We start from the raw sequence: 72089 nt of genomic DNA, 5'->3' as shown, positions 1-72089 counted from the left end.
GGGCCTCCAGATCTATAGGCTTGGAAATAGAATTCCTTGTGAATTTAATGATAGCCATTCTCTGATTTGATGATTCTTTAAAATGGGAATGGTAAAAAACTTTTTTCCTATCAGACAGGATTATTGTGACGATAAAATGAACATGTAAGACGCGAATGATAATACTGGGGTTCTAGACATCACCACTACTAATAGAGGCGATCGGGTATCTGATGATGCCCCTGTGTGGGGGTTAAAAGAGGTCATACTTTTGGAAAGCTGAGTGGACAACATGTGACTGACCTAGCAGTTTTCAATTATAAAATCAGGAGGTGAGAGTATTACATATTTTCTCTTCCCACCCCCCTCACACACACATACACACTCCCACACTCCAGTTCCAGTTTAAAATATAGGACAATTATTTGTCCCATTGGAGTTGAAAATGGAACAAACAGTAAAATATGGGTCACTCCCAACTCTGTTTGGGATATCTAGTAATTTTGCCTTTGGGGGGAATGTGAACATTATTTTCTAGGGCAGGGATCAGCCTCGGCATCTCCTTAAGAACCCTAGTGGACAAGGACTGCCTATACATGAATAGGCATAGGGCATCAATAGGGAAGAAGGGAAAGAGTGGATCACAGAAAAGGAGTCGGGGTGGGAAAGAGAAGGAGGAGAGGGAGACAGAGAAGGATAAAGGGGTCCTGCATTTCTGCGAGTGAGGGCACTTCAGATGTAGGGTTGAGGAAAAGGGGAAAGACTGGAAGCTCCTGTGTTAGGAAAGTCACAGCTGAAATCCCAGTGGTACTACTGGCTGACCCTGTGACCCTAAGTTCAGTTCAGTTCAGTTGCTCAGTTGTGTCCGACTCTTTGTGACCCTAACTGCAGCACACCAGACTTTCCTGTCCATCACCAACTCCTGGGGTTTACCCAAACTCATGTCCATTGAGTCGGTGATGCCATCCAACCATCTCATCCTCTGTCATCCCCTTCTTTTCCCAGGATCAGGGTCTTTTCAAATGAGTCAGCTCTTCACATCAGGTGACCAAAGTATTGGAGTTTCAGCTTCAGCATCACTCCTTCCAACGAACACTCAGGACTGATCTCCTTTAGAATGGACTGGTTGAATCTCCTTGCAGTCCAAAGGACTCTCAAGAGTCTTCTCCAACACCACAGTTCAAAAGCATCAATTCTTCAGAGCTCAGCTTTCTTCACAGTCCTACTCTCATATCCATACATGACTACTGGAAAATCATAGCCTTGACTAGATGGACCTTTGTTGACAAAGTAATGTCTGTTCTTTTCAATATGCTATCTAGGTTGGTCATAACTTTCCTTCCAAGGAGCAAGCGTCTTTTAATATCTTGGCTGCAGTCACCATCTGCAGTGATTTTGGATCCCCTAAAATAAAGTCTATCACTGTTTCCACTGTTTCCCCATCTATTTGCCATAAAGTGATGGGACCGGATGCCATGATCTTCGTTTTCTGCATGTTGAGCTTTAAGCCAACTTTTTCACTCTCCTCTTTCACTTTCATCAAGAGGCTCTTTAGTTCTTCTTCACTTTCTGCCATAAAGTTGGTGTCATCTGCGTATCTGAGGTTATTGATATTTCTCCTGGCAGTCTTGATTCCAGCTTGTGCTTCCTTCAGCCCAGCGTTTCTCATGATGTACTCTGCATATAATTTAAATAAGCATGGTGACAATATACAGCCTTGAGTTACTCCTTTTCCTATTTGGAACCACTCTGTTGTTCCATGTCCAGTTCTAACTGTTGCTTCCTGACCTGCATACAGATTTCTGACCCTAAGGGATTATGTTAACTTCTCTGATTCTCAGTTTCCTTAGTTCCGAAGTGGGGTCACTATCTATCTTTGCATGGTTGTAGTTAGTTTAGCAGCACAAAATATCCACTGTGTATGTGTGTGTGTGTGTTCTTGCCCAGAGTTGCAGCTGCCTGCCTGCCACACCCTTCTAAAGAACATCCCTTCATAGCTTTCCCTGTTGAAGCCCAGGCAAATTGTTCTGTGTTGTTCCCTATGCAAAGACTCCCCTTGAGAGCATCCATCATTGTCAGAAATGTGCAACAGAATGCCTCCAAAGATGATATTCTCAGACCTCTCTTTCCAGCCCAACTCTGAACATATAATCACCACTACTTGGGGGTAGTTTTTCAAACACACACTATTATACCTAATCACACTGCCTGTTAATCTTCACTTCACCATTCTAATCACAGAAGTATATTGGGGGAACGTTAAATATTTTGCTGAAATCAAGATTTAGTGTATTTGCCACATCCCTCAAGTTATTCCTTGGTAAGGAATTCTAACAACTATGTCTTGTTGTGAATATTTCAGAAGGTTTTGTTAAAGTGCATTCTAAATGTCCTCACAATTGCAACCTAATGTGTTGGACTATAGTTGGTACAGGAACTATTTCCCCCTTGCTTTTAAAAACTCAAGAATTATTCTGTATTCAGCCATCTAATATTGATACCTTATTTATTCTTCATGATTTCATCATGCCAACAACACAAGAGAAGACTCTATACATGGACATCACCAGATGGTCAACACTGAAATCAGATTCATTATATTCTTTGCAGCCAAACATGGAGAAGCTCGATACAGTCAGCAAAAACAAGACAGGGAGCTGATTGTGGCTCAGATCATGAACTCCTTATTGCCAAATACAGACTGAAATTGAAGAAAGTCCCTTATGACTATACAGTGGAAGTGAGAAATAGATTTAAGGGACTAGATCTGATAGAGTGCCTGATGAACTATGGATGGAGGTTCGTGACATTGTACAGGAGACAGGGATCAAGACCATCCCCATGGAAAAGAAATGAAAAAAAGCAAAATGGCTGTCTGAGGAGGCCTTACAAATAGCTGTGAAAAGAAGAGAAGCAGAAAGCAAAGGAGAAAAGGAAAGATATAAGCATCTGAATGCAGAGTTCCAAAGACTAGCAAGGAGAGATAAGAAAGCCTTCCTCAGTGATCAATGCAAAGAAATAGAGGAAAACAACAGAATGGGAAAGACTAGAGATCTCTTCAAGAAAATTAGAGATACCAAGGGAACATTTCATGCAAAGATGGGCTTGATAAAGGACAGAAATGGTATGGACCTAACAGAAGCAGAAGATATTAAGAAGAGGTGGCAAGAATACATAGAAGAACTGTACAAAACAGATCTTCATGACCAAGATAATCACGATGGTGTGATCACTCACCTATAGCCAGACATCCTGGAATGTGAAGTCAAGTGGGCCTTAGAAAGCATCACTACAAACAAAGCTAGTGGAGGTGATGGAATTCCAGTTGAGCTATTTCAAGTCCTGAAAGATGATGCTGTGAAAGTGCTGCACTCAATATGCCAGCAAATTTGGAAAACTCAGCAGTGGCCACAGGACTGGAAAAGGTCAGTTTTCATTCCAATCCCAAAGAAAGGCAATGCCAAAGAATGCTCAAACTACTGCACAGTTGCACTCATCTCACACGCTAGTAAAGTAATGCTCAAAATTCTCCAAGCCAGGCTTCAGCAATATGTAAACCATGAACTTCCAGATGTTCAAGCTGGTTTTAGAAAAGGCAGAGGAACCAGAGATCAAATTGCCAACATCCACTGGATCACCGAAAAAGCAAGAGAGTTCCAGAAAAACATCTATTTCTGCTTTAGTGACTATGCCAAAGCCTTTGACTGTGTGGATCACAATAAACTGTGGAAAATTCTGAAAGAGATGGGAATACTAGACTACCTGACCTGCCTCTTGAGAAACCTGTATGCAGGTCAGGAAGCAACAGTTAGAACTGGACATGGAACAACAGACTGGTTCCAAATAGGAAAAGGAGTACGTCCAGGCTGTATATTGTCACCCTGCTTATTTAACTTATATGCAGAGTACATCATGAGAAATGCTGGGCTGGATGAAGCACAAGCTAGAATCAAGATAGCTGGGAGAAATATCAATAACCTCAGATATACAGATGACACCACCCTTATGGCAGAAAGTGAAGAAGAACTAAAGAGCTTCTTGATGAAAGTGAAAGAGGAGAGTGAAAAAGTTGGCTTAATGCTCAACATTCAGAAAACTAAGATCATGACATCCGGTCCCATCACTTTATAGCAAATAGATGGGGAAACAGTGGAAACAGTGGAAACAGTGGCTGACTTTATTTTTCTGGGCTCCAAAATCACTGCAGATGGTGATTGCAGCCATGAAAATAAAAGATGCTTACTCCTTGGAAGGAAAGTTGTGACCAACCTAGACAGCATATTGAAAAGTAGAGACATTACTTTGCCAACAAATGTCTGTCTAATCAAGGCTATGGTTTTTCAGTGGTCATGTACGGATGTGAGAGTTGGACTGTGAAGAAAGCTGAGCGCCAAAGAATTGATGCTTTTGAACTGTGATGTTGGAGAAGACTCTTGAGAGTCCCTTGGACTGCAAGGAGACCCAACCAGTCCATCCTAAAGGAGATCAGTCCTGGGTGTTCATTGCAAGGACTGATGTTGAAGCTGGAACTCCAATACTTTGGCCACTTGATGCGAAGAGCTGACTCATTTGAAAAGACCTTGATGCTGGAAAAGATTGAGGGCAGGAGGAGAAGGGGACGACAGAGGATGAGATGGTTGGATGGCATTACTGCCTCGATGGGCATGGGTTTTGGTGAACTCCAGGAGTTGGTGATGGACAGGGAGGCCTGGCGTGCTGGGATTCATGGGGTCACAAAAAGTCGGACATGACTGAGCGACTGAACTGAACTGAACATAGATTAACTCTGAGATACAGGTGCTAATTCCTTCAGCACCTGAGATTAATTAGTCTGAATTCTGCTACATGTGTTTATTTTTTTTTTCTTTTAAAAATAAAACAATGCTTTGTCTGTCAGTTTGGGCTCTTATCATGGAACACCATAGACTGAATGGCTTAAATAAGAGAAATTTACTTCCCACAGTTCTGGAGGCTGGGAAGTTCAAGATCAAGACATTGGCCGATTTGGTGTCTGGTGAGAACCTACTTCCTGGTCCAGAGATGGGAATCTTCTTATGGGTTTTCACATGGTGAAAGGGGCAAGGGAATTCTGTGGGGTCTCATGTATGAAATCCCTAATCCCATTCATGAGGGCGCCACCCTCATGACCTAATCTCTTCCCAAAGCCCCACCTACTAGTACTGGTACACTAGGGGGTTCGGATTTCCGTAGCTGAATTTTGAAGTGACACAAGTGTTCATTTTGTAGCATGGTTCTTTTTTAATTAAACTTTTTATTTTGTGTTGGGGTTTAGCCAATTGACAGTGCTGTGATAGTTTATTTCAGGTAGACAGAAAAGGGACTCAACCATGCATATACAGGTATTCATTCTCCCCCAAACTCCCCTCCCATCCAGGTTGCCCCATAACATTGAGCAGAATTCCCTATGCTATATAGTAGGTCCCTGTTGGCTATCCATTTTAAATACAGTATCATGATTCTCTTATGGTACACTAAGTCCCCTACATATGAACCTTCAAGCTGTGAACTTTCAAAGATGCAAACGTACGTTTGCTCACGTTTTGTGTACCTTACTGTACAGTACTGTTGCTGGGCAACACAGGGAGCTTACTAATGAAGACCTGATGGGGTTGGAGGTCCAGAAAAAGAATGAAGAGAGACACGAGGAAGAAGATGTAACTGAAGATCTGAAGTGATCCACCATGCAGGAAATGGCAAGGGGATTTTCATTACTTGAGAAGGCACTGTTAGTTTTGAGGTGCAGGGCTCGAATGTAGAAAGCTATACGAACGTTGCAGAAGTCGTTCAGAATGCAGTCCGGTGCCTCCATGTCATCTATGATGAGAAAAACAGAGCTGCTACCCAGATGTCACTGGCTTGTTTTTTCAAGAAGGTAGATAGAATTGAATCCAGCAAGGAACCAGAACCTGTGCCATCATCGTCAGGCATGAGTGAAGTTGCAGCATGCTCTCCATCTCCTATTGCTGACAATCCTCAGCTCCACCATCTCCCACCTCCTCTTCCCACTCCAGTCAGTAACACTTCTTGCCTGTTCACTTGATGCCAGCCTCTGTATGCCAGCTGTTGTACTGTACTACTGTGTTTTCAGGGTACCATGCTGTAAGATTGAAAATATTTTTTTTTGTGTGTGTTTGTTTTTAATGTATCATTTGTGTGGAAAATATTATAAACCTATTATAGTTCAGTTCAGTTCCGTCACTCAGTCGTGTCCAACTCTTTGTGATCCCATGAACTGCAGCATGCCAGGCCTCCCTGTCTATCACCAACTCCCAGAGTTTACCCAAACTCATGTCCATTGAGTTGGTGATGCCATCCAGCCATCTCATCCTCTGTCATCCCCTTCTCCTCCTGCCCTCAATCTTTTCCAGCATCAGGGTCTTTTCAAATGAGTCAGCTCTTCGCATCAGGTGACCAAAGTATTGGAGTTTCAGCTTCAACATCAGTCCTTGCAATGAACACCCAGGACTGATCTCCTTTAGGATGGACTGGTTGGATCTCCTTGCAGTCCAAGGGACTCTCAAGAGTCTTCTCCAACACCACAGTTCAAAAGCATCAATTCTTCAGTGGTCAGGTTTCTTCACAGTCCAACTCTCACATCCATACATGACCACTGGAAAAACCATAGCCTTGACTAGATGGACCTTTGTTGGCAAACTAATGTCTCTGCTTTTGAATATGCTGTCTAGGTTGGTCATAACTTTCCTTCCAAGAAGTAAGCATCTTTTATTTTCATGGCTGCAATCACCATCTGCAGTGATTTTGGAGCCCAGAAAAATAAAGTCAGCCACTGTTTCCACTGTTTCCCCATCTATTTGCCATAAAGTGATGGTACTGGATGCCATGATCTTTGTTTTCTGCATGTTGAGCTTTAAGCCAACTTTTTTACTCTCCTCTTTCACTTTCATCAAGAGGCTCTTTAGTTCTTCTTCACTTTCTGCCACAAGGGTGGTATCATCTGCATATCTGAGGTTATTGATATTTCTCCTGGCAATCTTGATTCCAGCTTGTGCTTCATCCAGCCCAGCATTTCTCATGATGTACTCTGCATATAAGTTAAATAAGCATGGTAACAATATACAGCCTTGACGTACTCCTTTTCCTATTTGGAACCAGTCTGCTGTTCCATGTCCAATTCAGTACAGTAGTATATAACTGATTGTGTCGGTTGAGTACCTAGGCTAACTTTGACTAAATGAACATGCTCTCAGAACTGACTCCATGGGAGAAACAGCGACTCAATTTGGATGTTGTCTTAGAAATTTGCAAGTACTTTCATGTGCTTTATCTCGTGTGATCGTTACAACCACTTGAGAGGTTGGTTGGACTAGTGGTTCTAGTATATCCATTTTAAAGACCAGAAAACTGACACACAGGAGGTTAAGTAATTCATTCACTATCCCACCACACCTGTTGGCAGAGTTGTGCTCTACAAAGCATGGAGCTTCTGACTTGGATTTTGAATGTCTTGTTACATATGTATATTATTGTATGTGTATTATTTTTAGAAGAAAGTAAGCTACAATTGGGCTTCCCTCATGGCTCAGCTGGTAAAGAATTCACCTGCAATGCAGGAGATCTGGGTTCGATCCCTGGGTTGGGAAGATCCCCTGGAGAAGGGAAAGGCTACCCTCTCCAGTATTCTGGCCTGGAGAATTCCATGGGCTATATAGTCCATGGGGTTGCAAAGAGTCGGACATGACTGAACAGCTTTCACTTTCCGACTTTCAGAAGCTACAAATAGGCAAGAATACACACACATATGTATATAAAGTGCTGTCCAATAGAATATGCCAAGGTGATGGCAGTGTTCTATCTGTGTTACCCAGTTATGGTAGCCACTCACCATACGTGGCCATGGAGCACTTGAAACGTGGCCAGTGTGAATGGGGAAATGAGTTTTAAATGTTAGTTAATATTAATCGAAGTGTCCACATCCTGCAGAGCCCCACGCCCAGGAATAAGTGGGCAGAATCTATCAGCCTGAAACCCTTTCCCAGAGCTAAGAGAGTCGGTAAGTCTACTCTCTTAAAGGGGCGACTCCTGGATGCACTGAGCATTCACCCCAAGGAGACAGTTTGGAGACCCAGTGGTCGCTTGGAAGCTTTGCAGGGTCAGCCACATGGACTTGGGGGCTCAAGTGCATGGGGAATTAAGCTCCATCTCTGCACATGTGAGTCATAGTGTATAGATTTTAATTCACTGCATGAGCAAGCCTCAGGCCCTTGGGGGCTTTTGCTCTGCTGAATTAATCTTACAGGGTTGTGCCATCCTGCATATAATTCTTTGGTTATGTGCTCCACTTTCCAGTTCTACACATTTCAAAGTTTGGATCTCTGCTTAAGTAGTTGGTTCTGTTGGTTCTGCTTAGAAAGAACATAGAGCTCCCTCACCACCTCCCTTGGAGTCCCGCAGTCAGGGGCCCTAATAAGCAGCAGGTCTAGTGTTTAGACATTCTAGTCCTCTTACCTGGAAAATCCCATGGACGGAGGAGTCTGGTAGGCTGCGGTCCATGGGGTCACCAAGAGTCGGACATGACTGAGCGACTTCACTTTCCCTTTTCCCTTTCATGTATTGGAGAAGGACATGGCAGCCCACTCCAGTGTTCTTGCCTGGGAGCCTGGTGGGCTGCTGTCTATGGGGTCGCACAGAGTTGGACATGACTGAAGTGACTTAGCAGCAGCAGTAGCTAATGTTTAGAGCATGGTCTGTGGTGCCAAGCTGCCCGGATTCAGATCCCTGCTGTGCCACTTATCAGCTATAATAAGACCTTAGACAAACATTTAAGTGCTCTTGGCCTTTCCTCCTCTGTAAAATGGAGATGATAATAGTCCTGCCTACTTCAGAAGGTTGGAAAGAAGATTAGATGAGTGACTCAGTTTAATAGTGCCCAGCAGAGTGGACATATTGGTGTTTGCTGTTGATACCGTTATAGGCACACGCCCACTCTGGTCTCAAACACCAAGACCAAGGGAGATTTAAGGAACATTAGGCTTGCTTTCTGCAGCTGTGCTATGAGAGTTTTTCTGTTAAACCTGCCTAAACAGTAGGGTACTTACCTAGTTTCTGGAGTCCTATCTGTGACCCATAGACTCCACAAGTCAGTCTCTAGCTGCCACTAGACTTTCCCAGGGCTGAGCCCTGTCTGCCTGCTGGTGGCCCATGCCAAACTTTTACTTATGGTTCTCAAACCACCTGCCTGTACTTCTGTTGTGAAATGCTAGGAGCTTGAGGGACCTCCTGTCCCACTCTGGTGGGTTTGTGTATTTCCCAGGTTCTAACCCCTTTGTTGTTCTGTTCTTCTTCCTTTCATCATGTCTCCTTTTTATTTCTCATCAGGCATTGTTTTGAAGTCCACATTAGATTTTTTTTTTTTTGATTTTTTTTTCTTTTGTAATTTCCTCTCATGAATTCTATATTAGTTTTTGGCACTAAGATCAAACCTATCTTTAAATTTTGAAATCTGTTGATACAAATTCAAGCATTAACTTCTTTTTTTAAATCTAGGACAAGTACAAATTAGTTAATAAATTAAACAAACATTAATCAGTGTCTGCTGTGCATGAGGCCCTGTGCTTGGTCCTGGAGATACAAGGTTTTGCATAATTTTAGGCCTATAAGGAGAATCTTAAAAAATGGTTGCTCAGTTATACTCTGTAGGATTTTAAGCCCAGAGTCACACTTTCCTGGATGGCTACTGTACCTTCAGAAAGACATGCCTCAGTGACTATGGGTGGGAAGGAAAAGGGCAGCTCAGATACAAAGAACTGAAGAAGACAATGGCGTTATCAGAGGGTCTTCTGTCTCTTAGTTCGTGGTCATCCTGCTCCATGGCTGTATCTACCTGTCCGTTACAAAGGATGGCAATGAGTCAAGAAGAGATGAATCCCTAATCTTATCTACAGCAATTCACTAATGTGCTGCAAAATGGAAATGGCAAGGTGTATCAGATCTCCCCAGATCTGAAGATGTGTTTGGAACTGTAAATCTGAATTCGCATATCTCATCTTTTTTCAGGTCTAAGACTCTGTCCCTGGTCTAATCAGTTATTCAAGAGGAATTTACAGGGCAAAGCACTGAGACACACACCCACAAACATGGCTTTTGGGTTTATTTGCCTTTTCAAATACAGGCAGTTTAACCTGGGTGCTATTTACCATGTACTGTCTTAGAGGAGAGAGATGTAAGTACTTATGTCAGTTTCCTGGCTCAAGAAGTCCAGGTGCTACTGGAGGAATGCAGAAGGGCTCCCGGGCAGGGGCTGAGGCCTCAGGGTTAGAAGCCCATGGCGGGTGCAAGTGCATGTAAATGGTTCTTAATATCAGGTTCTTAATATCATGTTCCTAAGACATGGCTGGTGCTTGGAACAGAGTGGGGAAACAGAAGGAATAACGAGAAATCCCTGCTTGTTAATATGTGTATTTTACATGGCATCTTTAAAGATGAAGCTGCTGCTTACACCACTTTACTCCAATTCAGTGAGTTTTACAGGACCACAGGGGAACGTGTTCCAGTTTGAGCAAGCTGAAAATGTCTTAGAGCTGACAGAATAATGAGTGTTTTTTCTTTGTTTAATATTTTTGATCCAGATCGGATAACTGTGGTTTCTGTCATTTCTACCCACTATCTCTTTTGCTGTTTTCTGACTTTGTTTCTTTCATTTATTGGAGGAGGATTTCTAATTTCTTGTGTGTATAAGAAAGTCAAATATAGGTGATTATTTCCAGTTATTCTTAAGAATTTTCCAAAATTATATAATGAATATTTGATGCTCTGTTTAGTTAATTTAAAAACTAATGAGAAAACAGAATATGTTTTTTCTTTCTTTTCTATTTTGTGCTGCTGCTGCTGCTAAGTCATGTCAGTCGTGTCTGACTCTGGGTGACCCCATAGACTGTCCCTGGGATTCTCCAGGCAAGAATACTGGAGTGGGTTGCCATTGCCTTCTCCTCTATTTTGTGCTAGTTGGTGTATTTCTAGCCCTGAGTTGAAGATTCACCCATAACTAAGGTTTGGCTTTCCAATCCCCTGGGCTATCAGGACAGAAGGAAACTTTTTCCAGACAAAGGTGTGTCTAGACAAGCTCAACTGGAATTAGGTTTGCAGTTAGTAACTGCATGAATGTTTAGAAGAAAGATTTTGTGTTGGCCCTGTGATTGATTCTTCCTCAGGGAGAGGTTTATTAACATCTTTTAATTATTATCTCTCCCTCTCTCTCTTTCTCTTCTTCCCTTCCTCCTCCTCTTCTTCTCTGGTATGATATACTAATTTCCTAGTACGCACTAGGAAATAGGTTTGGAGAAGTTAAGGAATTTGCTTAATTCAGCTGCTGTGTAAACCCAGCCCTGTTTGTTTTCCAAAGTTTGTTCTCATTTCACTACATATTTACTTTCTCCATCTCTAAATCTAGGGACTCTATTAGAAATTCCTAAAGGCCAGTATTTTTTGCCCCTGAGATAGTAGGGATTGTGATGATAAGTAAAAGTGCTAGCTCACCCTCTTTTATAATTTACATGTGTGTTGTGTGCTAAGCTGCTTTAGTCACGTCCAACTCTTTGCAACCCCCTGGACTGTAGCCCACCAGGCTCTTCCGTCCCTGGGATTCTCCAGGCAAGAATACTGGAGTGGATTCCCATTCCCTTCTCCAGGGGATCTTCCCAACCCAGGGACTGAACCCGGGTCTCCTGCATTGCAAGCAGATTCTTTACTGTCTGAGCTACCAAGGAAGCCCTAGGTAATTTACATACAAGTAATAATTTACATACAAGTTCACATACCTCACTTCCTTTTTTTTTTTTTTTAAAGGGTAGGGATAATCTCATTTTACAGATAAGGACATGGAAGCTAAAATCAATTTTCTAGAGTACCTCCCTGGGTGCAAGAATACATGTGCCGGACCTTATATCTTGTAGCTGTCCAGAGCATCAATGCAGAAGAGACACAGGAGGGTCTGTGCCCTAGCCCAGGCTCTGTGGGCCTCTGGCACTCTCTGTTTGCATCGCCCGGCCCTCACGGGTGGCAGTGGTATTATCTGCTTCCGTTGCTTCCCTACGAGTCAAAGACCTGCTCCAAGTCTACTCGCTGCCTCCTGTGTGTACATCCTCATCAGGTGTCAAGTCTTCATTTCCATCCCACTAGATTTCATTTTCTATTTCCTTTATTATTTTGCTGGTGGCAGTAGCAGCTCTCAGCCCTGCTGTGGTCTGGGGCATTCAGGGGAGTGGGGAGGTGAACTTGGAGGAAAATTGAGCTGAACTGGGAGACTGGGGCACTGGTCGCCTTGGCCATGTGGCCTTGCTCAGAGGCCACCTTTCCTCCCCCTGATTGTTACAATGGAGGATGGACTGTGGGTGGGTTCTAAAATGCCGTGGCTCCAAGTGCAGTCTGTGGAAAGTGAGCAGCTTACCCCTGTAACTTTCTGCGAAAGGGATATGCTTATTTTCTTGCTGGGAGTGTTTAGTACTAAGACTAGTTATTTATATTTTAATCTTTCTTGACAAAAAGAGAGAAGCTTCACTTCTCTAAAATATTGACAAACCCAAAGGGAACCACGTTTATCCGGAATGCTGTCTGCACTGGATGGAGCACCGCAGAAGTGAGAAGCCCGCAAAAGTGGTGCCGTGCGCTGGTGCCTGAAGCCAGAGCTACCGGAGATACACCCAAAGCGCCAATTCCCCAAGCTCAAACTTGGTTAGAAGAAGGAGAGGCTGGGAGACAGGGCCAGCTCGATGGAAAATTTTATTTCCCTTTTATGGTAAAAGCTCTGAGGAGCAGTGTTCTATTTTTCACCTCGAGGACTGTGAAAAGACTGAACAATAAGCCCTTTGGGTGTTATAAATGTGTAAATATGACACCTGAATTCTGTACGAAATGCTGACGTTTCTCCTGGAGGGTGCATTCTTGATTTGGGTTTTTGTCATTCCTTCACCCCTCTCCTCTCTCACTCTTCTGAGAGAGGGTGAGGGCACCTTGTTTTCTCAGGCTTTTGCCTTATAAGTTTCTACAAGTTTCTGCCATGAATCTCAGTGTTGGAAACTCACCTCCTTTTTGCTTCCTGCCCTGTTCCTTTGTTTCTCTGCCACACAGTCCTCACTTGCTCCTGTCACAGGTTTCCTGGAGACACACGTCTTCACCTGGAATGCCAGCCCCAGCCTCCGTTCTCATTAAGAAGAGTGAAGGGGTTAGCTTTATTATCATTTTAAAGGTCTTCTGCATGGCTCCCACCATGAGAGCTCATGTATCAGTCATGTCCAGTGGGGAAAAGCATTTTTTCTCTTTATTTAACATTAGTGTCCAGTGGAATCCAAAGGATGAAGTGTTTGAAGGAGGAGAGATAGAATAATGGTTTTGAATAAATACACAGAAGAGAACTCAAGGGACAGTTCCTTCATTTATTTGTTTATATCTTTCTTTCAAAATAATTTCAGGCAGTTTTCAATAAAGCCCATATATACAATGTCTGTGCGTTCCAGCCTTCCTGGAAGTGCTCCTAAAGGCAGAGGAGAGTAAATGGGCACTGTTCTTGGGAGACATGGGGGGAGAGCCCAGAATGATCCAATTTTGCCTTCCAATTCATATTTGTCCTAGTATGCATGATCTCTAGGTCAACATCAGGCATATGATGTCCACGATAAGTCACTCAGTCGTGTCTGACTCTTTGTGACCCTGTGGACTGTAGCCTGCTAGGCTCCTCTGTCCAAGGGGATTCTCCAAGTAACAATACTGGAGTGGGTTGCCATGCCCTCCTCCAGGGGATCTTCCTGACCTAGGGATGGAACCCAGGTATCCTACATTGCAGGCAGATTCTTCACCATCTGAGCTACCAGGGAAGCCCTTAAAGATAGCCAAAGGGTAAATACCTCTGTCAACACTGCTGTGCTTTGTTGCTCAGTTGTGTCCAACTCTTTGCAACCCCATAAACTAGTAGGGGATTCTCCAGATAAGAATACTGGACTGGGTTGCCATCCCCTCCTTCAGGGGATCTTCCTGACTCAGGGATTGAACCCAGGTCTCCTGCATTGCAGGTGGATTCTTCACCTTCTGAGCCACCAGGGAAGTCCTAGTATTAAGATATCTTAAGTGACCTGACTTTGATTAACTTGGGGTCTCCTGACACATGAGGCACCTTTATCCCTGGCTTCCTGGATGCCCTGACAGATCACTCGCTAGCCTGGGGATAAACGTGCCTGGCAACAGGACTTTCTCATAGGTACAAATGAGCAGGAGTCAGGTACTTTAAAAGGGAGACAGAAAATTCCAAATGACAAAAAGTAGTCTCTGAGTTCCTGAGCAGCAAGGACAAAACAGGAAATCTCAAACATACATTTTACTAAATCAAGCCCAAGCCTTTTGTTGGAAAACTCACCATTATTTTCTTTTGTTAAAATATGATAAAAGAAAAACATTATTGAGTCTATCAGTACAGATTACTTACTATCCTTTGTAATCAGTCGCTCTGAATACCTGTTGACTACCTGTATGCTTTTTTGCCTCAGGTAAGAAAAGTTGCCTGTTGATGTTCTTTCCTGAGTGTGTTCTAGAGGTTTACAATCACTCTTGCATATTGAATCACCTGAGGAATTTTAAAACAATCCAGATGCCTAGGTTTCACCTGATGCCAGTTAACTGAAAGTGGTGGTGGAGGTAGGAGCAAGGAGGAGGTGGAGGAAGAGGCATCAGCATTTTGCTTTCTAAAGGTTCTTAGGAAGCTCTGGGCTTCCCCGGTGGAGATTTCAGTGTGTGGCCAAATTTAAGATCAGTGGTTCTCGAACTTGAGTATATATCAGAATCACCTGGAGGGCTTGTTAAACAGATTCTAGTTCTGATCCTAAGTTTTCCTAGTAACTTGGTGTCAAGTGGAGCTTGAATATTTGCACTGCTAACACAAAAGTTCTCCAGTAATACTGATGCTACTGGTCTGGGGAGCAAACTGTGAGAACCATCATTTTAGAGTTTCAAGTGGGTTAATATTACCAGAATGGATGGGACAGAAATCTTCAAAATCTAAAGGTGAATTTGGGTTAGTTTAGTAAAACAATGTAACATGGCTTGGGAAATATTTGTACAGCCATGCTTTTCTGCTGTGATGGGCATGCTTGAATTTGATTGACAGCATGTTTTGTTGCAGTTGGATTTAGCCCAGGTTTCTGATACCCACCCATGGTCCATTTCCTATGGGTTAACACTGTTTCCTAAATGCAAGTTAAGAAAAATGTCCGTCCACTGCTGCTGTGAAACACTGGCGTCCTGTGAGGCTTTACGGTGCACTGTGACTGCTGTGTCATTACTCCCAGGGTCTGGCGGTTACAGTGATGCTGTGATGTTGTGGAAACCTGCAGAGCTGTGATAACTGTCCTTTCTCTAGCAGGGCTGCAGCTTTTTCTTTACTGGGCTGAACAGTGCCTAGTCTGGCCAGCTCTTGCTTCAGCTTAATAAGTAGTTTCTTTTTCTTCTATTATAAATATCATCTGCACAATTCTCTTAGCTTTCCTTGACCCATTAAAAGGTCAGTAGGTTTCCTATTAGCAGCTGCTGTTGATGGTTTCCTGCAGAGGCCTCAGCGTGGACCTCCCTGCCTTGAATTTGAGCTGGGGTAGAACAAGAGGAACGGAGAAGGCAATGGCACCCCACTCCAGTACTCTTGCCTGGAAAATCCCATGGACGGAGGAGCCTGGTAGGCTGCAGTCCATGGGGTCGCTAAGAGTTGGACATGACTGAGCGACTTCCCTTTCACTTTTCACTTTCATACATTGGAGAAGGAAATGGCAACCCACTCCAGTGTTCTTGCCTGGAGAATCCCAGGGACGGGGGAGCCTGGTGGGCTGCCGTCTCTGGGGTTGCACAGAGTCGGACACGACTGACGTGACTTAGCAGCAGCAGCAGCAGCAGATCGAGAGGAAGGAGGGAGGTGTGGAGAACCCACTAATACCTGCCTCCCAATTTCACACTGCAAAAGCTAGGCTGGAACCAGTCTATCTTCTTCAGCAGAGCTGGCCGCAGGTAAAACACAATTTGCATGTTTGTTTCTGAGGCCCCCCAAACAGTAACTTTCATTTAATCTCTTTTCTTTTTTTTGGTTGTTCTTCAGTTGCTAAGTCTTGTTTGACTCTTTGTGACCCCAGGGACTGCAGCATGCCAGGCTTTCCTGTCCTTCACTATCTTCTGGAATTTGCTCAAACTCATGTTCATTGAGTTGGTGATACCACCCAACCATCTCATCCTCTGTTCCCTCCTTCTCCTGCCCTCAATCTTTCCTGGCATCAGGATATTTTCCAATGAGTTGGCTCTTTGTATCAGATTAGAACTTTTTAAATACAAAAACAAAACATCCGATTAACTTTGTCACTTTTTACATATCCTGCCTCTGCCAGTTGCCAATTCTTGTTTTCTTAAGAAAACAGTTCTTATTTTTAGTTTGCTGTCTGGTTTCCCTGTGGTTCTAGATCTGATTAATTAAACTTCCTTGGTTGTGGATTTCTAGGTGACCCATAGGTGAGACAGTTCCAGAGACAATGGTACATGTGTGTGTGTGTGTATGCTCAGTCGTGTCCGACTCTGTGAACTCTGCAACCCCATGGACTGTAGCCTGCCAGGCTTCTCTGTCCATGGGATTCTCCAGGCAAGAATACTGGAGTGAGTTGCTATTTCCTACTCTAGGGGGTTTTCCCGACCCAGGAATTGAACCCACATCTCCTGCACTGGCAGGCAGATTCTTTACCTCTGCGCCACCTGGTAAGCCCTCAGTAGTACATACATTTCTTTTACTCAATTTTACCTTTCTTATAAAAACAACCACTCTTTGTACTAAACTACCCATGTGTATTTATTAAATGCTATATTAATGAAGAATATATACATAGGTTAAAATGTAAGAGACATAAAACCTAGGTATTTTAGTAATCTTGCTTATTAAATGCTTATATAGTACTTAATGTCAATCCTTTAAAAAATCTATAACTTAAAAAAAGGATGCTGTCACTTTAGAATTTCTGACATCTGAAGTCCCTGTAAATTCATGCACTTCCTTGAGCTTTAGGTGTTTTCAGTTCTTCTTTAATAAAGACAGTTATCAAAGCTTAACCTATCTCTACAAGTAACTAAAGTCATTTTCCAGACATTTTAAACTTCCTTCTCCTCACATGCCCACCTTTCCTTTTTCATGGTTTAGAGGAAAAGAGAAAAGATCTTAATTATATACACCAGCTCCATTTACCTGCTCCACTTCACCGTGATTGTGCTTTTCTGATTAGGAGAAAATTTGCTTTTCTCTGACCACTTCTGAGATTTAGCTCTTTGCCCTTTCCAGGGGAAGAGAGTCCTAATTTACACTGAATACATGCGTTTAGTCATTACCACTAAATGTTACGCTTCTTACTGAGTCTCCTGGAACTGGTCTGTCTGGCTTTTGGTACAGCAGAGCTTCTTTTAAGGGACTTCAATGAGGGTTGAGTGTATGTCGAAGCCCATCACACAATAAGATTATTCAGTTAGAAATGGGAGTGATTTTTTCCCATGACAGGGATGGTAGTTTTTCTTCTGAGCCAGGTGCATCCCACTGAATGGAGATCAGTAGGAGCAGCCCACGGAATGTCTGCAGGCTGACCAGGATGCAGCCACTGGAGGGAGCAGGGCATAACCGTTGTTCCCTGTGCTTTGCATTGGCAAGCTATCAAGTCTTCAGGAAAATCAGGTGTAAATCCTATAGAAACTTAAAAAACTTTAGCTCCATTTACTAAGCTCCTTGGAATAGTAGAGGTCTCTGTTTCCTCTGTAAAATATGGTGCATTGTGTTTTAAGAGTTGTGGTAAGTACCTAATGCTCTAATGTACCAACCACTTCTGCTTCCACGGATGACTTCACTTCTCAAGAGTCAGCTGCCTTTGTGCAAACTTGTTTATGCCCATTGTCTTTGTTATCATAATTATATAATTTTATTAAATATTAAATAAGTATATGGGACATTAATGCAAGAAGAAAGTGTTTCTATGAAAGCTAAGCTTCTTTGGAAAAGATTTGATAAAACAAGTAGCTAAGAAGAATTGTTATCAAATTAGGGATGGGCAAAACATCTGCAAAAGATTAGAAAATATTATAAAAGTCTGGGAGAATTCAGCATTTAGATTGTTTTGTCTCATCTAAAGAAATTAGATGCTGCATTATGGATGTGGTTTATGCAAGAAAGACAATAAAGAACTCCAATCAACAGGCTCAAAGTAGAAGCAGCAGCTTTGGCTCTGCATGAATACATTGATGAATAAATGTGCATCTATAGGTTTAGCTTTGAATAATATGTTTAAGGAATTTTAACTGCTTTTTCTGATTAGGCCAACTGTCAGTTCCCATTGTATTTATTCCTCATGCAACCCAAGTGTGACCTGGATGTTCCTGCTCTATGAGAATCACAGGAAATTGTCCTAGAGCTCCATACTGGGTCTTGTGGATTTTGAGTTCTGGGAGGGCTCACATGTTCGTGGTCACCTCAGGCTTTGAACTTCTGCTTTTCTGTATTTTGGGTTTTGCATCATCACCCGTCCGTTATGTGCTGTTTGTTCGGTGCCTCTTAGCCCTGCCTATATAACTTGGATTTCTTTAATTTCTATAAAATAAACTTACATAAAGCATTTATATGTGTAATGACTCAAGTGGGGAAAAGGGAGGACAGGGCAAGGTTTTACAACTTAGAATGAAAAGAATTTCAAATTGGAAATGAGGTATCTTAAGGCACCCTACTGCTGAGAACATAACGCCCTATGGTGTGCTGCTGCTACTGCTAAGTCACTACAGTTGTGTCCAACTCTGTGCGACCCCATAGACGGCAGCCCACCAGGCTCCCCCGTCCCTGGGATTCTCCAGGCAAGAACGCTGGATTGGGCTGCCATTTCCTTCTCCAATGCATGAAAGTGAAAAGTGAAAGTGAAGTCGCTCAGTCATGTCCGACTCTTAGCGACCCCATGGACTGCAGCCTACCAGGCTCCTCCATCCACGGGATTTTCCAGGCAAGAGTACTGGAGTGGGGTGCTAGGCTCACGTAATTTTCCTAGTTCCTTCTAACTGCTTTCTTCTCTCTGGCTCTTCTCTTCTTTCCTGTTTATCTTAGGGCATAACAGAGCGGCTTAGCCTTCCCTTTGTTGCCTTGTTTCCTGCTGGCCCTCCCTCTCTGGTAGGTTCTCAGCTCCTTCCCTGCCCAGATAGTCAGTAGGGTGACCGCATCCTAGGACCTGGAAAACCCTTGAAAGTACAGGTGCCTTTTCTCTAGGACAAAAGGCAGGAAATTGGGATTGTTCTGGGCAAACCACAACCTGCTATTTATCAAAGTATCTTCCTAACTGCAGGCTGTTTTCTCCTTAAGAATCCTGGTGTTAACAGATAAAACTTTTTTCACCCCATTACATATACTGTTCAAATTTTGTTAAACTCAAAACAGCCAATTCTTTCTCTCCTCAGGGGAGTGTTATTCACTGAAACAAAGTGTGCTTTTTATTGGCCATCACTGTTTACTGTTTTGTTTTTTAACATGAGTCCCTTAGCAGACACCAATATTCTCCATTTCATTGAAGGAAAAACTGAGCTTAAGAGGGTGAGATATACAGGACAGTTAAGTGTTTTGCAGGAGATTAAGCTGTAGAAATGTAAGGTTTACTATAACCTTAAAAGTGTAAGACTTATTATGATATTTATTATATGTATAATAAGAGTCAAAAGTCATAGGGGAGCTGTGAATATTACACTACATCAGCTTGATGACTTTTCTGGGTTTGAGCCTCTGAGCATCTTATTTGGTGCCTTTTATTCTTGCTCTCTGGCTCTAAACCTGGTTCTTGGAAATGGCTCTCCCAGTAATCCTGAATCCTGACTTTCAGCCTCCCTATTATTTCAGTCTTGGACCTCAGCAGAGTCGTCCAATCACCCTGAATTGTAAGTCCTTGAGTTGGGTTATTGTGATGCTGATAGATGGATGAGAACTAAATTGAAGCCATCAGCCTCGTTTTCCTTACTCACCTATTTCCAGATGTGGAAGTTAATGGGCTTGGATTGGCTGCTAACACTGAGTCTCATCAAAGGCCATTTTCCCTACAGGCATTAACTGCAATTTATTGATTGGGTGGAGGCTGGAGGCGTTTGGGGCGTGGATTTGTATGAGGGCCTTGAAAATGATTGGAGCTGAAATCTAAGCCTGCCATCCGAGTTTGCCAAATTGAACAGGAACACTGTGACTTGGGATTCAGAAGCCAGGTGGGCTGAGAAAATGAGCAGTTAAAAATGTCTTATCTTATTACAAAGAGATAAGCAGCTCTTTCCTTCCTCTTAGGGTAAACTTGGGCCCACTTTATATATGCCAATTTCTACTGCTGAAATCAGGGGATACATCTAGTTCTTCATTGGCTCCTATAGTCAGTCATTGAGGTCTACTTAGACTGTCTGCATCTGCTGTTTCTACTTCAGCTCCTGCCTTGTTTTTAACATTTAAGTATAGTCGATTTACACTATTGTGGTGGTTTCAGGTATATTGCATATTGATTCAGTATTTTTCAGAAGATATTTTATTATAGGTTATTATAAGATAATACATATAATTCCCTATGCTATACAGTATATCTTTGTTGCTTATCTATTTTATAAATAGTAGTTTGTGTCTTTTGTCTTTCTCAAACTATTCCAAAAAACTGAAGTGAAAGCAACACTCCCAAATTCTTTATATGTTTGGTAGAATTCCCCTGTGAAGCTGTCTGGTCCTGGACTTTTGTTTGCTGGGATTTTTTTTTTTTTAAATACTTTTAAAAAATTACAAATTTAATTTCACTTCTGATCCATCTGTTCAAATTGTCTATTTCTTGTTGACTCAGTCTTTGCATACTGTGTTTCTAGAAATTTATTTCTTCTAGGTTGTCTGATTTATTGGCATGAGACTGTTCATAGTATTCTTTCATGATTTTTTTAATACTTCTGTGATATTGATTGTTATTTATCCTATTTCATTTCTTATTTTGTTTATTTGGGTCCCCTCTCTTTTCTTCTTGGTGAGTCTGGCTAAAGGTTTATCAATTTTGTTTATCTTTTCAAAAAGCCAGTTCTTAGTTTCATTGATCCTTTTTATTGTTGTTTTATCTCTGTTTTATAAATTTCTTCTCTAATCTTTATTAGTTCCTTCCTTCTGCTGATTTTGGGTTTTGTTTATCTTCTTATTCTTTTAAGTAGTGGAAACAGTGTCAGACTTTATTTTGGGGGGCTCCAAAATCACTGCAGATGGTGACTGCAGCCATGAAATTAAAAGACACTTACTCCTTGGAAGGAAAGTTATGACCAACGTAGATAGCATATTCAAAAGCAGAGACGTTACTTTGCCAACAAAGGTCCATCTGGTCAAGGCTATGGTTTTTCCAGTGGTCATGTATGGATGTGAGAGTTGGACTGTGAAGAAAGCTGAGCGCCAAAGAATTGATGCTTTTGAACTGTGGTGTTGGAGAAGACTCTTAAGAGTCCCTTGGACTGCAAGGAGATCCAAGCAGTCCATTCTAAAGGAGATCAGTCCTGGGTGTTCTTTGGAAGGAATGATGCTACAGCTGAAACTCCAGTACTTTGGCCACCTCATGCGAAGAGTTGACTTTTTGGAAAAGACTCTGATGCCTGGGAGGGATTGGGGGCAGGAGGAAAAGGGGACGACAGATGATGAGATGGTTGGATGGCATCACCGACTCAATGGATGTAAGTTTGAGTGAACTCCGGGAATTGGTGATGGACAGGGAGGCCTGGCATGCTGCGATTCATGGGGTCGCAAGGAGTTGGACAGGACTTAGCGACTGAACTGAACTGACGTTATATATTTGAGATATGTCTTGTTTCTTGAGGAAGGCCTGTGTCGCTATGAACTTCACTCTTAAAACTGCTTTTGCTGCCTCCCATAGATTTTGTACGGTTGTGTTTTCATTGTCATTTGTCTTGAGGTATTACCTGATTTCTTTGTTGAGTCATTGGTTCTTTTTAGTAGCATGTTGTTTAGTCTCCATATGTTTGTTCTTTTCCTGTTTTTCTTCCTATAGTTGATTTCTAGTTTCATACTGTTGTAATCAGAAAAGATGCTTGATGTAATTTCTGTCGTCATAAATTTGCTAAGGCTTGTTTTGGGATCTAGTATGTGATATATTCTGAAGAAAATTCCCTGTGCACTTTAAAAGAATGTGTATTCTGCTGTTTTTGGTTTTAGTGTTCTGTAGATATCAATTAAGTCCAACTGGTCTGTTTTATTATTTAGGATCTCTATTGCCTTGTTGATTTTTGGTCTAGATGATCTGCCCATTGATGTCAGTAGGGTGTTAAAGTCTCCTACTAGCACTGTGTTATTGTCAATTTTTTTTCTTTGTTTGTTAGTATTTGCTTTGTATATTTAGGTGCTCTTGTATTGGGTATGTGTATGTTAATGAGTGTAATATCCTTTTCTTATATTGATCCCTTTATCATTATGTAATGCTTTATAAAAATGCATTATGTAAAAATATAAAATGTATTTTTTCTGATGAGTATTGCTACCCCTGCTTTCTTGTCATTTCCATTTGCATGAAGTATATTTTTCCAGTCCTCTCACTCTCAGTCTGTGTGTGTCTTTCACCCTGAAGTGAGTCTCTTGTAAGCAGTATATTGAATAGCCAACCCCCCGCCCCTTTTTTTTTAAACCCAGTCAGCCATTGATTGGAGCATTTAGTACACTGTCATGTGAAATAATTATTGATAGGTATGTACTTATTGCCACTTTATTCCTTTTTTTTTTCCAATTGTTTTTATAGTTCTTTGTTCATTTGTCATTCTTTTTGTTTTTCCCATTGTGGTTTGAGTACTTTGTATTTCAGGAATTGAACTACCTATTTTTGATTGAGATAGTTTTATAATTTATAGTTTCTTTTTAAAATGATCTTGTGTTTAGATTGATTCTCTTTATTAAATCAGTTAGCATTTTTTTTTTTTTACTAGCTTTGGAACTAAGTGTCTGATAGACTGATTTTCTCTGTTTTATTATTTTTTAAGAGGTTTTCTCTTTCTCTTTCATTTGGGAGTAGTTCCTCTGCCCTTTCCTTTTATTTAATTTCCTCTGTTTTTATGAATTTAGGTGAGACAGTTATCTATTATGGTCTTGAAGGGCTATTTTTATGTGTGAGGGCTGTCTGTAGACTTGGTACCCAGGTTCTTTCGTTGTGATGGTTGTAGTTATTGTGGATACCTGCCACATCTTTCCCTAGGGTGTGCTGGCTGCTATCACCTTGTTAAGGAGTGTGGTTAGTGTTGGAGAGGCTAGAGCCCAAGCCCAGAGTGTGAGGCAGGACTTCATGTCTGCTCAGCGGCTATCACTTCCTATCAGGATTGAGGTCTGCCCCCTACATTGGTGGAACAGATGCCCTGAGGGTCAGACTCAGATTGACTATGTTCTCTTTAAGTGTATTTTTTTTCTTTTCCCTGCCCTGAGGCCTTTTCCCCAAAGGAGGCAAATGGCTATAGTGAGTGTGGATTGTATACTTTCAGAGGTCTTATGCAGAGCTTGTGTAGGCATCTGTGACTCCACTCAGATGCAATCCGAGGTCATATTTTTTCCCTCTTGGGGTTGTTCCAGATCTAGTGCAAGGTAATGGTATAGAGTGGACTGGGCTGGGATGTTTGCTCAGCTGGGACTGGGGATCTTGATGTGTTGGTTGTAGGGGTTTGAGTAACTGAGCTGCTGTCAGATGTCTGGGCTGCTTCTGGGGTGCTTTTTGAGTCACTGCCAACATTGGCTGCCATTGCCCATCTGGACCACACTTCAGGTCCCAAGTTGTCTTAGCATCCATAGACTGAGTCTTTTCCTAGGACCAGGCTGCCTTAGATCTGGTGCCAAGGTGTGGTGTGGGGTGAGCAAGGCTGGGGTATTCACTCACCTTGGGTTGGGAAATGTGATGAGGTGGCATCCGCTAGGGCAGACCTCTCTATGCCTCGTTTGGTTGCAAGCTACCACCTGTGCATTCCTTGTGATTGGAGTTCCAGGCTTCTCCAGCCCTTTTCTCTATCCTAGTAGTTTTCTAACCAGCCAAGGTGGCTTGTATCCTCTGTCAATGACCCCAGGACTGGGACACCCTGTCTGTGGTCTGACCTGCTCATTCTCCAGGATGAGAGTACATCTGTGCGGCCTTCCTTTTCCTCTGAGTTCTCTATTAGGGACATGGGTTCTGACTGAGTGCTTTCCCCCCATCCCACCCAATTCCATAGAAATCTTTCTTGCAGCCTTGGTTTTGTAGGAGTTTTTGTGCTAGTTTCCAGTTAGTTTTCCATGAGAATTGTTCCAAATGTAGATGTATTTTTGTTCTGTTTGTTGGCGGAAGTGAGCCCCATGTCCTCTTATCTACCATCTTGAGTCCCTTGTCTTTCCTCCTGTCATATATCCACTCCACTCAGGCTTCTCACCTCTTCCACTATAACCTATTTGCTCTTACAGTGACCATCAGTGCCTTTCCCATTGCTAAAAACAGTTCTCAACTCTAATTGCTCTATCACAGCATTTAACATGTTTGGTTGTAATCTTATATTCTTGAAACAGTTTATTCCTTTGGGTTCCAGAACATCATACTCTTCTGGTTTCCTCACACCTCAATGACCACTCCACATCTCATTGCCTTTGGTTGGTGCAACCTGAACTTCTTGACCTCTAATTATTGGATTCTCTAGAGTACAGTCCTTGGATATCTTCCTTGTTCTGCCTACACCCACACCTATCCAGACTCATGTATTAAATATTATATGTCTGATGATGACTCCCAAGTTTTTATCTTTGGCCTGAAATGTTCCCATGGGCTTGAAATGCATATAATCATATGCTTACCAAACTCTCTACTTAAATTTTAATAGACATTTTAAAAATTAATATCTCACACTGAACCTCTGCTCTCCCCTTAATGATTTTCCTAATTTTTATTTATCAATAAAGGGCAACTCCTCCCTTTCAGTTGCTTGGGCTCAAGTGCTGGAAGTCATCCCTAATTTATCTTTTTATCTAACATTCTACTTTCAGTGGATCAGCATAGTATATTGGCTTTATTTTCAAGATGCTCAAATACCCATAATCTGACCACCACTTATCACCTCTTCTACTATCACCCTGGTCCCATATGCCATCCTCTTTCACCTGGTTTATTGCAGTGTCATCCCTGAATGGTCTCCATGCTTCTGCCTTGGCTGCCCGCTATGGTGAAGTTTCAACGTGGCAGCTAGAATGATTCTTTAAAAACCAAAGTCAAATTATGTTACTCCTCTGCTCAAAACCTTGAATGGATCCACGTTTCACTCAGAGTAACAGCCAGAGTCCTTAATAATGCTCTTACTACAAGACTCTTCACACCTGTTTCTGAGCCAATGTCCTAACAGCTGCCTCCTTTCTTACTACGTGTCAGTGACCACTCTGGCTTCCCATCCTCCAGTCATTCCTGCCTCATGAGGTTTTCCCTTGTTCCCTCTGCCTGGGACTTTCTCATTCCACATGTGTGCATAGTTGTCTCAGTGTCTTAGGGTCTTTGCTCCAATGTTACATTTTTGGTAAGACCTTCCCTGCTCATCCTATTTGAGATTGAAAACCTCACTCACTCAGAACTTTCTACCCCAGTTCCTCTTATTTTATAGAACTTACTTTACATGGAACAGAATATAAAAAGACAGTAGTGGTATAGATAAAATTATTTGTCCATGAATTTTAGTTCCAGATGGGATTTTTATTCTTGAATGTAATCATGTTTTCAGTTTCTGAGCCTTCTTGCCAGAAACATAGTAATCATTCTTAACCACTCTGTTCAAACAGTAGTGGTTTAAAAAGGAGCATCTATGTTGCTTGAATGATAGCCATCACATATCTGTCTCTGCCTGAAGACCTGACCTTCAGTCTCTGCCTTATATTAAGCATGTTTGAACACTTATTAGTGACATGGCAGTGTGCCTTTTCACCCCTAACTTTCTTTGTTGGAAATTAATTATATTTGTCTAAGCATGTTTTTAAGATGTTTATATCTTAATGACATAAATTTATTCTAGAATTATGGTCTTATCTATGAATGTAAGTCTAGATGAATTGAATCCTCAATCATAGGGAACCACAGGTAGTGGGGAACTAAACACTGAACAGACGTGGGTGGCAAAATCAGGATCTGGGAAGCTAAGTTAAAGGAACCCTGAAACTGTGAACCCTATCCAGTGGAATTTGCCTCCTGTTATTGGATTGAAGAAAAGGGTCCAGTGCCCATCCCATCTCCATTTTACTAGGTGCACAGCTGACTGGCTGCTTCTGTCTAGAGCAGCACCCCAAACCACTTCTCAACCTATTAAGAAGTGATAACATTATTTAAATATATCTTAGCTTGCTTTCAAATGGGATGCATTTAAAATACATTTGAAATATAAGTGAATTATTCATTTACCAAAGAGCAGACTTTAACTAAAATAGTTCAGGATGAAAAGCAGCATATGAAATTATCTGATTGTCACCTACTTGCATTCTAACAACCATATGTACTCTTCCATTCACTTCGGGTATTTTCAGTCTTCAGGCTGAAAGGTCAAATAGCATTTTGAGATTTGAGAATTTTGAGGCCTCTGATTAAATCCACACCTACTGGTGATCCAACTGGTGATGCTTCCATATCAGGAAACATCAGGAGAAGAACTTCTCATGTTTGGACAGCCAGCACTTTCTGAAATTTTGATAAAGTGCAAATTCAATTATTTAGAAGTCACAAACTACAAATTAAGATATATGCTTTAATACAGCTTGCTCTCCCTGCTGCCTCTCTCTGTCTCCTCTCCCCTGCTCTCCCTTTCTTTCCCTCTCTGTCTTTCTCTGGCCAATTTTCTATCCTTCTGTTTGGAATATTGCTTTAGATGCCTCATTAGTTTAATCAGTGTTAGAGAACATCTAATGAGTTAGGCAGTCAGTCAAAATTGGACTATTTTGAGTGGAAGCTCCCATTTCCTGAGATGGAGAATCACAGAATCTAAGTTTGGAAAGAATCTTAAATTTTCATCTAGACTAATGATTCTCAACTGCAGTTGCACAGTAGAATCATCTGGGAGTATTTTAAAATCTTCATGCCCTAGACCAACGGAAATCAAGTTTCTTGGGATTGTGCCTAGGTGTCTGCATTAAAACAAAAACAAAACCCTAACTGTTTCTACTTTGCAGCCAAGTTTGAGAGCCATGACCAAAGTCAACTCACTTGATGCTTCAATCTCCTTTGCATTGCTGTCACTGCCTCAGACGTGGCTGATCTCTGTTAAGATACTTCCAGGGAGGAAAGAGCTCAATCCCTAAATAAGAGCTCAGACATGGCTGATCTCTGTTAAGATACTCCCAGGGAAGAAAGAGCTCAATCCCTAAATAAGAGCTCTGTAGGAAGGTCTTTTTATGCAGTAAGTCCCCTACATAAGAACCTTCAGGTTGTGAACCTTCAAAGATGCGAATATTGTCTGCGTGTCCAAGCACGTAAGTTAGCTCTATTTGAGGAGGCACCGTTACTTTTTGAGGCACAGGGCCCAAACATAGAAAGGTACACGAAGGTTGCAGCAGTCGTTCAGAATGGAGTCCAGGGCTACTGCATCATCCACGATGAGGAAAAAAGAACCACCATCCAGACATCACTGATCATTTTTTCAAGAGGGTAGCTAGAATTGAATCCAGCAAGGAACCAGAACCTGTGTCATCGCCGTCAGATGTGAGTGAAATTGCAGCTTCCCCTCCATCTCCTGTTGCTGATGGCCCTTCAGCTCTACCATCTGCCACCTCCTCCCCCTCCTCCAGTAAGTAACTCTTCTTGCCTGTTCGCTCAATGCCAGCCCCTGTATGCCAGCTGTTATGTTGTACTATGATACTTTTCAAGGTACTGCACTGTAAGATTCAAAATGTTTTACTTTTCTTTGTTTTTAAAGATTTTTTTTGATGTGGGCCATTTTAAAATTCTTTACTGAACTTGTTACAGTACTGCGTCTGTGTTGTTTTTTTTTTGTTTTTTTTTGCCATGAAGCATATGAGATCTGAGCTCCCCGACCAAGGGTTGAACCTGTACCCCTGGCATTGTAAGGTGAAGTTTTAATCACTAGACTCTCAGGGAAGGCCCTTGTTTGTTTTTCATGTATTATTTGTGTGAAAAGTATTATAAACCTATTACAGTACAGTATTATAGAGTCAATTGTGTTAGTTGGACACCAAGGTTAAATTTGTTGGACTTACAAATGCACTCTTGGAACAGAGCTTGTTCATATGTGGGGGACTTACTGCATTAATATGAAAGCTTTCTCCTTATACCTTCTCTACTCATTGTTTTTGATTCTATCGTTTGGGACCACAAAGAGCAAATTTCACCTTTCTGTATCACAGTTCTTTGAAAATTAGAAGGAAGTTATCATTTGTTTACTTTTTCAAAAAGCCAAATATTTATTGAATATTTTGTTTAGTCCCAGACCTGCCTTGGAGCCCTAGTACACTGAAAAATGGTCACTGTGCTTATGATGCCCACAGTATAGTGGGGAAGATTGAAAAATCAGTGATTTTGGTGGACAGCTCAACAATGCACTGTTACCCTCTTATCTCCCCACCTTGCATCTCACCTTGTCTTACCTGTCTCTGAGAAAAATAGCCTCAACTTCAATTTGTTTTCATAGGACATTATTTGAGGTTGTCTGTCTACTGAGGTTTGGACTTACTTCAGGTTGTATACATCCCTAATAATGTATGGCTCCAAGGGTGGATTACAGATGTCAGGTGTGGTCTGAACGTACTATCAAGAGAGAGGGACTATGGTCTGTTTCCTTACACTTCTGGAGGATATGCTGATGACTCATGAAATTGTGGACAATTAAATCCATTCTTCATATATCTGGGGCTATTTATAAGGAGCACATCAATCCTTTGGGTGAACAGGAGGGTTGGGAACACAAGGCTGATGATGTCAAAAACGGGTTTTGGTTGGAGGAGTTTAACTTCCCTTTTTTGTCTATCTTAATCATCAGTCTCTTAAGTTCACATGTGAACATTGTGATAAATGATTATGCCACTGGTCCTAGAAGTGCATAGATGGGCTTGTCTGCATGTGGGCACATTTGCCAAGTGAACTGGATCTAGAGAGAGATGTTGGGTGGGGAGCAACAATTTGGTAAAACTCTTTTTTAGATTTTCCTCTGTCTGCTAATCAATATTAGAAGAAAGTGGCTTTCTTAGTGGTTGCTTCTAGATGCAAATTGATCAAATCTATTTTTTTTTTTTTAGCTTTTTTTCCCCTATGCTCTAAGCTAGATGATGGAGTACATATGTTTATTTCCAGTATTGCCTTATGGTTTTATGGGAAATCTTAAATTAGTAACTTCTTTGACTTTTATCTGATTCATCTTTTACACACTTTAGCATGTCAGGGTTATGATAGACCAGTAGAAACTCCCATCAACTGACATTTTTAGTATTTTTCCCAAACCAGTCTCTCCCTTTATGTTTGCTAGTTAGTGTCTCAAGAAGGTATGCTGCTATATATTTGGAATTTTGCGTTCACATTTAATAAAATGTTTCACAGATATTTATAACACAACAGATTCTGCTCTGCTGAGATAAAAAGTGAGTACATTGAAGACAGATCAATGGCCATAACATCAACCATAGGCTCAGTAAACTTTCATTGAGAATGTGTCATATAATTGGTTCCAATTAGAACCAATTCTGAGTTCTAATCTGGGGAAGATTTGGGCAGGCTCCTTCACTATGGGTGCCTTCGTCATTATCTTTTCAATAACAATAAGATGCCACTATCCAGAAGGGAATGGGAAGGCATGGTGAACAACCATGCCTAACCACACAGTGTGTGCTAGGCTGGAAAACCTTCCAAACAGATGCTGTTGAACAAAGTGGAAATAGAGCTCAAGTCTGAATGAGGGTGGAAAAGTGAGGAAGGGACTCACGCAAGAGCTTTTAATATGCCTGCTGTGGGGCACGATTCAAGAGGCTGGGATTGCATTTGCAGATGTATATAGGGAAGTGTTTGAAAATAGGCTTTTTAAAATCTATCTGCCCACTTCTTTACCCAAGCTCCAAGACAGTTTCAGTGTCTTCCAAGTGCTCGGCATTTCAAAGAGCAGATTTGTGCCAGAAGCAACAGCCCGTTCAATCCTCACGGTCTTGTCTTCTCGGCCACATTTGACATCACTGAGCTCTCTATTCATGCCCTGGCTGCGTGTGTCCATCCTTCTCTCACTGGGTCCTCCCACTCCCTAACCATGGGCGATCCTTTAGATTCCGTATTTGGTCCTCTGTTATTGTTTATGTGCAGCTTTTCGTTTGGATTTCTCAGGATTTAACTACCACTTAAATGATTATATGTTCCAAGTTTTTATTTTCAGCCTTAGAGTACAACATACATTATCAATTATCTGTTAAAGTCAAATGTCATTGTAATAACACTTATTATCTTTTACTTAAAGACCACCTTGCATTTGCTGCTGTCAAATATTCTCAGTACTTGAAATCAAATGATTCTTGTGTTTTTTTTTTTTTTTTTTTTTTTTCCTTTCCTGGCTTTCCTGTCTCTCCAGTGGTACTGATTATCCCAGCCATCCAAGTACATTGGGTTTCTATTTTTTCCTAGTAAAACAAATATTATAGTTGAGACACTATTCTAGATGTTGGGCAGATTATGGACTGAAAGATAAAGTTTCTGCTTTAGTGGAGTTTACATTTCCATAGGAGAGTTAGACATTAATCATATAATCACAAAAATATACTTTACTACTGATGAAAAGAGCAACAAGGAGCCATGAGAGTGTATAACAAGGGATCTGACTTAGACTTGGGGGTGAGGGGTGTCTTCCCTACAGAAGTGATATTTGACCTGAGATCTGAGTAATGAATCAGCCTTGAGAAGGACAGACATCTCAGGCAGTGGGAGGAAACTGTGCAAGTCAAAGAAAATGATGTGGGTGGGAAAGTGATGTGGAAGGGAGAGTGGGAAAGGATGAGGCTGAGTCAGATCACGAAGGGCCTTGAGGCCAGGTTAAGTAAGGGGTGAAATGATCTCATTTATATTTTTGGGTGACCGCGATCCGTGAGGAAGATAATGGATTGTCAAGGAATGGGGCCCCTGGTCTGGAGGCTGTTGCAGTGGTGAGAAGAAAGAACAGGATGGTGGTTGTGGAGTAGACAGAAAATGCTGGCCCTGGGACACACATCCAAACCTCAGAATCACTGTGTCTGAACACACCTCATATTCAACCAGTCCACACGTTGCATTAAATTTTCCTGTCTAACGTCTTCTGCATCTATATTTTCCTTTGCATTCCTGTTCTTGCCACTGAATTCCAGAGCTATGAGTGAATGTCTAAATTATACTAAATCTATCTCCTGTTATGGTTTGTTCACTGAGAACTACTGTTCCTCTGTCCCTAAACAGTTTAGGGACAGTTTAGTTCCCCACCCTACACAGGGTCTCAGGGGTCCAAGTAACCTGTCCCCCCTTCAGGATCTTTGTCAGCTTCTAATTGGACAAGAGAGAGTGTGTCTGTGTGTCTTAAAAGGCCATGGTTCCAAACTTGAATGAGCTCCCATCATCTGGTGCACTTTGAAAAGGTAGATTTTTAGGTTCCATGCCCAGAGGTTTGGACTCAACAGCTTTTGGGTGGCACCCAGGAACCTGTATTTTTTTGAAGCTCAAGTTTGTAAGGACCAGGCAGGTTTGATTTGCTCTGTGGCACCACTTATCTGCATTTCCCTTTATCCTGAAGAGGATACTTGGCATTTGGCTCTGGTCCCCATCTCCTCTGAGCTCTCTTCCTCCCCTAACTGAAACAACCTTTCTCACTGAAAACTTGATTTGATTTTAAAGGCTTCTGTTTTGTGGTTTTTCTTCTCACTGGGGACTCTCTGATGTCTTCTCAGCAGGCATAGCCACCTGTGATGGGACGTGCCATGCCATGGAGGACTGCTCCCTGAATGGCTGAGTGACAGGCAGGGTTTCCTGAGATTCATTATAAAACAGGCCCTGTATTTGCAGAGATGAGGTGTTGGATAGAGCGAGAGGAAAGTCAGAGACAAGAAAATAATCTTTTTGAAAAGGCAGCCCTGATTCATGTATCCACCAATTAGATTTGCTTCCTTTTGGTCTTTAGAGAAAAAAACTTACATGACCGTGGTGCATCTGTTTTACTGCTTCCAATCTTCTGACTACTAGAGCAAAACATTAATGTCTTCTTTCCTTGGTAACAGTAAAAACTTAGATACCAATGGAAGGAGAGGGTGAACAGATGCAGTTTATCTCTGGGTGAGGACTGTGTGTGTGTTTATTCATATACATTTGCACATACATATGTGATTAGCATCGATTTAATATTTTTATGGAACTGTAGCAATAGATCATGTTAGGTATGTGAAAAGAAAATCAAAATTGAATCCCTGACCTAATATACCTAACTTTAGAGGCACAAGTGCATTATCAGATATACATGAGCCAAAGAAATAACAGGAAGAGAAGTTTACTTGGTGTCCAAATATGGATTCATTACTTTTTAATACTCTCTAATGTCTATTCTTAGAACTGCAGGCCTTTTCAAATGTCCTTTAATTTCATGTATATTCATTTAAAGTCAGTTTACTGACAAGTGATCACTGAGCCAGGGCAGGTGGCATGAGAACATGGATTTGCGTTCCCTAAAATTGAGTCACTGAAACCTGAATGAAGAGGAACACCAATGAATTATAAATTTAAATTGATTGTGTGTGTGTGTGTGTGTATGCATGCGTGCATGCGCACATGTACAAGTTGGGAAGGAGGAGAAATTGGGAGGAGGCGAGGAGAATGCCTTACTTCCACTCTCAGCACAGGGGAAGATAAATCAACACAGAAGATTAAAAAATGTGAAAGGCTTTTCCCATTCGCCTCGCTTCCCTGTCGGGTCTTTGAATGTGTTTGACCATGCAAGGCCACCTGTGCAGCCAGCAAGATGCTCCTGGTGTTTACAGGGCTCCCTTACGAATCTCCCCAAGCAGCTCTCGGGGAAGCTGGACACTTCCTTTGCAATGTCCTCTGTTCTAACCTTGCTCGAGGAGTTGTTATAACTTTAATGACTGTTTGCTGTAAGGTTAGTGAGGACTTTACTTATCCCCCAAATCGAAAATGAGTGTCTTCCTGTTTTGTGTCATTCAGGATGCCTTGTCCAATGGTGCTGCAATCTGTTAGTTGTGCAGTTCTGGGGCACCAGCCACATTGTGCTGGGAGGAAGGGGCTACTGGGGGGATGTTTCATGATTGGTGACCCTTGAAGTTGTGCAGCGTGGTGGTCAATATTCATTACAAAATCAATCAAATTAATAAGCAATTGAGTGAGGAAATGCCTTTATTTTCATTTTTCATTGACAGTTTAGTGTAGTTTATGTTGAATCCAGATGAAACTAGAAATACAGAGACTATGGAGTAAGAGAGGCTTGGGTTCCATCCTGGCTCCCTCATTTACGTACTGTGTGATTTGGGCACGTTTACTTAATTTTTTGAACCCCAGTTTGCATATCTGTAAAATAGGTAGAGTAATACCTACCCTATAGAGTTATAAAAATAATTATATGTAATATATATATATACACACATATATAAAAATACAATCCCTGGCATAGAATATTAATAGTATTCTGAATATTATTACTGAATATTACTACTATACTATAGTAATATTCAATATTACTACTGAATATTAATAAAGATAATCATGGTTCTATGGTTTTCAATCCCATGTGAGTTATATTAGTAGCTGTGAGTGGAGTAAGTAGAGCATGAACACAGGACTGAGCCAAAACTTGTATCCACTAAAGGCAGGGCTTGTTTCTTATCACACATGTAGCTTCTAGTCTGTTCCTATCCTAGTGATGAACACTGCATGGATTATTAAATAAGTTACCATATGAGCTTGCAACAGAAATCTTTGTTGAAACACAAAAACTATTAGTTGAGAATTACTGGTTCAGTGTTGTTTCGTGTGATGCGAAGGATGTGCATTTTATCATACGTTAGCTCTGGCCTGTGGTAATACAACCAACTGGAAAGAATTGGTGAAACAATGGGGTTCTGATATTAAATTCTGAATGTGCCAACAAGTATGGCCGAGAGAACAGCCCTATTCTGGCCGGCCTGGATTCCTCTTTTTGGTTCTATTTCTCCTCTGCCATGTCCCACTTTCTGTCTACAATAATAAATTACTTATCAAGCCTGCTGCCTGCCCTGTAGGATTTATCAGATCTATTCCTTTCTATTATTATTGCCTCCTTCTTGCTGCTCTTTTTCATTATTTGTGCCTTTGCTCTTTCCATGCATTTATTAACTGAATTAGCACATTTCCAGTGTTTGTTCACATTTAATGAGGTATTGGTATTTTGACGGCGGAAATGAAGAAGTGAGACCCACGGGTGAGAATTTTATTGAACTTCACAGTATTTTATTTTCCAAGATGTGCAATTCACAAAGTCATAATCTTTTGTGCAACACAAAGTGATACATGTCCCTACAGTATCTGATATTTTTATGGGTGAAAATATAACACTTTTAAGGAAAGTTCCTCAGACAAAACTGACTATATCCTCAAGAGTTCAGATTTATTTCATAGAAAACAAAACAAAAAAAAAAGAATCTTACAGTCACAGAACACATCAAATAAATTTAAGAAGTAATTAGAAATTCAAAATCAAGTTGGAAATGCCTCTGAATTAATTTGATTGAATAGTCTTAGTCAAGGTTCTTTTGGTGCAAATGACAGAAATCTACACAAACTGGCTGGAGCAGAAAGGTGGGGGAGTAGGGTGGGATTATTCTAAGAACACATAGATGTCCCAGAGTTTTCAAGGGCAGAAAACAGGACTGCAGCCTGGAGCTAGGAATCCATCAGAACCAAGGCACAGATAGGCTGTCAGCCTCCAGCTCTCCCCTCTACTTCATTTCTCTCTTGCTGCCATTGTTATTTGTTTCCTCTTGCCAGTGGAAGTTGGCTGTACCCTAAGGGCAAATGCAGCTCCTGAGTTCGAGTAAAGAGCCCAAGCTGCCCAGCATCTCTGAATCCCAAGTTCTGATTCCTAGGAGAAAGAAAGTGATTGGTCAGGGAAGTGGGACTCCTCCAGTGAATACACGGTTGCCTGGAGACAGGAGCCGGGCTGGGCTGGGGAAGAGAAGTCCTCACTGTAATAGCATTGTCTGTGGCCCATTTTGTCTTGCTCCATCCGTTGCCTGTGCCACATTGAAATCCAGTTTAATGTGGGCACAAAACAGTTGTAGCTGAAGTATTTTGTGACATTTGCTTACTGGTAAAAGCCTGAATATATACACATGCATACCCAAGAGACCTATTAGAGAAGTTGTCTGTAGAACTTAAGCTCTAATAACTTTTATCTGACATAAGTAGGAAATCATGGAGAGGGTGCGTATATTTGATTTTCTAGTTTGTTTTCTTTGAGTTGGATTAGATGGTGTTTAATCATCATTATAAGCTGATTTCAGTGGTAGCTGGTATTTAATCGCTCAAATGTGTTTATTATTTCATTGATATTTTCCTTTTCTGAGCTTCATTCCCTCCTTTGCTCCATTTTCTCCCCTACTTCCTTCTTATCCTGTTCTTTCTTTCTTCCCGTTTTTCCTCACTGTCTTTCTCCTGAGGAAGGAGTAGGTATGTGTGGGTGTTGCTGCAAGGGGGAGAAGAAAAATTGAGCAATGACAAGTTAGAAAGTAGCAAAACTATTTTAGTAACTCACTGTCTTGGGAGGATACATATTGATGTATAATTTATACACAAATGCAAATCACCATGTAAATTGGGTCCGTATTTTAGCTCTTAGAAAGTGCTGCCCACACGTTTTGTGTCGTCCTTCCTGGGCCTTGGCTTCAGGCGGCTGCTTTGGAGTCACGAAGGGTCAGAGTTAAGAGGATCTGGTGTAACTCATGATGAAATGTGTGGCCTTTACATTTCCATACAACGACCAAGGCGTATGAAAGGATGAAAGGGGAGTGGGGAAGGCAGGGGGAATGCTGGGGGAGGGCAGCTGAGGGATTGAGAAGGGGGCCCCACCCGAGCAGGCCGTCGGTGGTGGATCAGGGCTGGGCAGGATGTGGGCAGCTGCCTGGAGAACATTGACTCGGTCAGGAAAGGGGCAGCTGCTGGCACATCCAGTGTGTGTGTGTGATTTAGGAAAAGACACTCGCCTGCCCTTGTGTGACTGTGGTGGTGTGCCCTCTTCAACAGGACAGGGCACATCTGTGCGGGCCCACCCACTGTAATGCCAGGCAGCCTCCCTGAGGGGGAGAGGCAGGATCTCAACTTTGTAGCTCACAACACACTACTGCGCCCCACCCCCGGTAAGGACCCCTGCCTGTGCCACGGGGGTTGTGTGAGTCAGAGGTTTGCTTTGGGTATTACAGCTCAGAGACCCTGGAGCAGGGGGAGTCAATGGGAGACTAATCAGAGGAGACAAGGGTTCAGGTGTGGGTCATGCCTGCAAATGCAGGTAGCAGAGGGGCACGTGTGGCTGTTGGCAGGAGGTGATCTTGGGGTGGGCAAGGCCATGGGCACCTGTTGTGTTACATACTAATGGGTGACATGCTCCAGCTGCTGGGGGAGAAGCTGCTGGCTCTGTTTCACTCCCAGGTGAAGAAGGAAGAACACTTTGACGGGCAAAGACCAGCTCAGTGGAAGGCAGTTCCCTGGCTTGTAGGCGGTAGAGCTGGGATTTGGGTTTAGGCCTGTCTGTCTGCAAGGTCCATATGCTTTGTGTCCTCTTCAGCCTCTCTGTCACCTCTCCTGTCCTTCCTAAGGGCAAGGTGACCTCCAGTTTTCAGCCAATAGGAACACAGTCATTGCAAACACTCCCATTCTAGACAGCCTTGAAGTAGGGAAGCTGTTGCAGCAAATGTAAGGACATACAAACTGTCACAGGGGACAAGATTCCTTAAATCTGGTCTTCAGAATGTCTGAAGCAAAAATTGTGTGTGACACATGGTCTAACAAAAGAATTTGTGCTGTTTCATGCTGTGCGATCAGACTGGGAGACAGAGATAGGAGATGAAATATTCAAACTTCAGGGACTTTGAGAGTGTTTGAAATAAACATTGTCCTGGAAAATTCTGGATGTAAGTTCATGCTACCTGGGGAAATCCACACAGTAGTATACAGTATCTAATGGGTCCTATGGGGCAATTCACGATGCATTTAGAATGAAAGTACATTTTTGCCCTAACATATACCTGGTGCGGAATGACCTCAAACAATTGTGATAAGACAGTGACTAAGGAGCATACAAAGGAGGGGGCTGGCAGTAGGAAGAATGAGTAGACTCTTGAGGGACCAGTTAGGGCAAAGTGGCATAAGAGAGACAGGAAGCAACTCAATGATAAGAAAAGAAAAAGGCATCAAGAGGAAAAACAAAATATTGAACCACACATGAAAGAATTAAATCAGCCTTCCCACTGATAATATGAGAGAGGGCTTTTGTGAACGACTTGTGCTTGCTCAAAATTTAATTCTTGAGGGTTTAGTGTTCTTTCTCACCTCTATACTTCAAATGCATGGCTTCTTCTATTCAATGCTGATTCCATCCTTGTCTCTCTACAGAATATCTGTTTTCCTTGAAGGCCTGGTGTACCACCCTCTCCTCACTGAAGCCTTCATTCATTTGCCACCTTTACCTTGTACCACAGCAAAGGGATCATGCAATGATTTAACAACAGCTGTTTTGAAGGTAAGTGGGGTTCTGTGCGAGCACTGACGATAAAACAGCAAACAAAAACAGACCCAGTGTCTGCTCTTGTGACCTTTTTTCCCCATCTGGTGCCTCTGCTGAGCCTTTTTTTTTTTTTTTTAATTTAATAAATGCATGCTACCATTATTTATAATACTTACACATTGTTTTGGAATTACTTATTTATATGTCTCTGTATCCTATTAGATGTGAGTCCTTGAGGGCAAATACTGTGTCTTAATCAAGTTTTTTATCCTCAGTACCTACCTGAGTGCCTAGAATATAGTAGTAACCATACTTGTATGTGTATCATGAATGAATGCTCTTCGTATTTTTACATTTTATAAATTTGCAGACTTTGAACATGTTGTTACTCATCCTTCATCTTCCAATATTTCCATTTTCATAAAAAAGAAACTACTGGGGAGATTATTTAGTTCCTTTTTACAGACTTTTTTGAGATCTAATATCTGTCTTGAGGAGATCCACCCAAACTGGGACAGAATGATAATGGATGATGGCATTAAAGTAAGTTTGTTTTATTTCACATGGTCATTATCTGAAGCCTAGGATTTACCAGAAAATGCATTATTGAGAATTGTTGAATTTTTCATCAAAGGATTCTTTTATCTGGGAAGTTCTTCTAGCACATTTGAAAAATAATTCAGTTTACAGAACGTTGATTTACAAATAGCTTTATCAGCAATATATCTATTGTTTGAAATATACAACAGCAATATATGGGCACAGAATGAGTGATAAGTTAATTAAGAACAAGGAACATAAAACTTTAATCAATAGACATCACAAATAAAATGTACTTCAAACTAATATTACGGCCAGGCAGGTGGAGGCAAGAGGGACAGATGAAACGGATGAGGGGGTGGGAGGAAGAGGTGCAAAGGGAGAAAGTCAAGATGAAGAAAGGGATAACAGGAAATGAGTGTGTGGGGTAAAACAGAGGCATCAAAGGGAGTGAGAAGAAAAATCCAAAGAGTAGGATTAGAGAAATCCAAGAAGGACTAGCCAGAGAGATGAGAGGCAGAGAAAACTGGGGCATCGACACAAAGGTAGATGTAACTGGAACTGATGTTAATAGAATAAAGGGAGAAAGGCAAAAGGGGAGAGAGTGTGGGGCTAAGTTTGTGTCCACTTGTTAGACAAAACTCTATACTTGCAGGGTCATCTTGAAACTAATGGAGTCAGTGGAGTTAATGACTTCCTTCAGCCTTTCATCCCTTTGATAGACCTTTATGGAACATGAAACAAATATTGGGCATTCTTCCAGGTGTGGGAATAGAGTGATTAGTACAAGGAGATGACCCCTGCCCTCTAAGGGTTCACGTTTAGGATTGGCGATGGCGATAGCTTTCTGGCTCCTCTCATCCCTCAGCCACTGCAGTGGGACTTGCATCTGGATTCACAGAAGGGTATATTGTTTTGCACTATATCTTATACTGCAGGTCTGCCCTGAAGTCATCTTTGAAACCCTCAATGTCTGTAACTCTTGGGGTCACATCTGAGGCTTGGGATCCTCTTCCAAGGTCATGTGCTTGCAGGCAGAGTTCATTTCCTTGCACCTGTAAAGCTCACTGTGGCTTGCTTTCTCAAAGCCAGCAGGAAGGAGCATCTCTGAGCTCTAGATGCTCCTTAGAAGGGCTCACCTGATTAGGGTCAAGCCAACCCAGGAGAGTCTCTCTTTTGATTCCTGTAAGTCAGCTGATTAGGGATGTTAATCACATTTACAAAATCCTAACACCTTTGCATATTCTGTTGATTAGGATCGAGTCACAGGTCGTGTCTACACAAAGGTGTAGCTACCAGTGGGCAGGAATCGTGGAAAGTGTCTTAGCAATCTGCCTCCCACAGTTGAAGAGAACATTTCCAGCCTGATAACTATTGCTGTGAACTGGTGTAAGTGCTTCTTGGGCTTGACAATGGTTTACTGCTCACTCCGTCTCTTTAGTCATCCTGATAGGTATTTTGGAACTGCCCCCAGTGCCCTTTTCTGTCCTTTCACCGAGGTTTCCTTATGTATCCCAGTGCACCCGTATTCCACTCAGGCTCCTGGCCTACAGCTGGCCACCTGCCCAGCCTCTCTTAGAGGGTCCCCTTATCCCTCAGGGGCTCTTGTCTAGGATCCATGAGGATCCACACAGGTGCAAGAGTAGATCACACCTGGCTTACCAGGAACACTCACATGGGTTTCCCTCACAAATACTGGAAATGCCGTGATCTCAGTATGAGAAGCTCTCTCTCCTGTTGTGAGAGGCCAGCCATAACTTCCCTTACCTTTTGGGTCTCACAGGCATGAGTTAATCATTGATATTCAGTCCACCCAGCTTCAGAGAGAACACATTAAATTCTCTGAAAGCTTCTATTTGAGCTCTTTTCCCTTGGCTCTATGGGAGGAGATGGTGTCAGATCACCTAGGGTAGATATTCTTGATCAAGCTGCACTTAAAAAATACTCTCCTAATTTCCAGCTACCCCTTTATTCCCAGTTTTTTTCCCCTTTCATCTAATAATCGGAGGTGGGCCCAGCCTCAGTCCAGGCAGTTGTAGAGTAGGATTCCATAACCAGAAAGGCAGGCTGCTGCTGCTGCTAAGTCGCTTCAGTCATGTCCGACTCTGTGGGACCCCATAGACGCAGCCCACCAGGCTTCCCCGTCTCTGGGATTCTCCAGGCAAGAACACTGGAGTGGGTTGCCATTTTCTTCTCCAATGCATGAAAGGAAAAGTGAAAGTGAAGTCGCTCAGTCGTGTCCGACTCTAGCGACCCCATGGACTGCAGCCTACCGGGCTCCTCCGTCCATGGGATTTTCCAGGCAAAAGTACTGGAGTGGGGTGCCATTGCAGGAGTCCACTGAAAAATGTAGGAGGTTGGTCTGTTCACTGTAAGGAAAGACGCTCAGAGACCTGGCAACACAGAGCCATCATATTCAGAACAAGCAGCGGAAAGTCAGGTGTGTAGAAGGATGCAGCTATTGCCAGCAGGGTCCAGAAAAGGGTTCCAGGTTTAAGAAGGCCGTCCAGAGCCAGGGGGCCATGGTTAAAGGAGGGCCAGACAGGCAGCAGATGGCACTAAGATGACCTTGGCTCCTAGCCCAAACCTGTCCTGATTAGACAGTGTACACATGAGGTGATTGGTGAAAGTTGAAAATTAGTACGGGATATCATTATTCATATCTTGGTATTTCTTTACAGTTTTTGCTAGTAACCTTTTCAATTGAGCATAGTAATAAAAGTTCTGTGTTAATGACTATAATACACAGATAAGCTTTCAAAAAGTTTATGGGTTTAAGACAAATATATAAAAAGCCTTGTGTGTGTGTGCTAAGTCTCTTCAGTCATGTCTGACTCTGTAATCCTACAGAGCCAGGCTCCTCTGTCCATGGGATTTTCCAGGCAAGAATGCTGGAGTGGGTTGCCATGCCTTCCTCCAAGGATCTTCCTGACCCAGGAATCGAACCCATGTCTCCTGCTCTGGCAGGTGTGTTCTTTACCACTGGTGCCACCTGGGAAGCCCATAAAAAAGCCATAATAAATATCAAATATACTTGTCAAGAACCTCTATCCTATTTTGATGTGCTGATATTTAGTCTAAGGTTAAACATATTATTAATCATAATTGAAATAGGCACCAGGCCACCTGCCTACTCCACACAAGTAATTATTTTTTCCCCTTAATTAACAGCCTCTACTTTTTAGGGTAGTTTTAGGTTTAACAGAAAAATTGAGCAGAAAACACAGAGAGTTCCCATAAATTCTCAGTAACTAGTTTTGTAGTTTCTGATTCTTAGTTGTTCTGATGCTCATTATTATAATCTTAAATTATCACTAATACTTCCTTTTCTTGATTTATTAGTGTTCGAGTATATTTGCTGAGTCCTTGACAGAAGGATGTGGTATTTATCTTTCTTACATTTTTTTCCCCAGTCTCTTTCCCTTTACCTTTCTCCAATTTTTGTTACAGTAGTATTTTTTCATTTGCATTAATGCTTTATACTGTAATGACATTTTTCTTATTTTGACTATAAGTTTATTAGAAAAATTAGCCATCCAAAAAGCATTTGCAGTGGTCTGATTGCACATGTATTATCCATTGTCACACCAAGCTTGGTGCCTGGTCGTAAAGAAGACAGTTTCATCCTGTGTCACTAAATCACCAGCGCTCCAAAGAGAATATCCCAAGTGCTAGGGTCCACTGGATCATTGTTTAATTTCATCTCTCTTCATTTCTTCTAGGTCGTAGTCAGCTGCCACCGTTTCTTAAATTTTATATTGCCTTTATGTATCACTCTTTAATTGTGTTGAGATAGCTTTTAGTGTATTTTTTTCACATGGGGCATGTGAATCTTCTGAACAATGAATGTCAGAAAATGCCTTTATTTTGCCCAACTTATGATTGTTGCTTTAAATACGTCTGGGATTCTGGCCTTAAAAATCGTTCTTTTTTTTTTTTTTTTAACAACTTTATAAAGATATTAGTTGATTGTGTCCTAGTACTCAGGTTTATTGATGAGAAGAATTGTGATACTTTAATACTAAAGGAATTATTCTTTTTAAAATGCTTAGAAAACGGCCTGGGATTTAATAACTGCTACGTGAAAGTGAAAGTGTTAGTCATGTCCGACTCTTTGAGATCCCATGGACTGTAGCCTACCAGCTTCCTCTGTCCACAGAATTTTCTAGGCAAGAATACTGGAGTGGGTAGCCATTCTGTGCTCCAGGGGATCTTCCCAACCCAGGGACTGAACCTGGGTCTCCTGCACTGCAGGCAAATTTTTACCTTCTGAGCTACCTGGGAAGCCCAAACTCAGTGCCATATAAGTGCTTGATAAATAAAACACTGAAAATATTGTTTAATCCTTTTTTTATAAGTGATTATTTTCTCTTGGCAAACCTTTAAGATTTGTTTTCTTTATCTTTGGGATTCTGAAATTTCATTGAGCTCTATTACTAATCGTACTTGGCACTTGGGAGAATTTGCTTAATCTGAAGATTCTTGTCTGTCTCAAACTTTGGAAAATTTTCTTTCATTCTATTTTATTTCCCCACAAGGATTGTATCAGTTTTCTCTTTCTGTGTGGAGCTTTTCTTAAATAGGTGTTGGACTTCTTGACTTTTATCACCCATATCGTTTAACTTTTCCTTTCACATTTTCCATTTTTGGGGTCCTCTTTCTTCATCTTTTGGATCAACACCTGTCTTGTTTTACAGAGATGTGAAGCCCTTTCAGCTATCACAGGGCATGCTAATTAGATCTCTTTCAGTCCTCGTGTGCTTCCTGGAATACCTGTTTCTTTTTGAGTCAGTTATCTGGCTTAGAATCTGTGGTGGAGCTGCATTTTCTCTAGGTTTCACTCGGATGTCTAGAGAGTCCTGGTTATTGGTTAAGATGTGTGGTGAAGGGCTGGGTTGATTAGATTAACTAGTGTGTATTCCTGATGTGGTTTCCTCTGTGGTTGTGCTGGTGTCTGTCAACAGGACTTTCTCTTGTGGGACGGAAATGTGTGAGTGCGTGGGCCGAATGCTGGGCACTGTGAGGGGCCACAGTGGCTGAAGTTAGAAGGGAGGACATTCTGAAGGAGAGCTCTTTTCTCCTCCCATTCTCCTTTTCTGATCCCCCCTTCTCCTCCTTTCCTTAGGGTCTATGTGAAATACAGACATACATGAGACTTTGTTCTCCTTTCTGCACAAACACCCACGCATCAACCCTTATCCAGATAACTGCTCAGTTTTGTGAGAATAGTTATAAAGCTTCACCCCAGCAGACAGAGGTTCTGTCCTTTGTGTTCTGTGATACCTGAGAGCAAAGTCAGCACTTTGCTAGCTTGTTGATCTAGAGAGTTTTTCAGGTAATTCACCTGATTGCCACAGAGCCCTTCCCTGCTCTCTGCTGTTCATTGACACCAAAGTGCTAGGCTTGTCTCCAGCTTGCCCCGGGAGCAGCATCTCTTATGTCTGGTGTTTAGGTGGTGAGACCCCTCCCATCCCACCTTCTGCTTCCAGGACATCCTCACACTTTCTGATGCCCTAATCACTCTCTCTTCTTCTTCTTTTTTATGCTGTCACTGTTATGATTTCATTCTTTAACCAATATCATTTAGTTATTTCAGTAAGAATTGGGTTGGAAGAGAGGTAAGTGGGTGTGCTTATGAAACCTTCTTGAACTTGGAAGCTTTCTTTCAATATACTAGATTAACCGGGAAATCATGTTGGTTGGGGGGCATTGCTAATTGCTGCCCCACACTGATGGACCACAGGGCTCCTTCAACTCCTAAACTTTACAATCATCACCTGGTCACATGTTTGAATTATGATTGAGTCCTTATGAGGAACTGGAGAAGGAAATGGCAACCCACTCCAAGTATTCTTGCCTAGAGAATCCTGTGGACAGAGGAGCCTGGTGGGCTGCTGTCTATGGGGTCACACAGAGTCAGACATGACTGAAGTGACTTACCATGTATGCATGCATTGGAGAAGGAAATGGCAATCCACTCCAGTATTCTTGCCTGGAGAATCCCAGGGATGGAGGAGCCTGGTGGGCTGCCATCTATGGGGTCGCACAGAGTTGGACACGACTGAAGCGACTTAGCAGCAGCAGCAGCTGCCTTATGAGGAACAAGGAGGCTTCAGTATTAACAGCCCTGCAAACCCAAGTATCTATAAAAGGATAGCAAAGATCACTGCCACTCGCAGTTACTGCTAACTCTCTCACCTTGGTGTCAAGGGCATCTACTCTCTCTTCTGCCACCTTGACTGCTGCTGCCCGGAGAGCATGAAGAGTCCTTGAGGGCTAAAGACCTTCATACCCTAAGGTGGCCGTGGCTTCTAAAGCTTTGGAGAAGGCATTCCTCATCAGGCCTTTTGAAAATGTCCTTTTTCCTTCTGACTTAGAGTAACACACACCTCTCTGCCTAAAGTATTCAGCTAGTAGATGATGGGGAGCAGGGATGTTCTTAAGGTTCAGGGAAATTTTAACACAGCAAACACGATTTTTAGTCTTTCAGAAAACCTTTTGATTACCAACTTGTGCTTGGAGGCATCCCTGAAAAAAAAATCCAATTTGGTATATTTTATGGATTTTATTATAGTGCTATTTATTCTCTATCCCAGATAGCTAAAGTCGGTGTTAAATAATGCAGGCTTTGTAGCTCTGAACCTCCAGTACAGACTGGGTTTGTGTGCTCTGCTTTCAGAGAATCAGAGGGCGGGGGAGAGGATGGCAGCTGTGGGCTCCGGCTCATAGCCCTCTGCTGTGCTGCGGGGCGCAGGGCCCGCCCAGAGGCTGGGGAAGCTGGCCCGGGAGTGGGGACACCTGGGGCTTCTGACTCAGCTCTGAGGCTGTAATTGAGTTGTGGCCCTGGGCGAGTCACTGAGCTCCTCTGGACCTCGGTTTTTTTCTGCATAAAATGTTTAGAGTTTCTTCCCACCTCTTCAGGCACTTCATGCTAGATGCTCTCCAAGGTTTCTGTTGAATATTCTGAGTCTCTTTTAATAAGATTACCTTTAACAACCCCACAAGCATTTCTGTAAGCAGAAGGGACACACTGAGATAGAATGCAGAATTAGCTTATTTCAGAGACAGTATTTCCCACGTTACAGGCTTATTTAGCCTGAGAAGGAGGGAAATGTCCACCAGTGGTAAGTGATTTAACGGGGGATTGTCATTACGACTGAAGACCCAACTGATGGGTAACTATTGTGAGAATCTAGGACCATATACCCCTCAAAATGCCTCTCCAGTATCCTAAGTGTTGACAGTGGGTGAGAGGATATTCAGTTCTGGGTACCGCTGTTTAAAGGTACATGGATGAATGGGAGCACGTGTAAAAAAGAGGAGTACATGGGTGTCAGGAAGAGTTGGGGGTGTAGGAGAGGTGCGGAGAGCTTAAGGAGAAACCATGGCAACAGGAAAAAAGCTAAGCGGTGCACATAGACACTCACATAGCTCTTAAGGCCTCCTGTTTGAGAAGCAGAATGAGATATTGCACAATTCTGTTCACGTGAACTAAAAATATGTATTATATAAGACCACGTATAAACATAATTTTAGGAGAACTTAGTAAAAAGAAACATTTAAAGGACATGGGATTATTTAGCTTGAAGAACAAATGGTTAGTGATATGGTGTATATTTGTGGATATAAAAGACTGTCTTGTGGACGAGGGAAGGTATGTTCGGGGCAGCCTTTGAGAGCAGACGTGGGACTATTTGTTCTGCAGTTTGAGCAGCAGGCTTGGTTCAATGCCAAGGACCTTGTGTATGCCAGTGAAACCTTACAAATTTGCCATTTAGCTTTAAATTGTGCAGTGTCACTTTTTAATGCAAATATAAGAGCATTTGACTCAAATATGGAATCACCAGAATTACAGAGTTCAGCTCCATTGCTCATGCATGCATCCATATTTTGTTCTCATCTATGTCAATTATTGATACTTCACTTCTTGGTGCACTCACAGTTCACAGCATTGTCTGCTTCCTCTCCTGATGGGTATGGAAGGACTAGACCAATGCAGGAAGACCTATGGGTTGCTCTAACTCTGTCTTCCCTTTTCCTTCCACATTATCATTTTTGGCATAAGTAGCTGATTAGCCCAGGGATGTGATGTGATGTAAGGAAAGATATGAAGATGTGGTTCCTCGGTAGTTTGTTTCTTAGGTTAACATTTCCAAAGTAGATCCATGTACAAAGGAAAGTGTGGTTTCTGCTGCTGGCAGTCTGACTTGCTCAGTCATGGACTTAACCCGGTCACCTTGTACTTGCTTCGAGCCTTGTTGGATTCCTCCACTGGGGGCCCACTGGAACCCGGTGCTTACAGGTACCTCAAACATCACATTTGAAGGGGTATCACGGAATGGGTAAATATATGTGTTGCTGTATCTCCTCAGTTTGTGAGCATACTCCATATCCCATTGGATTTCATTTACAAAGTGCAAGTTGAAGGGTAAAATTATTAAGCATTTCGAGTCAGCAGAGGACCAAATCAGCTGTGGTCATCGTGAATGAAGGGCCCTGTGTGGTGGTACAGGTCTCGTACTTGTGAAGCCAACCTTGGCCATGCTCTGAGTAGCAAGGATCTAGTGTCTGTACTGTTGTGCCCTGTTTCTGTAGTGTGAGGATAGGCAAGTCATATCTGCATGGCAGGCATATATGGAAATAGTAAGGCTAGTCAGTAGCAGGGCTCAGCCAATATTCATTCTTTGACTTATTCTCTCTTCTCTCCTCTGAAGAAATAGCAGTTTTGTAGAGAAGCTTTGGGATGCTCAGGTGAATGGGATGCTCAGATGAGATTAACTGCAGGAGGTGGTGAAAAGGGTCATCTTCTTTGAACATACTCATGTTCTGATGAAAAAGTGAGTGACCCTGTGACGGGGCTGGGCTTGGTCTCCAACCCTAGGAAGAAGGTATGTGACTCTCCATGGCCAAGTGGGGCCACAGGCCTAGGAATTCCAGTCTTGGCGTGCTGAGGAAGGGAGAGGGCCAGTTTGCAGACCACCGAGTAGGAGGACTTCAGAACTTGCCTGTATTTGTCCCTTGTCTTCCTGCTGCTTTTGTTCTCTGAGCTAATTCCTGTTTGAAGAACTGATATTTAATTCAACAGCCCCCCATGGAGCCTTGTGCCTGTGATAGAAGTTTCTAAAAATCTCTCAGTCAACAAAATGATAACAGCTGGTCTTTGAAACTCTGGGAGCTCTAGACTGGGGAGGTGCTGGGGGAGGAAGAACTAAGGGAACCAGGGATTGGGGCTGGGGAATGCACTATTTGTTAAGGATAATGAGGCAAAAAATGTGACAGAGGATTTTATTACAAATAATAGACAGAAGTCTTCAAACAACAGCAGAGAATCATTAAAAAAGAAACAGAGTTAAATAATTGTCTAATTAGCAGGCACCAAGAAGGCAAAATTTATTCCATTAGAACTTCTTAAGGGAGAGTCAATAAATTCACAGCTGGGTGTTCATTTTGTCAGGAATACAGAGAATGTGGATTTTCCTTGTGCCAAGTTGTTCTTCGGTCCCTTTGCCAAGCTTCCTTTCTAATTAACCCAAGGTGAGTCTTGCCTCAAAGAACTGCTAGGCTCAGTTGCTTTGCTTAGCCATGTCATTAAGCTGTGGCTCAAGGATTGAGCCTTCCAGAAACTGGTAACCTCAGGGACCTCTACTATTAGCAATGCTGCGAGCTAATGTTCACACAGTACTCCACAGCTTACAAGGCATTTTGACATACACCATCCTGTTGGATTCTTGCAGCCACTCAGCAAGGGAAGCTGAGGCTGTGTAAGTGAATGTTTATGAGTATAGGTGATGTGTTAGCTAGCTTGCCTGCCCATAACAAAGCACTGTGGACTGGATGACTTCAACAACAGACATTTATGTTCTCGCAGTTCTGGAGAAAGAGATCAGGGTGCCAGCATGGTTGGGTTAGATCTCTCTTTTTGGCTTGCAGATAGCTGCCTTCTCTCTGTGTGCCCACATGGCCTTTCTTCAGGGCACATGGGGAGAGGTGTGGAGAGAGGGAGGGTGTAGGAAGGGAGCAGAGAGAGAGAGAGAGAGAGAAGGAGAAAGCATTGGGGAGAGAGACACGCAGAGAGAGTGAGGAAGAGGGAGAGAAAAGAATAGCTTTGTTTTTTTCTTCTAAGGCCACCAATCATATCTGGTTAGGACCTCACCCATATTACCTCATTTAATCTAAATTTCTCCAGATATAGTCACTTTGGGGAGTAGGGTGGGGTGGGGTGGGGGATTAGGGCTTCAACATATGGATTTGGAGGGGACTCATTTCAGTCCACACTGTGTGGCAACCACCTGGTGAGAACACAAACCATCTGCAAGCCACTCAGATTACTGTCCATATTAAAATGACCTTATTTCAGGAGACTCTTGCCCAGGAACAGGAAATTGCAAATAATTATGATTTGGTTAAGAAGCTTTCTGAAAAATCCATTTATATGAAAAAAAAAAAAAAAAGACAATTCAAGTCTCTCTCAGCGGAGTAAATAACCCCCTTTTAGGACGATATAAATCACTTTACCAAACTCATCAAGTTGCTGTTGATGCTTTAGGACTCTTGCAACCATTTCCTTGCTGTGTCAACCAAGCCTCAATAACTGTGTCAGGAAGTTGAGCCAATCTGAATCCAACCTCTACTTGCCTTAAACTAGACCCCAAACCTCATAAATATCCCTCTTTGAAAATAAGAGTCTTGTCAAGGGAGTATTCTTCCTTAGTATACTAAGTAATGAACTTCAACTTTGCTTTATCAGTAAATTGATTAGGTAATTTCACTGGGAAGTCTGCAATCAACAGTGGTTTGAACCATCAGTTTGAACCTTGGCTCCAAGCTTTCTAGCTGTATGATCTTGGGGAAAAAAAATTAACCTTTCTATGCCTTATTTACCTCATCTGTAAAATGATCACCAACCATAGAAGATCATTATAAGGTTTAAATGAGTTAATATAGGTGAAGCTGTTACATAGCTGACACATGGCAAGATCTCAATAAATATGAGGTCTTACTGTTACTGAAATCTGTCAAATGTCCCGACCAGGGCCTTCGTTTGTTTTCTTGATGTATACTTCCCTAAAACAAGACTGTATGCTCAGTTGCATTTGACTGTTTATGACCTCAGGAACGGTAGACCACCAGACTCCTTTGTCTATGGAATTTTCCAGGCAAGAATACTGGAGTGGGTAAGCCATTCCCTTCTCCAGGGCATTTTCTAGACCCAGGGCTGGAACCTGAATCTCTTGTGTCTCCTGCATTGGCATGGTGGATTCTTTACCACTGTGCCACCTGGGAAGTCCTAAAATAAGAAAGGAATTGTATAACTAATTTCCTCCCTTTCAAAAATACCATTAACTGTAAAATATCAATTTAAATACAAAAACAGGAGCAAAAAGTGGAATACTTGTTGCATTAAGGATACACATTGGCTATATAACACACATGCCAATTTCAGAAATGATAAAATATAGGATGAAATCGAGGAGGTCTTAGTGAATTTAGTTTTTTCCTGAAACACTCAGTTTTGTGGGAAGGATGGGGGCTCCCCTGAGGTGCTTTCAAACACATTTCTACAGCTGAGTGATTTCTGATTCTCTTTTGGGGGCAGGCCAGGCCAGCTTGGGAAAGAAGGCAGTGAGCCTAAAACCATTTCACATATGTTTGAGTTCCTCGTGGATTTGGTCATGGGACCCTATGTTTGCAGACACTTAGAGTGTATTTGCTGCAGCCTGGAGCTGGTGTTTGCTTATGGGAGGCCTGGGAGAGGGACCTCCTTCTCACAGAGCTGGAATTCTGCTTGGCTGTGCTGACAGGTAGTATTGATTCAGCCGTATTTCCTCTCCTATAGGGAAACTTCACTCTGTCTTCACTCAGTGGTCTTCCTTTTCTTCCTTCATCTCACCTCGTGGCGTATTCATGGCCACTGAAAGTAACTCTTATGGTTGAGGAATTATCTATACAGATTCTTCTAAAGTGACATCTCTAGACCAGAGCCAGTATGTGAACTGTTTCCAGTCTCTGATGAGGATAATACAGAAACCAAGAGCATTTCGACATTTTATAGCAATTTGACAGTTGCTCTGAAATCCAAGCAGATGATCTTCAATGATCTTTAACCTTGTTTCATTGAATAGACCTATACCAGTAGAGGGGTTGTTACACCCACAGTCTGTTGCATTTAGTGCAGTATATCTACTGACCATGTGTGGTAGGATTATAGTGGGCTGAACATGAAAACTACCACAGCAGCAACCACAAAACTCTGTGCAATAGCCAGAGGTTTATTGAGAAATACCATTGTAATAACTAAGTATTTTTTATTTAGAAGCTATACCTGGCATTTCAGCAGCTGACTCCATGTCATACAAGATCTTGAAACAGTGACCTGGACACCATGAGTTCCTAGCCCAGCTGGTTCAGAATAATTAAAGTTTACAATTCATATGACATTGTTCTGAATACCAAAATATTTAATATGATGATGTTTTAAAAACTGTCTAGATGTGGACAGATATGGATTGCTTATTTCTCCATTTCATGAAAATATAATTTGAAGCAAGTTTTAAGGAAACTGTAGACCTTAGACTGAGATCAGCATATTCTTTCTAATTCAGTACTGATCAGAACATGACCTTGGACTGGCCTCACTGCCAGAGTGAGGGGCCTTTCTGGGCTGTCCTTTCTGTAGTTAAAGGTACTTATAGAATTAACAGAATAAGCATTTCCTACCAGAGGCTTTTCTGTAGCAGTTTTTTGTTATTTTTTTTTTTTTTCAATTAAAGCAAGGGGATAAGATGTTCTGTTAACAGTCATTAAAAAAACAAAACAAAACACAAACTTTTATCTACTTGGCCCTTCTTCAGCTAGAGAGAAACAAACCATAGCAATGTACTATTATTAAAACGAACAAACAAACAAACTTAATTGAAACTGAGCATCCATATCTAAGGTCTTTCCTGTCTTTCTCCCCAGTGATCCTTTAGCATTCTATAAGTGTCTGACTATTCCTGACAAAAATGATTTCTTACATAAAATATACATCTTTTCCTGATGGGAATAACTTCCATTTTTATTACAATACATTAAATGCATTACAAATACAACTTTTTCACTTAAGTACTTTTTGAGCAAACTTAGACTGTTTTTAAAAATTTGTTTTACAGAGTAATTTCCTTATGCCTCACTTGCAATATCTGTTTTTCCTTTCATCCTTCCCTTTTAACATTTTTATCTTGGAAGTTTTCACTGACCCTTTAGGATTCTCCTTAGGTTGTAGAGTGTAATGGTTAAGAGCTCAGATTTATCACATTCGCACATTTCTAGCTGAGTGACTTGTACAAATTACTTAGCTTTGCAAAATCTCCATTTACTTATCTATAAAATGGGAAAATAGTAGTACCTACCTAAAGGGGGTTATTATAAGGATTAAGTGATATGGTTCTTCTAAACTAATAGATTTTAAGGGCCCAGTAGATATTAGCTATTCCTATTTTTGGGAGACAGTCCTTATGGGTAGACTTTGCATTGCTTCTTGCCCTCTGAAACTGAGCTCACTGGTACTCCCTGGGCTACCACATTGCCCTGTGCTTCCTTTTCATGTTCTGCATGTGTCTGTCTCTTCCACTGGACTTTTGGTTTATTCAAGGCAGATTGGTCTTTTGGTCTTTGACTGGTGGTATGTCATCACATGCTCAATGATTATTTGCTGAACTGAAGTTAAATGAACTTCTCTCTTTTCCCATTTTCCCGGTACATTGGCATTTCCTAGTGCAGGGTCAGTGGGAATGCTTATTTAAATGCAGATTCCCTGGTCTTCATATAATTAAAATTTAGGAGTATTACTGACAATCTGCACCTTTAACAGGTTTCTCAGGGATTCTTTAGCTCAGTAAACCATTGAACCACATCTCCTTGGCATGTCCATGTTTGGCAACTTCTGTGTCTTCGACCTACCTTCCAGAATCTGTCTATAGACTCTGTAGGAAACGTACGACTATCGGCCATCTTTAATTTTCATAGTTTTGGCCCAGTTTCAAGCCAGTAGCATATATGGGGTATAGACTCTCAGGGTGGTCCCTGTGATTCATGCCTCTTAGTATCCCCCTTATTAGGGGATAGGTCTTAAGACTTGCTTCAACCAATGGAATACAGCAGAGATGGTGGAGTGTATGTGATTACGTTACACAGAAGACTCTCTGCCATCTTTGAGGAGACAAGTGATCAAGTTGGGAAACCCCAGGAGTTAAAGAACTCTGGGCAGGCTTAGGAGCTGCGAATGACCTCCAGACAACAGCCAGCAAGAAAATGAAGCCCTCAATTTTGCAATCAGAATTTAACTTCTGCCAACGACCTGAGCTGGAAAGCAGATTCTTCGCCTTTATCCCTCAGATAATACCGTATCCCTGCTGACATCTCAAAGACAGGTTAGTCAGACCTCCGTGGAGGAGCTATCTGGGCCTGGACTCCTGACCCACAGAACCTAAGATAATCAATATGTGTCCATACAAGCTGTTCAGATCAGATCAGATCAGTCGCTCAGTCGTGTCTGACTCTTTGCAACCCCATGAATCGCAGCACACCAGGCCTCCCTGTCCATCACCAACTCCCAGAGTTCACTCAGACTCACGTCCATCGAGTCAGTGATGCCATCCAGCCATCTCATCCTCTGTAATCCCCTTCTCCTCCTGCCCCCAAATCCCTCCCAGCATCAGAGTCTTTTCCAATGAGTCAACTCTTTGCATGAGGTGGCCAAAATACTGGAGTTTCAGCTTTAGCATCATTCCTTCCAAAGAAATCCCAGGGCTGATCTCCTTCAGAATGGACTGGTTGGATCTCCTTGCAGTCCAAGGGACTCTCAAGAGTCTTCTCCAACACCACAGTTCAAAAGCATCAATTCTTCAGTGCTCAGCCTTCTTCACAGTCCAACTCTCACATCCGTACATGACCACAGGAAAAACCATAGCCTTGACTAGACGAACCTTTGTTGGCAAAGTAATGTCTCTGCTTTTGAACATGCTATCTAGGTTGGTCGTAGCTTTCCTTCCAAGGAGTAAGTGTGTTTTAATTTCATGGCTGCAATCACCATTTGCAATGCTTTTGGAGCCCAGAAAAATAAAGTCTGACACTGTTTCCACTGTTTCCCCATCTATTTCCCATGAAGTGGTGGGACCAGATGCCATGATCTTCGTTTTCTGAATGTTGAGCTTTAAGCCAACTTTCTCACTTTCCACTTTCACTTTCATCAAGAGGCTTTAGAGGTCCTCTTCACTTTCTGCCATAAGGGTGGTGTCATCTGCATATCTGAGGTTATTGATATTTCTCCCGGCAATCTTGATTCCAGTCTGTGTTTCTTCCAGTCCAGCGTTTCTCATGATGTACTCTGCATATAAGTTAAATAAGCAGGGTGACAATATACAGCCTTGACGTAATCCTTTTCCTATTTGGAACCAGTCTGTTGTTCCATGTCCAGTTCTAACTGTTGCTTCCTGACCTGCATACAGGTTTCTCAAGAGGCAGGTCAAGTGGTCTGGTATTCCCAACTCTTTCAGAATTTTCCACAGTTTATTGTGATCCACACAGTCAAAGGCTTTGGCGTAGTCAATAAAGCAGAAATTGATGTTTTTCTGGAACTCTCTTGCTTTTTCTATGATCCAGTGGATGTTGGCAATTTGATTTCTGGTTCCTCTGCCTTTTCTAAAACCAGCTTGTACATCAGGAAGTTCACAGTTCACATATTGCTGAAGCCTGGCTTGGAGAATTTTGAGCATTACTTTACCAGTGTGGGAGATGAGTGCAATTGCGTGGTAGTTTGAGCATTCTTTGGCATTGCCTGTCTTTGGGATTGGAATGAAAACTGACCTTTTCCAGTCCTGTGGCCACTGCTGAGTTTTCCAAATTTGTAGGCATATTGAGTGCAGCACTTTCACAGCATCATCTTTCAGGATTTGGAATAGCTCAACTGGAATTCCATCACCTCCACTAGCTTTGTTCGTAGTGATGCTTTCTAAGGCCCACTTGACTTCACATTCCAGGATGTCTGGCTCTAGGTCAGTGATCACACCATCGTGATTATCTGGGTCAGATATGCATCAGAGGGCAAACACACTGAAACCATATTCACAGAAAACTAGTCAATCTAATCACACTAGGACCACAGTGTTGTCTAACTCAATGAAACTAAGCCATGCCCGTGGGGCAACCCAAGATGGGCGGGTCATGGTGGAGAGATTTGACAGAATGTGGTCCACTGGAGAAGGGAATGGAAAACCACTTCAGTATTCTTGCCTTGAGAACCCCATGAACAGCATGAAAAGGCAAAAAGATAGGACACTGAAAGAGGAACTCCCCAGGTCTGTAGGTGCTCAATTTGCTACTGGAAATCAGTGGAGAAATAACTCCAGAAAGAATGAAGGGATGGAGCCAAAGCAGAAACAATACCCAGCTGTGGATGTGACTGGTGATAGAAGCAAGGTCCGATGCTGTAAAGAGCAATATTGCATAGGAACCTGGGATGTCAGGTCCATGAATCAAGGCAAATTGGAAGTGATCAAACAAGAGATGGCAAGAGTGAATGTCAACATTCTAGGAATCAGCGAACTGAAATGGACTGGAATGGGTGAATTTAACTCAAATGACCATTATATCTACTACTGTGGGCAGGAATCCCTCAGAAGAAATGGAGTGGCCATCATGGTCAACAAAAGAGTCCAAAATGCAGTACTTGGATGCAATCTCAAAAACGACAGAATGATCTCTGTTCGTTTCCAAGGCAAACCATTCAATATCACAGTAATCCAAGTCTATGCCCCAACCAGTAAGGCTGAAGAAGCTGAAGTTGAATGGTTGTATGAAGACCTACAAGACCTTTTAGAACTAATACCCAAAAAAGATGTCCTTTTCATTATAGGGGACTGGAATGCAAAAGTAGGAAGTCAAGAAACACCTGGAGTAACAGGCAAATTTGCCCTTGGAATACAGAATGAAGCAGGGCAAAGACTAATAGAGTTTTTCAAGAAAATGCATTGGTCATAACAAACGCCCTCTTCCAACAACACAAGTGAAGACTCTATACATGGACATCACCAGATGGTCAACACCGAAATCAGATTGATTACAAGCTGTTAGATTGTGGTAAATTTTCCCACAGTAGCAGAAAACTAGTACACATTCTAACTAGTGATCTTCATTTCATTTTATCTTGTTTCTCTTGCTTTCCTGTCCATTCCAAGTAATTTCAAGTGCCTAGAGTTTCTTCCCTACCAGACACAGAGATTCTGAATAATAGCCAACTTCGTTTTACTCCCCATCCCCAAACTTTCATTAGGTCCTCACTCTCTACAGAAGAAATTCTGAACTCTTCAGGTCCTGGGCTGTATCCTCCTTGCTCTCACCTCAAATGACCTTTTCAATTTTGTTTCCCATCAAATATTTCCGTGTCCTGTGTCACAGAGATCATTTCTCTCTGTGTTACACTTCCACATTCTTGCACTTTGCTCGTATTGACACCGGCCCCCCCAAAAGTCCTCTTTCCTTATTCTTTCCAGTGCTCCACTTCCACATCGGAAGTCCTTCTCTCGTCTTCCCATGCAGAATGAGTTGTTCTTTTGTAGATGTGCTTTGTGCCTCAGGTTAGCAGTTGCTTCATTGTGTCACATAATCTAATTGGTCATTCATGAGACTGTCCCCCATAAATTCTAAGCTCTTTAAGAACACAAGCAGTGCAGCCTTCATCGGGAGAATATCATTCCACATATTGTCTGATTTCAACATGGAGTGAGTTTCTATATGCTCCTTGGCTGACATTTACTCTATGAATCCAAATTCTACAGACTTATTTTCAAATATTTTTTAAAAACCAAGAGTTCCCTAAAACTGAGGGAGGGAATAAAGATAAGGCCCAGATCGAAGAAAAATACTGTTATGAACCTAAAGCTAGAAGGAGCAATCAATTTATGATGATTTTTAAGAGCTCAGATTGTTGATTTTCCCTGAAAGAACCTTGGTAAATAAATTCTTCACAAAAATAAGTTCTCCAAACATTTTGTATTCCAAAGGTTTTGCTGGACTCCCATGGTTGCATTTCCTAGATCTCCTGTGTTTGAGAGTGAAGCATTACGAGGGATGTTAGGGAAGTAGTTGCAAAATCTAGTGTCATTATAGACAAAATACCAACCTAGGTCTTCATCTGTATCATTAGCGTGTGTGCTGGTCAGTTTTATGTGTCAACTTGAGTGGGCTGTGACATCCCCATATGGTGGTTAAACATTATTCTTGATTTGCCTGTGAGAATGTTTCTGGATGAGATTAACATCACAGCTGATAGACTGAGTAAAGCAAATTATCCTTCCCAGTGTGGTCTCATCCACTCTGCTGAAGGTCTGAATAGAACAAAAGCCCGAGTAAGGCAAAATTTGTTCTTTGCTTGTCTTCAAGCTGGGACATTGATCTTCTTCTGCCTTCAGGTTTGGATTCAGGCTGGAACTGTACCATCAGTTTTCCTGGATCTCCAGCTTGCTGACTTCTCAGCTTCTGTAACTGTATGAGTCAATTCTTAATAAGAAATCTTGAGTAGTAAACTGTGTACTAGTATCTTCACCTGTATATCTCTGTTGATTCTGTTTCTCTGGAGAACACTGTAGTCATGGAATATATTTTAGAGGCTATAGAAATGATTATTTTGATAAATCAGTTCAGTTCGGTTGCTCAGTTGTGTCTGACTGTTTGCGACCCCATGGACTGCAGCACACCAGACTTCCCTGTTCATCACCAACTCCCAGAGCTTACTCAAACTGATGTCCATTGAGTTGGTGATGCCATCCAACCATCTCATCCTCTGTCATCTTCTCCTCCCACCTTCAATCTTTTCCATCATCAGGGTCTTTTCCATGGAATCAGTTCTTTGTATCAGGTGGCCAAAGTATTGGAGTTTCAGCTTCAGCATCAGTCCGTCCAATGAATATTCAGGACGGATTTCCTTTAGGATTGACTGACTGGATTTTATTGCAGTCCAAGGCACTCAAGAGTCTTCTCCAATACCACGGTTCAAAAGTATCAATTCTTCAGCACTCAGCTTTCTTTATAGTCCAACTCTCATATCCATATATGACTACTGGAAAGGAAAACCATAGCTTTGACTAGATGGACCTTTGTTGGCAAACTAATGTCTCTGCTTTTTAATATGCTGTCTAGGTTGGTCATAGCCTTTCTTCCAAGGAGCAAGCGTCTTTTAATTTCATGGCTGCAGTCACCATCTGCAGTGATTATGGAGTGCAAAATAATAAAGTCCTTCATTGTTTCCATTGTTTCCCCATCTATTTGCCATGAAGTGATAGGACCAGATGCCATGATCTTAGTTTTCTGAATGTTGAGTTTTAAGGCAACTTTTTTATTCTCCTCTTTCACTTTCATCAAGAGTTCGTTAGATCTTTTTAAACATCTGTTAGACTCAAAGAATGAAATATACCAAGTGCTATGAGGACCATAAATAAAAGTTTCTAGCCTCATGGTAAGTTTATAAACGTCCTCTTAAACTATTATAAAGCAGGGGGTTTTAAGAGCCATGAAAGAGGTGCAATTCAAATGCTTTGTGGTTTCGCTTTGACCAGGTAGTTAGAAGTGGCTTTACATAAGAGGCAGTGCTAAGTCAGGCTCTGTTATCTAATGTCACTCAATTTTTCATCTATTTTTCTCTTATTCATATAGAAACAACCTTAAAACCCCCAGTTGGTGTTGTAAGACATGTTAAAATCATAAAGCCACTATTCTTAATAAAGATTTAATGGTCATTCAATCAAATAACAGCATCAAAATAGAGCAAAAACTATTAAGGAGAAATAGACCAAAACACATTAGTAAAAGTAAAGTTTAATAACTTTTCCTCAGTTCATTGACAAATTAAGTAGACAAATGAGTAAGTAAAGATGTAGAGGACCTAGAAAACATAATTAACAAGGTAGACCTAACTGATACAGCTGCTTCAATCTATAATGTACCATATTCTGAAAACAGAGAAGATGCTTCTAAAGATGTGCTGGGGAACATTTACAAAAGTGGAACTATGTTGGCTCTAAAGCAGGATTCCAAACATTTTCATAGTCACAGACAACATTCACAGAGTCCAGTATAATAACATTAAAGATTGATTACCAAAATAGAAAACAAAAATTTCTACTACTCTACAGTACTGTTTGACGCTCTTTCCCCTTGTGAAGGAAGACACTGGCTGCCCACGCATCCCAGAGAGTTAATTGTGGGTCTCATGGGCTTCCCTGGTGGCTCAGATAGTAAAGAATCTGCCTGCTATGCAAGACATCCGGGTTCCATCCCTGGGTGGCGGGTTCGATCCCTGGGTTGGGAAGATCCCCTGGAGGAGGAAATGGCAACCTACTCCAGTATTCTTGCCTGGAGAATTCCATGGACAGAGGAGCCTGGCGGGCTACAGTCCATGGCGTCACAAAGATTTGGACATGACTGAGCGATGAACACTTTCTCAGACTCTGGAGGTTTCATGAGCCATGTATGTAGTCTTCCTCCCATTTCTGTTTCTCTGGTACTTGATGCGAGAAGGCCCTGGACTGGGGGTCATGCTCCCAGAGTTCTTGTCTGCTGCTGTATGTTTCGGATACTCACTTGGATTTTCTCAAGTCATAGTCTTGAACAGTTGGAGCCTGCCTCAGTTTCTTCTGCAAAATTAGGAAGATTGAATTTGATAATTTCTCTCATCCCTTTAAGAGATAATGTTTTGAGTCAATATGTTTTGCTAGTTAGTGTCTTGTTCCTGTAGCTCCAGTAGTTGCCCTACACTACACTCTGCCCTAGGGTAGGGTCAGGTAGTCAAACAGAGGACACAGTGACCTTGGGTTTCTTTGGAGACTTTACTAAAATTTGTTCTTAAAATTCCATCAGTGTATCTTTTTTCTTGAACCTTTGTGTGCATTTACTTTTTGTTTGGTTCATTTTGTTGATCGACAGCAAGTTCAACAGAAGCTGAGGCAAACTCTCAGTGCTTCTTTTACAAGCTATGAAATGCATTATCATTTTCTTGTATTGAATCCTGCTTCCTTCTGCGCATTTTCATCTGAGCTATTAGGATTGAGCAGAATGACTATCCATTCCAGACTGTGTTTCTGCCATATCTAAAGGATAGTCTTAGATATACGATCTCTTTGGAGCTTTTTCAAGAGTTAATCCACAGACAGAAGACCCACTACCAAAAAGTTAAAAAAAACAATCTTCTTTCCCATATGGATGGAAAGGCTGAGTAATTTGAGAAGGAGTCAAATTTGCAGACCTTGATCTACAAGGAAGTCATTCTTCATGAAAAAATGTAGCAGCACGTAATAACTCCTTCTCCTAGATCAAGTCCGTTTACTTAGGTACTTATCAGACCATCCGGCCTACATCTGAGGCCCATTATCATTACTGATACTAATCACCTTCTACTGAATGAGGGTCAGAACTAGGAAAGAATACCAGCTCCCATCTGTAAGGCATCACTTTTGTCAGTTCTTAATGAGTGTTTATGGAAAAAAAAAAAAAAAACCTAGTAAAGAAAGGGAATTCGGTTTATATTTGGAGAGTGAGCTAGTGAAGAGAGGACAGAAGAGAATTCACTTCCATAAAACAGAGAAATGGTAAAATTCATTCAGACTTATATGCTGAAACATTTCCTGTATGTCAGGAGTGAGTGAAGAGCCACCAGGCTTTAGGGTGAGGGTGTTGCTTGCTCAGTGGTGGGACTTCATTTTCCATTTTCTTTTGCTGCCTAAGTAAGTGCAGTAACATAGCTGCTTACTGTGAGTGGGGAGGGGATGGGAGACTTTTCCAAATCAGTAATGTCAGTGAGACTGTTGGTATTGATTTTTCATCCTGCCTGACACAATTTAAATGACTCTTGACAGGAAGTTTCTTCCTGATGACAATTGACTTCTGATTGCCTAGACATCTCACAGCCACTCACAGGAGATACAGGGAGCACTGAGAGTGCTCCCCTGAAAAGGAGAGCTCAGAGTTTCTCTAGCTTCCTGTCAGGCTTGCCCCCACTATGATGCCCCTGAACTGTCCCTATGAGTGGCTGAGTGGCAGCAAAAGAGAAGTATGGAAAAGGAGACAGCCTGTCTATTGTGGACTCTAGCTCTGATCAGGTTGATAATTCTGATAATTCCTGACATGTCTATATTGATTTATTACTGTCGTTATCATCATCGTTATTATACTTTACGATGAACCTACATAGTCCTGAAGATATATAGATAGAAAGTGAAAATATTTTCAATCATCTGAATAGTGTGTCTACAGATCACTAAACACAAGAATGACTGATGAATCTGCCCATTTTTATCCAAGTTCAGAGCTACCATGCTTTTTCATTTTAAATTTATTTTTTAATTGAAGGATAATGGCTTTACAGAATTTTTTTGTTTTCTGTCAGACCTCAACCATGAATCAGCCATAGGTATACATATATCCCCTCCCTTTTGAACCTTCCTCCCATCTCCCTCCCCATCCCACCCCTCTAGGTTGATACACAGTCCTGTTTGAGTTTCCTGAGCCATACAGCAAATTCCCCTTGGCTATCTATTTTACATATGGTAGTATAAGTTTCTATGTTACTCTTTCCATACATCTCACCCTCTCCCTCCTCTTCCCATGTCCACAAGTCTATTATCTATGTCTGTTTCTCCACTGCTGCCCTGTAAATAAGTTCTTCAGTACCATTCTTCTAGATTCCATATATATGTGTTAGAAGACAATTTTTATATTTCTCTTTCTGACTCTCTTCACTATGTATGATAGGTTCTAGGTTCATCCACCTAATCAGATCTGACTCAAATGTGTTCCTTTTTATGGCTGAGTAATATTCCATTGTGTATATGTACCACAACTTCTTTATCCATTCATCTGTCGATGGACATCTAGGTTGCTTCCATGTTCTAGCTATTGTAAATAGTGCTGCAATGAACAATGGGATACATATATCTCTTTCAGTTTTGGTTTCCTCGTGGTATATGCCGAGGAGTGGGAATGCTGGGTCATATGGTGGTTTTATTCCTAGTTTTTTTAAGGAATTGCCATACTGTCTTCTATAGTGGCTATATCAATTTACAGCCCCACCAACAGTGCAAAAGCATTCCATTTTCTCCATACCCTCTCCAGCATTTATTGTTTGTAGACTTTTTGATGATGGCCATTCTGACCAGTGTGAGGTGATATCTCCTGTAGTTTTGATTTGCATTTCTCTAATAATGAGTGGTGTTGAGCATCTTTTGATATGTTTGTTAGTCATCTGTATGTCTTCTTTGGAGAAATGTCTGTTTAGGTCTTTTGCCACTTTTTGATTGGGTTGTTTGTTTTTCTGGCATTGACTTGTATGATCTGCTTGTATATTTTGGAAATTAATCCTTTGTCAGTTGTTTCATTTGCTATTATTTTCTCCCATTCTGAGAGTTGTCTTTTCACCTTGCTTAGAGTTTCCTTTGCTGTGCAAAAGCTTTTAAGTTTGGTCAGGTCCCACTTGTTTCAGGTCTGTTTTTATTTCTGTTACTCTAGGAGGTGGGTCAAAGAGCATCTTGCTTTGATTTATGTCATCGAGTGTTTTGCCTATGTTTTCCTCTAAGAGTTTTATAGTTTCTGGTCTTACATTTAAAGTGCAGGTGGCTGCGATGGGCGCACTAAAGCGCAGGTGGCTGCGACGGGCGCGCTAAAGCACTCTATCTGATAGACAGAGTGCCTGATGAGCTATGGAATGAGGTTCGTGACATTGTACAGGAGACAGGGATCAAGACCATCCCCATGGAAAAGAAATGCAAAAAAGCAAAATGGCTGTCTGGGGAGGCTTTACAAATAGCTGTGAAAAGAAGAGAAGTGAAAAGCAAAGGAGAAAAGGAAAGATATAAACATCTGAATGCAGAGTTCCAAAGAATAGCAAGAAGAGATAAGAAAGCCTTCTTCAGCGATCAATGCAAAGAAATAGAGGAAAACAACAGAATGGGAAAGACTAGAGATCTCTTCAAGAAAATCAGAGATACCAAAGGAACATTTCATGCAAAGATGGGCTCAATAAAGGACAGAAATGGTATGGATCTAACAGAAGCAGAAGATATTAAGAAGAGATGGCAAGAATACACAGAAGAACTGTACAAAAAAGATCTTCACGACCCAGATAATCACGATGGTGTGATCACTGACCTAGAGCCAGACATCCTGGAATGTGAAGTCAAGTGGGCCTTAGAAAGCATCACTACGAACAAAGCTAGTGGAGGTGATGGAATTCCAGTTGAGCTATTCCAAATCCTGAAAGATGATGCTGTGAAAGTGCTGCACTCAATATGCCAACAAATTTGGAAAACTCAGCAGTGGCCACAGGACTGGAAAAGGTCAGTTTTCATTCCAATCCCAAAGACAGGCAATGCCAAAGAATGCTCAAACTACCACACAATTGCGCTCATCTCACACGCTAGTAAAGTAACGCTCAAAATTCTCCAAGCCAGGCTTCAGCAATATGTGAACTGTGAACTTCCTGATGTTCAAGCTGGTTTTAGAAAAGGCAGAGGAACCAGAGATCAAATTGCCAACATCCGCTGGATCATGGAAAAAGCAAAAGAGTTCCAGAAAAACATCGATTTCTGCTTTATTGACTATGCCAAAGCCTTTGACTGTGTGGATCACAATAAACTGTGGAAAATTCTGAAAGAGATGGGCATACCAGACCACCTGACCTGCCTCTTGAGAAATTTGTATGCAGGTCAGGAAGCAACAGTTAGAACTGGACATGGAACAACAGACTGGTTCCAAATAGGAAAAGGAGTACATCAAGGCTGTATATTGTCACCCTGTTTATTTAACTTATATGCAGTGTACATCATGAGAAATACTGGACTGGAAGAAACACAAACTGGAATCAAGATTGCCGGGAGAAATATCAATAACCTCAGATATGCAGATGGCACCACCCTTATGGCAGAAAGTGAAGAGGAACTAAAAAGCCTCTTGATGAAAGTGAAAGAGGAGAGTGAAAAAGTTGTTTTAAAGCTCAACATTCAGAAAACGAAGATCATGGCATCCAGTCCCACCACTTCATGGGAAATAGATGGGGAAACAGTGGCAACAGTGTCAGACTTTATTTTTGGGGGCTCCAAAATCACTACAGATGGTGACTGCAGCCATGAAATTAAAAGACGCTTACTCCTTGGAAGGAAAGTTATGACCAACCTAGATAGCATATTCAAAAGCAGAGACATTACTTTACAAAAGCATTACATTACAAAAGCAGAACCATTACAGGCTATGGTTTTTCCTGTGGTCATGTATGGATGTGAGAGTTGGACTGTAAAGAAGGCTGAGTGCCGAAGAATTGATGCTTTTTAACTGTGGTGTTGGATAAGACTCTTGAGAGTCCCTTGGACTGCAAGGAGATCCAACCAGTCCATTCTGAAGGAGATCAGCCCTGGGATTTCTTTGGAAGGAATGATGCTAAAGCTGAAACTCCAGTACTTTGGCCACCTCATGCAAAGTGTTGACTCATTGGAAAAGACTCTGATGCTGGGAGGGATTTGGGGGCAGGAGGAGAAGGGGATGACAGAGGATGAGATGGCTGGATGACATCACTGACTCGATGGACGTGAGTCTGAGTGAACTCCGGGAGTTGGTGATGGACAGGGAGGCCTGGCGTGCTGCGATTCATGGGGTCGCAAAGAGTCCTACACGACTGAGCGACTGATCTGATCTGGTCTTACATTTAGGTCTTTAATCTACTTTGAGTTTATCTTTGTGTATGGTGTTAGGAAGTGTTCTAATTTCATTCTTTTACATGTAGCTGTCCAGTTTTCCCAGCACCATTTATTGAAGAGGCTGTCTTTACCCTATTCTATATTCATGCCTCCTTTGTCAAATATAAGGTACCTGTAGGTGCATGGCTTTATTTCTGGGCTTTCTATCTTGTTCCATTTGTCTGTCTTTCTATTTTTGTGCCAGTACCATACTGACTTGATGACTGTAGCTTTGTAGTATAATCTGAAGTAAGGAAAGTTGATTCCTTCAGCTCCATTCTTCTTTGTCAAGATTGCTTTGGCTATTCAGGGTCTTTTGTGTTTCCATATGAATTGTGAAACTTTTTGTTCTAGTTCTGTGAAAATGCCATTGGCAACTTGATAGGTATCACATTGAAGCTGTAGATTGCATTTGATAGTATAGTCATTTTCATGATATTGATTCTTCCTACCCAGGAACATGGAATATCTCTTCATCTGTTTATGCCGTCTTTGATTTCTTTCATTAGTGTTTTATAATTTTATGTGTACAGTCTTTTGTCACCTTAGGTAAGTTTATTTCTAGATATTTAATTCTCTTTGTTACAGTGGTGAATGGGATTGATTCCTTAATTTCTCTTTCTGATTTTTCATTGTTAGTATATAGAAATGCAAGTAATTTCTGTGTATTGATTTTGTATCCTGAAACTTCACTAAATTCACTGATTAGCTCTAGTAATTTTCTGATACTATCTTTAGGGTTTTCTATGTACAGTATCATGTCATCTGCAAACAGTGAGAGCTTTACTTCTTTTCTGATCTGGAATCCTTTTATTTCTTTTTCCTCTCTGATTGCTGTAGCTAAGACGTCCAAATCTATATTGAATAATAGTGGTGAAAGTGGACATCCTTGTGTTGTTCCTGATCTTAGGGGGGAGTGCTTTCAGTTTTTCACCATTGACAGTAATGTTCGTGGTAGGTTTACTATGTTGAGGTAGGTTCCTTCTATGCCCATTTTTTGAAGTTTAATCATAAATGGGTGCTGAATTTTGTCAAAGTCTTTTTCTGCATCTATTTAGATTATCATCTGGTTTTTATCTTTCAGTTTATTAATAAGGTGTGTCACATTGTTTGATTTGCATATATTGAAGAATCCTTGCATTCCTGGAATAAACCCAACTGGATCATGTTGTATGAGCATTTTGATGTGTTGCTGAATTCTTTTTGCTAAAATTTTGTTAAGGATTTTTGCATCTATGTTCATCAGTGATAATGGCCTGTAGTTTTTTTTTTGTGTGTGTGTTGTCTTTGTCTGGTTTTGGTATCAGGGTGATGGTGGCCTTGTAGAATGCATTTGGAAGTGTTCCTTTCTCTGCAATTTTTTGACAGAGTTTTAGAAGGATGGGCATTAGCTCTTCTCTAAATGCTTGATTTAGATTTCTTTGGAATTTCTTTGGAATTATTTGGGATTTCTTTGGAAGGAATGATGCTAAAGCTGAAACTCCAGTACTTTGGCCACCTCATGCAAAGAGTTGACTCATTGGAAAAGACTCTGATGCTGGGAAGGATTGGGGGCAGGAGGAGAAGGGGACGACAGAGGATGAGATGGCTGGATGGCATCACTGACTCGATGGATGTGAGTCTGAGTGAACTCCTGGAGTTGGTGATGGACAGGGAGGCCTGGTGTGCTGCAATTCATGGGATCACAAAGAGTCAGACATGACTGAGTGACTGAACTAAACTGAACTGAAATGCTTGATAGAATTCTCCTGTGAAGCCATCTGGTCCTGGGCTTTTGTTTTTTGGGAGTTTTTTGATCACAGCTTCAATTTCAGTGCTTGTAATTATTTTAAAATGTTTTTTTTAATCTCCATGTGTTGGTGTTTCTTACAGTTTTTTCTTGTAATTGATATCTAGTCTCATAGTGTTGTGATTGGAGAAGATGCTTGATATGATTTCAATTTTCTTAAATTTACTGAGGTTTGATTTGTGACCCAAGATGTGGTCTACCCTGAGAATGTTCCATGTGCACTTGAGAAGGTGTATTCTTCTGCATTTGAATGGAATGTCCTGAAGATATCAATGAGACTCATCTAATCTAATGTATCATTTAAGACTTGTGTTTCCTTATTAATTTTCTGATTTCATGATCTGTCCATTGGTGTGAGTGGGGTGTTAAATTCTCCTACTATTATTGTGCTACTGTAAATTTTTCCTTTTATATCTGTTAGTGTTTGTCCTATGTATTGAGGTGGTCCTATGTTGGTGCATAGATATTTACAATTGTTATGTCTTCCTCTTGGATTGATCCCTTGATTGTTATATAGTGTCCTTCCTTATTTCTTGTAACCATCTTTAAGATCTATTTTGTCTGATATGAGGATTGCTACACCAGCTTTGTTTTACATGAAATATATTTTTCAGTCCTCTCACTTTCAGTCTATATGTGTCTTTAGGTCTGAAGTGGGTTTCTTGTAGACAGCATATATATATGGGTCTTGTTTTTGTATCCATTCACCGATCTGTGTCTTTTGGTTGGAGCATTTCATCCATTTACATTTAAAGTAATTATTGATATTTATGTTCCTATTGTCATTTTCTTAAATGTTTGGGGTTGATTTTGTAGATCTCTTTTCTTATGTTGTATTTCTTGACTATATAAGTCCCTTTAACATTTGTTGTAAAGCTGGTTTGGTGGTACTGAATTCTCTTAACTTTTGCTTGTCTGAAAAGCATTTTAATTCTCCATCAATTTTGAATGAGATCCTTGCAGGGTACAGTAATCTTGGTTGTAGATTTTTTCCTTTTCAGTACTTTAAATATATCTTGCCATCCCCTTCTGGCCTGCAGAGTTTCTGCTGAAAGATCACATGTTAAGTGTATGGGGTTTCCCTTGTATGTTACTTGTTGCTTCTCCCTTGCTGCTTTTAATATTCTTTCTTTGTGTTTAGTCTTTGTTAGTTTGATTAGTATGTGTCTTGGTGTGTTTCTCCTTGGGTTTATCCTGTATGGGACTCTTTGTGCCTCTTGGACTTGATTGACTATTTCCTTTTCCATGTTGGGGAAATTTTCAACTATAATCTCTTCAGAAATTTTCTCATACCCTTTCTTTTTCTATTCTTCTTCTGGGACCCCTATAATTTGAATGTTGGTGCATTTGATATTGTCCCAGGGGTCTCTGAGACTATCCTCAGTTCTTTCCATTCTTTTTATTTTATTCTGCTCTTCAGAAGTTATTTCCACTATTTCATCTTCCAGCTCACTGATTCATTCTTCTGCTTCAGATATTCTGTTATTGATTCCTTCTCATGAAATGAAGTGTTAGTTGCTCAGTTGTGCCTGACTCTTTGTGACGCCAAGGACTGCAGCCCACCAGGCTCCTCTGTCCATGGGATTTTCCAGGCAAGGATACTGGAGTGGGTTGCCATTTCCTTCTCCAGGGGATCTTCCTGACCCAGAGATCAAACCTGAGTCTCCTGCACTGCAGGCAGATTCTTTACTGACTGAGCTATGAGGGAAGCCCCTGATTTCTTCTAGAGTATTTTTAATTTCAGTAATTTTGTTGTCTCTGTATGTTTATTTTTTAATTTTTCTAGGCCTTTGTTAATTGATTCTTGCATTTTCTCCATTTTGTTTTCAAGGTTTTTGATCATCTTTACTATCATTATTCTGAATTTTTTTTCAGATAGTTTGCCTATGTCCTCTTCATTTATTTGGACTTCTGTGTTTCTAGTTTATTCCTTCATTTGTGTAGTATTTCTCTACCTTTTCATTATTTGTTTAACCTATTGTGTTTGAGGTCCCCTTTTCCCAGGCTTCAAGGTTGAATTCTTTCTTCCTTTTGGTTTCTGTCCTCCTAAGGTTGGTCCAGTGGTTTGTGTAAGCTTTGTATAGGGTGAGATTTGTGCTGAGTTTTTGTTTGTTTTTCCTCTGATGGGCAAGGCTGAGTGAGGTGGTAACCCTTTTTGCTGATGATTGGGTTTGTATTTTTGCTTTGTTTGTTGTTTAGATGAGGCATCCTGCACAGGGTGCTACTGGTGGTTGGGTGATGCTGGGTCTTGTATTCAAGTGGTTTCCTTTGTGTGAGTTCTCACTATTTGATACTCTCTAGCATTAGTTCTCTGGTAGTCTAGGATCTTGGAGTCAGTGCTCCCACTCCAAAGGCTCAGGGCTTGATCTCAAACAAGCCAAAATCCATAGACTGCTCAGAGATGAGGTTGAGGCTCATGTCCCCATGATCCAAATGGCAGGGATGCTTTCCTTTCTGGAAAGAGAGCAGAGGATGCTTTTGGAGGCCAATTAAGTACAAGAATGGCTCTTCAACTCTTGCCTGCAGTCAATTCACCCCAACTGCTAGACCCTCACAGAGTTCCTGATTCAGTTAATTTGGGACCAGTCATGGCTATTAGAGGCCCTAGGGAGCAGTGGGGAGCAGTAGGCACAGCCTAAGCAGCAGCCTTTTGACCACTCATCCCAAGGCTGAGCTCTCCACCTCCCAAGCACCAAACTTGGGGCCAGCTGGGCTGAAATGGATAGGACACGGACTCGGGCAAAAAAAAAAAAAAAAAAAAAAAAAAAAAATTGCTACTATGCTTAATAAATGAACATGAGAATAACTGATCCAGATGTTTGGGCATTTTACAAAGTGCAGTTTATATACAGATTTCTGGGTTCATGACTGACTGGGGAAAAGGAGATGGTTCTCAAAGATTGACTTCTCTTATACTCCCTGCTGCTGCTGCTTCAGTCATGTCCAACTCTGTGCGACCCCATAGACAGCAGCCCACCAGGCTCCACTGTCCCTGGGATTCTCCAGGCAAGAACACTGGAGTGGGTTGCCATTTCCTTCTTCAATGCATGGAAATGAAAAGTGAAAGTGAAGTCGCTCAGTCGTGTCTGACTCCTAGCGACCCAATGGACTGCAGCCTACCAGGCTCCTCCGTCCATGGGATTTGCCAGGCAAGAGTATTAGGTAGAATCAAAAAGCAAGGAGTGAACCATCAAGTATATTAGAGACCTTCTTTACATTTTTGGACAAGACAAAGAAAATATTTACTTGTAATAGCTATTCTTCTTCCAAAGAAAATCTGAGGCAGCTTAAATTAAAACATACAGAATAGGAGAGTTAAGTTGTAGATAAACTAAGAGAACTCAGAAATCGAGTTGAAAGAAAGAAGGAATTGTATTATAATGCAGTTAATACATTTGAACACCAACCTTGGTTCTGATGGTTCAGTAGCAGTCATGGTGGCTCAGTGGTAAAGAATTCACCTGCCAATGTAGGAGACACAGGAGACTCAGGCTCGATCCATGGGTTGGGAAGATTTCCTGGAGGAGGAACTGGCAACTCACTCCAGTATTCTTGCCTGGGGAATCTCATAGACAGAAAAGGCTGGTGGGCTATAGTCCATGGGGTCACAAAGAGTTGGATATGACTGAGCTCACATGCTCTGGAATACGGATAATCATAAATAGTTATCATTATTTTTAATAATGGTAAACAGACATCAATCTTTACAACAGCTTGACAAACAATAACAGCAGTGAACCTAGGAGCTCAGAAAAGACAAGTGATTTGACAAGAGCTACAGAGTAAGTGATGGAGCCAAAATTCAGATATAGAACTGTCTCAGGTCAAAACCCATATTTTGTGGTATATTGTGAAACATGTCTTTGCAAGATGATAGCTTCCTCCAGGGTCACAGGATAAGTTACTGAGATGTAAGATGTCTGACAGCTCTTGTTGAAGCCCAGCTTTGGCAAGAATTACCCAGTCCTACAGCTTCCTTAGTGAGTTGCTTGGAATGTTGATTACACAGTATAAGATGAGGCTTTCTTGGGTCCTTACTGCTTCAATTTCTGGGAAGCGATTCCAACTCTGAAGGCTTTGGGGGAATTATTTCTAAGGTCTATTTTTCCATGCATGTGTGTGTGCTAAGTCTCTTCAGTTGTGTTGGACTTTGGGACCCTATGGACCATAGTCCTCCAGGCTCCTCTGTCCTTGGGATTCTCCAGGCAAGAATACTGGAGTAGGTTTCCATGTCCTCCTCCAGGGAATTGGCCTGACCCAGGGATTGAACCTGTGTCTCTCTTTTTAAAAAAATATACTTATTTATTTGGCTGTACTTAGGTCACAGTTGTGGCATGTGGGATCTAGTTCCCTGACCAAGAATTGAACCTAGGCCCCCTGCATTGGGAGCCGAAATTCTTAGCCACTGGGCCATCAGGGAAGTCTCAAACCTGTGTCTCTTATATCTCCTGCATTGGTAGGTGGGTTCTTTACCACTAGCGCCACTTGGGAAGCCCATTTTTCCATGAGGAACTGTTAAAAAGGAACCATTTAAAATACAGCCTGTATTTTTTTTTTTTTAACCAGCTCTACAAAGGAAGCCTCAGTTGCTCCTTCTGTAGGAGGAAGGTCTCACATTCATTCATGATGAATGGTCTGAACAAGAGGAAACTGATCCCAGCCCTGGCTACCTGGTACCATCATCCAGATGGCACTGCAGACACAAGCCCTTCATGCCAGAAACTAGGATTCCAGTTAACTAGGAGTCTGGGGTTCTTGGTGGCAACATTTTTTTTTTTTTGGACAAAAATATACATAAATGGTAAGTATGTTAGCAGCCCTAAGAGTCTCTGCTCTGTAATAACCATGTTAATGTTCTCATAAAAAGATATGGGGCAAGAGCAAAGTGACAGAAAGGCTGATTAGCATTTTATGACAGAATTAAGCTGCATGACAAATAACTCACTGGTTTACAGCCCAACAAATTCTACTTTCAAATGCCGGAGGTGCTAGAATGTTTTTGTTCATTTATTTGTTTTTTTATATTTAACCATGAAGTTGTCCAGAGCTATTTGAATAAAGATGGAATACAATTGTAATAGTAGTAAATATAATTAGTGCTAATATTTATTAAGAATCCTTTTGCTCCAAAATGTCTAAAAAATTAATATGGTCAACAACAGGATTTTTCAGACTTCCAGATTTAGAACTGGAAGAAAAAGTTCAGATTACTACTCCTCGGTGTCATAATTTGTAATGGGTTTTACAAAACTGAACAATTCTACCATTAATTCACCCCAACTTTGGGGAAATCTCATTGAGGCCATTATTCTGTGGGTGTTAAAGGGGAAATAACTTCCACTTTGTTCAAGGTACCAACTTCTAGATTAAGGACTCCTCTATACTTGTAGTTTTATTTGTTACAGATAAAGAGTGGAAATGCGTAGAAAAAGACAGGACAGACATCATGTTTAATTCTACAATGGAAATGTGTATTAATAAAGGATCAGATATTGTTGCTAAGAAATGATTCAACAGCTGGTTTTCTTATCTATAGATATAGGAGTTACCCCAGGTTTCCTTAATTGCTGGTGGTAGGTGAGGATATTAGTTCTCATTTACTTCATTAAAATATTAATATCTGAATTACAACATTAAAAAAGAATAATAGACATGTCCATAATTTTCCCCTTCTAAGATGATATACAACATCATACATTTCAATGCAGAAGGTGCCAAAATCCACCTCTTTCTTTGTAATCAACTAACACATTAGGTGATTGTTGGGGGTATGCCTTGTGTCTTGTACCACGACAGGCAGCTAGTAATGCACAGAGACAATCTAATGCCTGCCCTCCAAGAATGTCAGTCCATTGGAAAGCCAGGATGATTGAGTGAAGCAATTCACGAGCAATGCAGGGTCATAAGGTAAAGTGCTATAGGATGTGGATAGAAATTATGCAGTCATTGTAGTCTGATTGCATCTGTAATTTAGATTGATAACACTTTATACATTCTAACTGCTAACAAATATCTACTGGATTGAGAATTAGATGTTAGCTCTTTGTTGACACTTTCTGTGACTATGAATAAGCCACTAAATATATATTTTATTCTGTAGAAAATGAGGAAGATGGGACTAGATGACCTGGAAGAGCCTTCCTGTTTTTGAATCTTAGGAACTCATGACTCTGGCTACTATCATTAGGATAATTTCAGTCCTTTTCATAAAACTGGGAGACAGAGATACTTACAAAGTACTTCTATGAGGCAATGGTATCTACCAATCGTTTGTGATCCCTGCCAGAAGGGTT

At 41.4% G+C, this 72089-nt stretch overlaps 1 long non-coding RNA gene across 2 annotated transcripts; it reads left to right on the top strand.

The window, feature by feature from the left end:
- Positions 1 to 14618: 14618 nt before the first annotated feature.
- Positions 14619 to 71217, top strand: LOC123333419. 2 transcript variants are annotated; one of them, XR_006550758.2, is made up of 4 exons: positions 14619 to 15006; positions 37602 to 37728; positions 39510 to 39642; positions 70363 to 71217. It is a non-coding gene; the product is annotated as an uncharacterized LOC123333419 (long non-coding RNA). The 2 variants fall into 2 exon arrangements; XR_006550759.2 differs by lacking the exon at positions 39510 to 39642 and having other exon boundaries at positions 14629 to 15006.
- Positions 71218 to 72089: the final 872 nt, after the last annotated feature.

The sequence above is a fragment of the Bubalus bubalis genome, chromosome 1 (assembly GCF_019923935.1).
Source record: "Bubalus bubalis isolate 160015118507 breed Murrah chromosome 1, NDDB_SH_1, whole genome shotgun sequence".
In the NCBI taxonomy this organism is placed as follows: domain Eukaryota; kingdom Metazoa; phylum Chordata; class Mammalia; order Artiodactyla; family Bovidae; genus Bubalus; species Bubalus bubalis.
Note: the sequence above shows the minus strand (reverse complement) of the source record. Positions and strands in the feature narration are given on the sequence as shown.